The sequence below is a fragment of the Ceratosolen solmsi genome, unplaced genomic scaffold, assembly GCF_000503995.2.
Source record: "Ceratosolen solmsi marchali unplaced genomic scaffold, CerSol_1.0 scaffold6, whole genome shotgun sequence".
Classification (NCBI taxonomy): Eukaryota; Metazoa; Arthropoda; class Insecta; order Hymenoptera; family Agaonidae; genus Ceratosolen; species Ceratosolen solmsi.
The window spans coordinates 14,042,625-14,114,713 of NW_011948414.1; the positions used below are offsets into that span (position 1 = coordinate 14,042,625).

The 72,089-nt window shown below is 20.2% G+C and overlaps 6 protein-coding genes across 7 annotated transcripts; 4 read left to right on the plus strand and 2 right to left on the minus strand.

The window, feature by feature from the left end:
* The first annotated feature begins 1,790 nt into the window (after positions 1-1,790).
* On the plus strand, positions 1,791-15,738 carry LOC105368188 (glutamine synthetase 2 cytoplasmic-like). The gene is made up of 4 exons (XM_011507148.1): positions 1,791-2,374; positions 13,603-13,799; positions 14,404-14,852; positions 15,212-15,738. The coding sequence occupies exons 1-4, from the start codon at positions 2,274-2,276 to the stop codon at positions 15,686-15,688; spliced, it is 1,224 nt and encodes a 407-aa protein (XP_011505450.1). The 5' UTR covers positions 1,791-2,273; the 3' UTR covers positions 15,689-15,738.
* A 2,170-nt stretch (positions 15,739-17,908) lies between these two features.
* On the plus strand, positions 17,909-20,753 carry Surf1 (surfeit locus protein 1). The gene is made up of 6 exons (XM_011507486.1): positions 17,909-18,006; positions 19,385-19,598; positions 19,664-19,785; positions 20,029-20,229; positions 20,303-20,476; positions 20,540-20,753. Exons 1-6 carry the CDS (start codon positions 17,909-17,911, stop codon positions 20,751-20,753), a joined length of 1,023 nt encoding a protein of 340 aa, XP_011505788.1.
* Positions 20,754-21,016: 263 nt separating this feature from the next.
* On the minus strand, positions 21,017-21,801 carry Trs20 (trafficking protein particle complex subunit 2). The gene is made up of 3 exons (XM_011507149.1): positions 21,582-21,801; positions 21,203-21,436; positions 21,017-21,129 (listed from the first exon to the last, which is right to left on the minus strand). The coding sequence occupies exons 1-3, from the start codon at positions 21,666-21,668 to the stop codon at positions 21,031-21,033; spliced, it is 420 nt and encodes a 139-aa protein (XP_011505451.1). The 5' UTR covers positions 21,669-21,801; the 3' UTR covers positions 21,017-21,030.
* Positions 21,802-22,005: 204 nt separating this feature from the next.
* On the plus strand, positions 22,006-36,224 carry UGP (UDP-glucose pyrophosphorylase). Of its 2 annotated transcripts, none has more exons than XM_011507151.1 (10): positions 22,006-22,205; positions 30,656-30,892; positions 32,006-32,191; positions 33,288-33,493; positions 33,889-33,964; positions 34,038-34,184; positions 34,302-34,440; positions 34,980-35,117; positions 35,744-35,910; positions 36,000-36,224. In XM_011507151.1, exons 1-10 carry the CDS (start codon positions 22,182-22,184, stop codon positions 36,210-36,212), a joined length of 1,533 nt encoding a protein of 510 aa, XP_011505453.1. In that variant the 5' UTR covers positions 22,006-22,181; the 3' UTR covers positions 36,213-36,224. The 2 variants fall into 2 exon arrangements, with proteins under 2 accessions (XP_011505453.1, XP_011505452.1); XM_011507150.1 differs by lacking the exon at positions 22,006-22,205 and adding an exon at positions 27,198-27,631.
* A 3,758-nt stretch (positions 36,225-39,982) lies between these two features.
* Positions 39,983-45,854, minus strand: fbp (fructose-1,6-bisphosphatase). Its single transcript, XM_011507152.1, has 5 exons — positions 45,572-45,854; positions 43,469-43,701; positions 41,354-41,818; positions 40,262-40,451; positions 39,983-40,184 (listed from the first exon to the last, which is right to left on the minus strand). Exons 2-5 carry the CDS (start codon positions 43,642-43,644, stop codon positions 39,999-40,001), a joined length of 1,017 nt encoding a protein of 338 aa, XP_011505454.1. The 5' UTR covers positions 43,645-43,701; positions 45,572-45,854; the 3' UTR covers positions 39,983-39,998.
* Positions 45,855-49,474: 3,620 nt separating this feature from the next.
* On the plus strand, positions 49,475-58,209 carry LOC105368475 (sensory neuron membrane protein 2). Its single transcript, XM_011507487.1, has 9 exons — positions 49,475-49,614; positions 51,191-51,348; positions 51,482-51,623; positions 52,856-53,116; positions 53,518-53,732; positions 53,998-54,194; positions 55,155-55,273; positions 57,763-57,894; positions 58,000-58,209. The coding sequence occupies exons 1-9, from the start codon at positions 49,483-49,485 to the stop codon at positions 58,153-58,155; spliced, it is 1,512 nt and encodes a 503-aa protein (XP_011505789.1). The 5' UTR covers positions 49,475-49,482; the 3' UTR covers positions 58,156-58,209.
* Positions 58,210-72,089: the final 13,880 nt, after the last annotated feature.

Below are 72,089 nucleotides of genomic sequence, written 5' to 3' on the forward strand. Positions count from 1 at the left end.
TTGATTTATAAGGAACAGCAAATACTTCAACTGTCACTTTACGTAAATTAAAAAAGATAACAAACGAATAAGTACATGTTTATTATTGATATTTCTTCAAAAATTGATGTTTATCTTTCAGATAAATACTATTAATGTTTTATTTCTCATACTTGAACATTAAATATTTGATTATTAGTATCTGTTTTCTAATTATAATTATTTAGATTTAATTTTTATAAAACGTGTTATTAACAATGTTACAATTTTCGTTCATTAATGGTTTAAATTTTTCAGATATAATTTTGAATACAAGCAATAATGTACGGATTTTTAAAAATATTTGAAAACTATCTTAATTTAATATAAAGGTTCAGATTTAAGCTATTAATTTTAAGTTTTGTAAGATAATTATATTGATTTTTATTTAAATAATCTCTACATAATTAATTTATAAAAAATTAATTTTTAAATTAATTTATACATTTCAGCTTCAGTACAAAAATAATTGTTTTCATTTAAAATCATACTTATAACTTTTTATTTGTATTTTCTATTGCTATATATAATTTATATATTAATAATTAAAACTATTTACTTTTATATCAGATTTACTTAACATTATTCATTGTATTCTTTTAATTTATAAATTAAATATATTACTAGGGAATAGGAATTTATAAAAACACCATTACATTTTTATTATTTAGAATTCTTATATTTTTATATTTTTTAGATAAGAATTACAAAGAATGTATTGTTAATACAAAAATTTTTTTAATATGTTAGTATGACGTACATTGTAGAATATTCATTTAAATAGATATTTTTTTAACATTATAATATAGATATTCTTAATTTTTTGTTTTTCTAGCATACTTTTTAAATATTGCAACTACATATTTGTAAAATGATTATATTTAGTAATATTAAAATTATAATTTAAAATCCTTTTCAATATATAGTACAGTTAAAGCAAAGGATATTGCATATTGATATTTAATTTATAATAAAAATTAAATTAGAATAACAAAAGTTTTTTAAGCAGTTTATAAATACAAATTTTTTATTTTGTAACATGTATTTCAATTATACTTTTATCTTTATTGCAATATTAATAGTTGTTAATTATCAATCACCGTATAATATAATTTATAAAATGATTTAATAATTTATGCGAAAACATATTCTTATTTTTATGATAATATGTTGTTTTTATAAATATTTTTCGTTTGTATTTTTCAATTCATTATTATTTATGAATTTAAAATATAAATGTATTTTTAAAGCTATTTCTTGATTTAATGTAACCAATTTCAATTAAAGGTAATAATTTTTATAATAGTTTTTAATTTGAAATTTGAAGGTTAATGTATACAATATACTATATACTTATAACAGGTTAATAATTAACAAATAAATTGGACATTGATATATTAATCACCTTATAATTTAAAACAATTTTTATTGACCCTTTCAAATGTTAGGAATTGCGTAAACATTTTAAATGTTTAACTAACAGCATGAATTGTATCAAAATTAAGTTATTTGAACTCAAGAAGGCACTAACGCTTTCCCTCTCTTATTCTTCCAACTTCTAAGTACAAAAACCATGTCTTGACAAGAACAACTTTTATTATGGCCGCTCTTCTCGCGCCTGCGTTTCTACTGTTAGTAAAGCTCATGGATTCTCCTGCCCCCCCCAAACTATCTCTTTTTTGACACTCCTAGTGTTTGTTTCTTAGTCTGTCTATCTATTTATCTATATATATCTCTCTATCTCTGTATCTCTCTTATACATACACTCTTACTCTCATTCTGTTTATGCCTCTATTCGTAGCTTTTTTTGCTTTCTGTGTGTATCAGCAAATTGAATAAGTCACCTATAGCAGCTGTGGCGCCCCGTATGTGTACATATTATTAAAAGAGACGCCGCATTTCTTGCGAACTACCGAACATTGCATTTCGGTCCTTCGCAGTGTACGAACGTTTTACTTTGCACACAAGTGTGCCATTTTATCCAAAATTTGGGTAAGGGCCAAATCTAAAGAGTGAGTAGGAAAAACAGTGGAAAAAGTGAATTTTTGTAATATTTCGTTATCGGAGTCGACGTAAAATAATTCAGTGCAAGAACTATAAAACTCGGATGCGTTTGTATACTATTACGTTTATGTTACACTTTGTTTTTTCATAATTGATAGAATTTTCATAGAATAAATTATTTTCGAAATTTAAGTCTAAATAAACTCGGAACTTTTCTACTGTAAAGAGAGACGGGGATAAATAAAACAATTATGAGCTTTAAGGTACTCGTTAAAATTTGTGAAGTGGGCATGATCCCGAAAAGAGTTGCTGGACACACTGTACAATGGGTGAAGTTCGGTAGATATTTCAGGTAAGTTCGGCTATGCTTTACACTTATGACCTCATTTTTTTTATTTATATTCTAAAGTAATGACTTTCAAGTGTTCTTGCTTTATATTTTATATTCAAGAATTTATTATGATTTATTATAAACGTAAATATTATATGATATAAAATCGAGTATATTGCTATCGTAAATATAAAATTGATGATATTTTCGAAATTAAATCTTAATATAAAATAAAGAAACATCATTTTTCTACGTAATATATAAAATAAGTTATAAAAAATAATTCCTAAATAAACAAACATTTTTTTAAATTTCATTTTAAGTTTATATTATTTTATCGTTTTGAAAATAATATTTATAAAATTTGAATAATTTTATTTTATTATGAAGATATAATTAGATTTGGTAAATTATGACACAATTTCTACGTAACTTTATTCAAGCTATTATGTTGTTAGATTAGGGCAACATTATGAAGGTGGTATTTTGAATAGGTTGGTTTTCTTTCAATTCATAAACAAAATTCTCAATAAATACTAAATAAATACAAGATTTATATATACATTTTTAATTTGTATTATTATATCAATAATAAATTGGAAATAATACACATTAAATAATTAAATATACAATATGAAATTTGTATTATCTTCCTTTTTTTTTTTTAATTTTTTTAAAATAATAATCTTAGTGTATTATAAATATTTTGAATTTATAAGTGAATTTTTGATAATCAAACAAATTTTTATAAATTTTCAAATTAATTTTCCTTTTAAATAAATAAATATACTTCACAAATGAAAAAGCATAATTATTATAGGATTTATAGCCACGATCATTGTGATTTATCTTTATAATTTTAAATTTACTAATTAATTATTTATACAAAATTGACTAAATTTTTATTTTAAAAATAAAGAAAAACTGTATTAAATTTTAAGAAATTTAATATTAAAAATTTGTTAAGTCATCTATGAATGTATATTATTTTAAATTATTTTTAAAAAACTGTTTTTGCAAAACGTAAATCATATAAAAAAATTAATCTATACAATTTGAATACACGAAAAATCTTTTTTATTTCATGTACAGCATGTTTTCTTCCACTCGAGCGTTGAATTTCGATCACGCGTGCCATGCTTATCTATCATCCAGAATGCAACAACGTATCAAATGAACATGGAAACAAATTTTTAGGTTCTCTTTAATAGTATAGTTAAGATAATACTTTAATGACTGATATTTAATTTTTTATTGTCATTTATAATAATCTTTCTTGCTTCATAGAAAAAATATATGGGTTATTTGGACCAATTTGTATTTTTATTTATTTGTTATTACTTTTTATTTAGATTACATTATATTAAATAATATTTATTTTCCTTGGTATTAATAAAAATTATTTTGATATATAATTTTTAATTAATTTATGTAGTACAATAGATAATATTTCTTTTAATATATATTAAACTATTATTTTAAACTAATGTTTATACTATTTTACTATTAATTTCAAATTATTTTAAATTTCTAAAAATTATTTGGCATTTTTATGATATTTTGCTTTTAAAGATATTGTAAAGATTTTGTTTATTTCTATATTTTATTAAATTATTATATTAATGAAATGTTGTATTTGTTCAATTAATGAAATAAATATTACGGTTAGATTATTATAATTATGTGATGAAAACTGAAGTCTATTCAAGCAACCATTTTACTGAAATCATTGATTGTTCACCTTGAAATTAATTCTATATACCGATATTTTAAATTCAATTCTTAAATTAATAATAATAATAAATTTAATAAAAAAAATTATTATTCTTGATATATAGTAATTGAAAATAATTTACAAATTTTTTTAACTTAATTAATGTATTATTTCTGCACAAACATTATTATAAAAGAAAAATCATGTATTTATAATAAAGGTCAATTAATATTTTTTCTCATATTAAATTTAATATCATTGTATATTTAGCACGTTATTATTGTTATATATTTATGAGAATAATTAAAATTTTATTATAGAATTACACAAATTAGAAAATAAAAAAGAGTTTTAATTTGATCTAAAAGTGAAATTTTGGCATTAAAGTATATAAAAAAGTGAAATATTTTATGTAAATTAATTTTCTGAAGATAATTTGTTTATTTAATTAAAATTGTATTATGTATGTATGTACTTGATATAAAAATACTCTTCGCGATTTGTTTAGTCATTATGTATTTCTACTTTAACAAAACGTGAGCTCAAAAAAGAACTGTTATGAAATTCACATTTTATTCTAAATGGTATATATATATAAAATCTAAGAAATTCAGAATACTTATTCATAAATATTAATTTAAAAATATAATATATATTTTTTTCAAATTCTTTTTTATATAAGCAATCAATTTAAATGAATCAACTGTTATATTCAATGTTATATTATATGTTATATTGTTATATTCAACTATTGTGAAAAATTCTTAAAATGTATACTTAAAGTTCGATGATCAATAATAATAAATATTGAGATATAAGAAAAAAAATTATTAACGCAAGTATAAAAGAAAAAATTGATATGTAAGGCATAAAAAATGTGGTGAAAAGTAGTTTATGATTCTTATTATAAAATTTAAAGTGGCATGTAGATGAGAAGAATTGGCATGGTTGAGGTAATTTCCATCAAATGCACGCGTGTTGGAACGCAAACTAAGTATTAAAAGAATATTACCAAGCGAACGTCTTACTATTTGTAGAGCCCACATTCTTTTCGACTTGTGTATTTATTCACTAATAAAATTGCAACTAAGTATACGTTTATTTTCGTATTTTTTCTTTTACTTGTAGTTTTTGGATTTCCTTTCTATAATTAAATAATGTGCGTAAACCAGGCATTTGGAATTATACACAAATTACGATAGAAAGACATTTTATATTTTTTTATTTTTGATTGAATAGAAATAGTGAACTAAACGCCTTCAATGTTTGTTCTATGAATTAATTAATAGGTTATAAAAACAGATATAAAATAAATTAATAATTATTAATGCAATATCGTTAGTTTTATTAGTTTAAGAATTATATTGTTATCTAAAAATAGAATTAAATCAAATGTAAATAGTGAAGAAGTCTAATTGGTAATATATTTCTAGTATTATATATCGATAAATTTTTACTAAAAGTCAGTGATTATATTATTATTTTACAGTTTTTATCCTTTGAATTTATATGTAATGAACAATTAAGTATTTAATTTTCAGTGGAGTCGGTTGGTAAATTAGTTTATTTTTTGTTGATATTCATTTTATTTTTAATAAAATAACAAAATAATACAAGAAATTAATTTATTATTGTAATATGTAAAGTAGTAAATGAATGTAAAACAGTCTATAACCTAGTGGTGTCATTGTGATAATATTTATAGTCAGAAACTTAAATCGAATAGGTAATTTCAATTTTAGGAGAGATACCGTTTCTTATAATATTTAATTACTAACATCAAACAGAAATTAGCTAAAATATGATGAATATTTTTCATATAGCACTAAACCTAGTACTTAATTATAAGTGTAATAATCGTCTTCTGATAAGATATCTTATTAATAGTTGTCTGCTTTTGTATCAACGCAATGAATAAAAATATTACATACAGATACAGCATTTATTAAGCTTAAATAGAAACTTGTAATCTAAAATTGTCAAAATATTTTTCATTGCGATAAAACCGAATTTAATTTTTGCATATTTGGTAATTTTATTTGGTGTTCAATAATATTTGCATTGATCTAAATATATAAATTGTAGGACTAAAATTTGTAGACCATGTAAAGTTAAATTTATGAATTTTTAAAAATATTATCTGTGGTAATATGAAATAGGCCTTACATAAAAAAATTTGTTGTACAACGGAGTATATATAAATTTTGAATTTTTTACTCATAATAAATATATAAGAATTAGTTTTATTTTTTTAATGATTTTATATATGTACTCGTGTCTCTTAAAAATTATAATCTCATGCCAAATCATGTTTTGCAATGTAAATCTTCTTATATTCGGTCACAATTTAATGGAAAACAAAAGTGATACTTTCTTATTTAATATTAATAACTCTAAAGCTGTAATACATAATTATGACTGAAAGAGTAAAGAATGATTTTTTATTATTATTTTATAACGAAAATGATAGGTAGATAACTATTGACATATTTGCTACTAATAATTTTCAAAAAGAAGTGCGTTACTATTAGGACTTCAAAGGAAACAATATTAAATTCTTTTTCTAGGCAATGATTTAGTTTACAGGAAGTATATAAAAGATTATTGTATACAAAGATATTTTGTTACTTTTTAATGTTGATTTGAGAAATAAGTAACAGTAATCGAATTATATTTAAATAAATTTCAATTTTATTTCAATAAAAATGCATTTGTTTTAGTTCATAAAAATTTTTTTAAACTTTTGAAATCAGTAAGTCTTCTATTAAATAATTTTAAAAAGTTTATTGTTTAATTTTAAAGACTTCGTATAATACTCTTGATATAATATCATTGATGACGAATCTACGATTTAAAATGCATCATAATATACAAGCCTCAAGTGGCTACATCGGATGCTACGTAGTAGGCAATAAACAAAGTTAATATGGTGCATAAATACTACTCATGATATATATAGTACTTCTAATAATTTTAATTTCTATAAGATGATGACTTCTGCATTGCGATTTATAAATAAGTAAAAATTATTTTTCTTTACTTAATTTACTTAATTGCTTATTAATTACTGTATTTCATGCATTTAAATCTCATTATAAAAATAAAAAGCTATATTTCAATTTTGCGAGACAATTTAAATTTAATTTAAATATAGTAAATATTTATAAATATTTATATTTATAATAATTATAATATAGTAAATATAGTAAATATAAATATTAATTTAATGTAGTAAATATTTATTAGAAATTATGTGTATTAAAAAGTATTACGTAATTGCATACATGAGGAATTTAAACTCACCATGAAAATTTTCAAAATTAAAAATACTTTCGATTTCATGAAATTTAAGCTTTTAAATTTAATGAATTTAAAATAAAAAGTGTTTGAGTAATAAAAAATCTATAGAAAATTTCAAATTAATTTGCAAAAATTTATGAAACAAAGTATTCCTTTAGAATTTCTTTAATCAGAAATTTATTTTAATCCAAATTTACCTATCAATTATATTTAAAAGTTTAAAACATGGAACTGCAATATATAGTTTCTTCATTTTTAAATTGATTAATTATTATATAAGTCTAATTATAAATGTGAACACTACGTATAATAAAATTATACAGTTATTTGTATCTTTCACTAAATGATAAATTTATAAATACAGTAGATTTACAGCTACAAATATTAAATTTTAAAGTTATTTCGTTTATATTTTTTTTTGTTAAATTCATAATCTTATTGTTTGAATTTATTTAATTTTTGTCTTTAATATTAATATTCTTAAAAATTACTCTAAAACTGAATATGATAGTGAAAACCAAATTAATCATCTAATTAAATTCTATTTAAATTGGATATGTAAAAATAATATTTAATACTTACTCATTTTTTGTGCCATTTGGATATTTATGATTGCTGAACTAGCAAAGCGCTTACAGTTGATACATGCTTTGGGCACATAAAATACTTTAAATAATGTGTTCAGAAAACGGGAAACTATGTTACAAGATGTATTTGGAAGAGTATGTCGAAAGACATTTTCGGGGTTGACAAAACACACAAAAACGTGTTTATTAAATGAAAGAATACATCGAACATTTTGAAGTATGAACTGACACATTAAAATATATGCTTGAAAAGCGAGAACTATGTTAAAAACCGTAATATAAAGCGGAAGAGTTTGTTAATCTGATATTCTTGGGAGTGAGGTGATACTATGAACGATATGTTAACGGAAATAAAGAAAAAATAAATATATCGTGTAATTGTTAATGATCATATCGTGTAGTAGATAATTTCAATAATTTCGATTTATCAGAGATCGATTTATACATAATCTTTTGATCATTTCACATTATAGTTCTAGTAGTAAGCGAAATTATTAGATATTTGACATTCAAATTCATATTATTTGTATTTACAATTGTAAAGTATTTAAGAGATGTGATAATTGGTCGAGGTTCTATTTCAATCATAACATTTCCGTTAACTCTTGACTTTTATTATTATATAACATAGCATTTTGGTTTTACTAATTTTTACATTTATGTTATAATATACTATGATTGTATTATATAATAATAATATTGTAAGGCAAATACATAATTTATATTTTTTGTCTTCTTGATACTATAATTAACATTTTACATTACAGCAGATTTGTTTATACTAATGGTGTATGTGTATGTGTATCTAGCGTAAAATTGATTTTATTTATCAAATTTACATATAATTTAGCGGTTAATTAAATAATTAATACAATTATATTTATATATGAAATATATAATTCAAATTTATAAATTTTTAAATGTTTATTATAACGTATTAAAAACTAAAATACTATATTTTCTTAGTTTGTACATGCATTTTATAAAAATTAAATAAATACAATTAATATTATAAAAAAGAAAAATTACAATTATCAAACAATATTTTATAAAAGGAATATGATATTTGTTTACCTTTGATAATTGTTATTTCAATACATTATAAAGCTCAAAAATTTATGTTATTTAAATTTTTTAAGTACAAAATTATAGTTCTCATTAAAGTATTATATTTATTAACTAAGTATACTTTAATTATTTCAAATAATAACAGATTTTAAAAAATTTAAAAATTAAAAAAAAATTATAATAAAGCACAGTAATTTTAATGATGAAGTAAGTTTTTTAACTAACTTGTGAATAAGAAACAAATTAATTGCATTTTACTTATATTACATTATGAATTTATCCACACATGTTACTTATATTAATCATGACAATATCAAAAATATATTGTCGAATATTCAAGTTTATATAAGGTATTAAATTGAAATTAATATAGATGAATTATATTATTCTCATAAACTTGAATATAATTTACTATTAAGTATCATTATTGTATTTAAATACAATTTTGTATTAAATTTTAATGTAGTAAAAATACTGTACTATATGATAATATGAATACAATATATCTTAGAAAGAAGTGTCGAGTAGTTTTGTGACCTATATATAAAATTATAAGATTATTTTTCGTGCATGTTATACAAATTTATAAATTTGTTTTTATTAAAATTATTTTATTCACAGAGTTTGTTAAAATTACAGTAATAAATATATTGTATTTTTGAGAAAGTATTTTTTTCATAAACAAATTTTGTGTCAATGATTTTATAAATAAATTTTCCTTTTATATTTAATGTAGATACATACAATTAATATTAAATAAAATAGGAAATTTAAATTATAATAAAAAAATAAAAGTAAAGATAATGAACTTTATTCGCGAAACTAATTTCACTTTATATATTAGTTATAATTATATTAATTTTATATATTATTTTAATTTTATATATTATTTTAATTTTATATCTTATTTTAATTTTATATATTTTATATATAAATTTTATACGAAAAACAAGGTTACAATAAAAATTATTAAAAAATTATACAAAATACTTTCCATAGTTGAAATAATGTACTGTATGTAATATTTTATTTAACTTTAAGAAACATCATAAAGATGAAACTTTATATTTATGGAATACAGAACAAAAATTAATATTTTACTATTTTTATTAATATAACTGAATATTATTAATCAACTTAGAAAAGCAGTAATAATCGCAATAACGTTATTTGTACTGTAGCTAAATAAAAACAGCTATTACAATTAAAATTAAGTAAAATTTTATTCTTGATTTTGTATTTTAACATTTTTATGGCTGACACTTATAATTAGTAGTAGTTCTAATCAATATTTGTAAGTTTAAAAGTATTTCTGAAAAATAAAATCTGAAAAATATGATGCTACAGGCATTTAAATCCTATAAACGGCCCTGTCATGGTACACGTGTTGATCTCATGCTTGACACGTGTCATATACTATCGACTAATTTTGCTTTTTATGCTTCGCTTTTCGGTTTCCACAACTTTTTCATAAAAAATAGAAGAAATACTCATTAATATTTTTATTAATTAATATATTTTGTCAATTTTCATACTTTAGAGATTTAATTTTCACTCTTATTTAAAACTTTATCATTTAAAATCTCAAAAGTTCATCATAATATAAGAATAAATCAGTGTAATAATAACAAATGATGTAATATGAGAATATTAAAAAAAAAAATTAATCATATATAGAATGTCATGTCGAAAGTTAAAATAATTTATTTATAGAGTACTACTATCAGTTATAGTAAAAATGTAATTTTAAATAAAATAATAATTTTAAGGAGCATATGGTGATTATGATATGTTTATTGAAATTACAAATAAAGTTTTAACTATAAGTTAGCATTATATAGCATTTAATAAAAAGAAATTTGTAACTAAATGTTTAACTAAAAATTTTATATAAACATATACACATTTAATTATTTAATTGCTATTATGTATTAAGAGAGCATAAATTATTTATTCAAAATTTATAATAAGGATTTATAACAGTTAGTACTACATAGTATCTAAAAATAGTTCTAAAACATTTTAGTCTACATGCAAATGACACCAAATGTATTAAATTCCTAAGAGTGTAATAATATATATATATAGAAATATTTTTATAAAGTAAGGCGTATTAAATTTTTTTTTCACCAAAAATATATTATCAAATGAAAAATAATTTTTGTTCTTTATTCTATAAAAAAAGTAAAAGTAAAATTTATATATATATATATATATATATATATATATATATATATATTAAATAATCGATAGTAAGTGTTATGCAAATATATAATGTAAATTAATGCATTATACATAAATATAATGCATTATATTTAGTTTCATTTATTATTAATAAAGAGCTTCTTAAGAGACAAAATGTCGAGAGTATTTAAAAAAAGGCCAAATATTGATTTTTATATTTTTGTTAGAAAATTAAATAAAAATATTTGCATAGATATTTGTAATATCTACCAATATCTATGCAAATATATTTTTTATAATAATTTGTATTAAAGTACACGAGTTATATCGTAATTATAGTAATTATTTATTATACTACCATATATCATATACTACTCAGTGATTTTTATTTAAAAGACTAAATTATAATAGTCATAGATATGTTTAATTATATGCAAGTATACTCTCTAAGAAAAAATATAGATTTGCACTATTTCAGTTTTAAATACTCTTATAAGAAATTGTGTATAGTGAAATAATAATATATATACGAATGTATAAATAAATAATTTTATTACAATAATTGTATATTATGTACAATAATTTTTTTAGTCAATTCTCATTATATGATATAAAATAAAAAATTTAATTTATGTAGAAATAGCTCTTAAAATAAAAATAAATGAATAAAATAATATTTATAAAAATTTATATGACATTAGATGATTTTTTGATATATCATGATAAAATAATAAATATTTATTATACATGTTATGTTTCTATTCTTAAAAAAAATTTTGAAATAAGAAATCGAAAATTGGCATCGAATTGAAATGGCATCAAATTTCATAGGTTTTCTGATATGTTTTAGTTGAAAAAATTGTTTTTTATTCCATGATTAGTGCATTTTTTAAATTATTATTTAAATAATGATAAATATAATTAGACATTCAATTAGAAGGAAATAAATTATAATTTGAAAAAGAGAAAACTATTTAAAATATACCTTTTTACATATACTTTTTATATGTAAATTATTTATCGATATTATCTTTATAAATTAATAAAATTAGATAGAACCTTATTATAAATATACATTTTATTTATTTTTATAATTTATGTTCTTCTTATGTTGTATTATGACAAGCAATGGTGTTTTATTTTGTCACAGAGAGTATTGCTTATAAAATTTATCCCATCTTTGTCTATCTATTTAGTTTTATGTTTTATATTATCATGATCGAGTATTTAAAGTAGCTAAAAACTGATAAATTATAATCGTAGCACGTCAATCGCTGTATCACTGAATTACTGTATTACTGTATGTATTACTGTATAGTGTTTACTATCTTAAAGTGTAATATTAAATTTGAAACTCTTTTGTAATATTTATGAAAATCTATACATACTACACAGACTTTTATACATTTGCAATTCGCTTTTTAATTCTTTATATTTTATTTTGTTGTATTAAAAAAATTATCGATGACTGATATATAAAAGGATGTTAATTTATACAGAAAGATGATTTTTATTTTTTCTATTTAATACTATCTTGATTATTTATATTTAATAAAAATAAAATAATACAAAATTAAATATAATTTCTCGCTATTACAATATTATACAAAGAACAAATTTATACCTTAAAAATATAACATATTTATAAAAAGTTTTTTTTAATATTTTTTAAAAATTAAATTTTTTATGATATATCTGCATTAATTATAAACATTAAATTAATACTATTTAGATAATATACCATTTGTTTTACAATGATCTCTCACGATCACCTCATATTATGATATAGTATATACAGCGATGAAGTTCTCTGAATTTGCTTGTACTTATATTTTGAGAATTGATGACTAACGTAAAATATTTTTATTATGATTATAAATATGCACAAATAGATTAAAATATAAAGTTTATTATTAAATAATAAATATAAATTTGCATAATGATCATACAGTTAGTAATATTGTGTTAATTGCCTATGGTTACAAATCTAGCCAAGCAATGATTGATACAATAGAACTGTTATTTATATTTATTTCTATTTTTCTTATAACGTTGATTTAAAATTCTATTAAGTAAGTTTATTTTTGTAATAGTTTAAAATCTAAATATGTGATGTTATTGTATATCATTTTTAAATACTATTATTCAATACACAAAAAATTAATATCTAATTAAGTATCATATTATATTTTCTTAAAAAATTGAAAAATCAATTATTTTTATTATAAATGAACTAACAATTAAAATATATTTTAAGCAGTAGAATTGAATATTTATGTAAATTTTACATTTTTTTTTAAATAATAGATAAATAATCTATAATATAATTATTTTAATGTAATGTAGAATGTTAAAATCATTGATTTTCATTTAATTCTATATTTGTTTAATTTTAGTACAACAGGTACAAGATCTAGGACTACACTTGATGAATCACCAAATGCAGCACTTGATAAAACATTATTAAACAAATATTATGCTTTGCCACAGCCAGAAAACAAAATTCAAGCCAAGTATATTTGGATTGATGGTACAGGAGAAGGTGTAAGAAGTAAAACCAGGACGATTGATTTCATTCCGAAGAAACCTATTGGTAAATTTTTAAAGTTCAAAATAATGGTTTAAAAATAAACTTTAAAAAATAGATAATATTTATAATCAATCAATATAAAGTTACAAATTGTTAAATATAGTAATTATTGAGAATAATAATTACTGAGTTTGTTAACATTTTTAATTGTATACATATTTATTAGTTCTTTTTTTAATGAAGCTTAAAATGTATGATTTTTTCAGGCGATTTACTATATTATTATTTATTTTAACATTGTAACTATAAATTAAAATTTATATTGTAAGTGTTTTTACAACAACCGTAATTAAATTTTCATCAGAATTTCTATGTTTTTAAATAAACTTTTTAGAAATTAATACTATAAAAGAATTAATAAAATATTATTAATGAATGAAAGTTTTAAAAATCAATTTTAATATTATATAAGTAAGAAAAATATTAATACAATTAATGAAATTTTTAATCCAAATAATACTATCGGCTAATATTTTAAAATTTCTGTTAATAGTTTCAAGTAATATCAGGAAATTCAGTTTTTTAAACATACATAATATATTTTTTAGAATTCATTTGGTGTTTTATATATTATTAAAATAATGAGAAATTCTATGTTGGTCTACAGATTTACCACAATGGCAATATGATGGTAGTTCGACATATCAAGCTGAAGGAGACAATAGTGACATTTATCTTATACCTCAAGCCATCTACAAAGATCCTTTTCGTCGTGGAAATAATATCCTCGTTCTCTGTGAAACCTATCTTGCTGATATGACACCTACAAAATGCAATAATCGTGCTTCCGCTAATAAGGCCATGGAACTAGCTAAGAGCGATGAACCATGGTTCGGTATTGAGCAGGAATATACATTATTAGATTTTGATGGTAGGCCCCTTGGTTGGCCAAAAAATGGTTTCCCGGGACCTCAAGGACCATATTATGGTGGAGTAGGGGCTGATAAAGTTTTTGGTCGAGAAATTGTTGAAGCCCATTACCGTGCTTGTCTTTATGCAGGTGTAGCTATTTCCGGGACTAATGCCGAGGTGATGCCATCCCAATGGGAATACCAGGTATAATGTTTGAAAATCAAACAAACATGTACTTTTAAACATATTTAAGCATACTTATAAGTATATTATTATTATAAATATAAATTCAGATAAAATAATTTATTTATTATAGTTTAGTACAAAACATTTTTGTTCCGGAAAATTTATAATTAATTTCTTTTTTAAATTTCATATAAGCTTTACGAAAAATAAAAATAAAGAATACGATTAAATTAGATTAAACAAATGTACTATCATTATTACTATTTTAAAATATTTAGAAAACTTTATAAATAACGTGCAACTAAAATTGTTTTAATAAACTTGGAAAATTAATAAATATAAGAATATTTATTCAATTATACATTTTATTATTCTAGGTTGGACCTAGTTCTGGTATTATTGCTGGTGATGATATATGGATTTCTAGATTTATTCTCCACCGTATAGCTGAAGAATTTGGAGTAATAGTGACTCTTGATCCTAAGCCTGTTGAAGGAGACTGGAATGGTGCGGGTGCTCATTGTAATTTCTCAACTAAAAGCATGCGTGCTAATAATGGGATCGAAGAAATAAAAAAAGCTATTGACAAATTGAGTAAAAAACAATTGAAGCACATTAAAGCTTACGATCCTCGTGGGGGTAAGGATAATGAACGAAGATTGACTGGTAAGTGCGAAACCAGCAGTATCCACGATTTTAGCTGGGGAGTAGCTAACCGTAATGTAAGTATTCGCATCCCTCGAGGCGTAGCTGAAGCCAATAAGGGATATTTGGAAGATAGAAGACCTAGTAGCAACTGCGATCCATATTCCGTCTGTGATGCCCTTATTCGCACGTGCGTTCTTAATGAATAAACTTGTATGTGATTATATTTTTTATTATTTATAAATGCAAATATGATATGGATATTGCGATTTTACTAAGTACTTATTGTATCAAGATCAATGTTAAACTCATTAGATGATTTATCACTACAAAATATTATAACTGAAATATGTTAAGCAAATATTTTATTTAGAACGGTTTCATCTTGAAAATAAATAAATCTATTAGTAGTTTTATTTAAAGTGATAAATGATCTAATCCATAATAATCCTTTACATTAAACACAATTATTTTTACGTTTCATAACATCAATTAAATTAGATGAAAAAAAAAAATATTAATGAAACAAAAAATATTAATTATCGAATCAGGACTCTTTCGTAAAGAGAATGATTCAAAGTGTGTTAGTGTTACGTGCTCAATGCAATTTTACATTCCTTACCTTTGAATGTTTACAATTAAAGAAATTGAAATTTAATTTTCCTTTATAGATAATTTATATGGTTTATATGATTATTGAGATAATTATATTTTTTCACTAATTAAACTATATACTATTAAAATTTTAAACAGCTCAGAATATAAAAATCTACATTGCTTGCGCGCACAGGGCATATATACAGATATATAAAAATGTAATAAGCATTATTCATTGTCTATATTATTGAAGTTAAAGAAATTGTTAAATTATATATGATAAATTTTATGAAAAATTTTAATGTCATTTTCAATAAAATATGTTTGTGAAGAAAAATGCATTAAAAATTTTTTTCTGTAAACTAGCACTTTAGGTTTAAAACATAAATTTATAATAAAAAATTTAAAAAATAATAACATTTTCTGTTTATTGTTTTTTTTTATCACTAAAACTTTAAGATATTTCTTTATATAACAAAGACATGAAAATATTTAAGGGATTAAGTTTCGAATAAAAAAACTACGTATTATTTTGAAATATATAGAAAAAATAATTATATACAAAACCTAATCAATTTTATTTAATATTTTTCCAAACTAACGATTATACTATCACATAATAACATACGCTTTTTTGTACATTGCTTCCGTTTAACCTATATTGACATAGTTCATTTTAGTTCAGTGGGTGCAAATATTAAAAAAAATATTTAGTCATAAAAAGAATTTTTTTAATTGGATGCGGAATAGTATATAATTTTAAAAAATTGTAAAAATTCTTTTATGGAAAATTTCGTGGACAGTAAAAATTATAAATTATAGTATAAAAAATTATAAATATTTGCATTCGCTATAATTGATAATATATTTTTTAAATTTTCAAATCTTTTAAATTATGATAAATATAAATCATATCAATAGTACTTCGTAAATATCTAAACAAATGATTGTGCGTGAATTGTAAATGTACTTTATATATTTAAATATTAGTAACTATTTACTATAATATAATATAATAATCATTATTAATTCAATATTAGATGTTATTATTTATTTAAAAATATATTTCTGCTTCTTATATATTTTGATAACTTATTAATTTTTTTTACCTATATTCCAAATAAAACTATTAATTACTATTACATTTACAATTATGTTTAAACAATTTTGTTATATAATACAATCATGCACAATGCATAATTTTAAATTTCTATGTTCATAAAATTCAATACTTTTCTGTTGTTTGTTTAATTTATAAATAAATATTAGAATAACATATAAATAGATTTAAAATATCTAATTTTAAAAATATTTTTATCCTTTTATACACTTCAGTCAATCATATTAAAAAAAATCTTGCTTGTATATTTTTTACTTTTTTTGGTATTCAAAACTAAATAATATTAATATAATTTGTTGCTGGTCAACCATACCCATAATTATAAATGCTGACATTAGTTAGTTAAGATTTATATCTCTGTAATCGGATTATTTATTATTGATTGAAATTAGTCGATTTTAATCATGTCTCCTTTTATAATGTTAACATAGTAAATTCTTTATGTATTAAATCTATGGTAATTCATTTTCTCCTTTCTAGCTGAAATAAAATGATGTTTAGAATTTGTTGGAAAATTTTTTTTCACAATACGTAAGTTAATGTATATGTTATTAATATATTACCATAGATAGATCTATAATATTTTAGTTTGAAATAAATTTTATTATTTGTTGTTTTACAATGAAAATTTTTTACATTCTATTAATTATACATTGTGTTGTTAAAATTTATATTCATTATCATTATATTCTCATTTTTTACTATATAATCTATGTTGGTTAATCAATGTGCACTATTGTATGAATTTTTTGATAAAAATTTATCCGGTTCCTTCAGAATACAAATATTAAGTTTATCGTACAGCGACAGGTAATGATTACTTTCTGTCACTATTCTCAAATTTAAGATATTTATTTTTATATATTAATTTTATTATATTGCTGTAATATAAGCATTATACCGATATAGTATTTCTTTCTTTGGTATTGCATCTAAATCAACTTATATCTCAGCGATATCAAATGTTTTGGATAACTTACGTGTAGTTGTCACAGCTTTTTTTTTTTTTTTTTTTGATCAATTCTCTAATTACTTGAATTTTTTCTGTCAATTACATACTACTTACAACCGAGATTTTTCTAACTCTTAGAAAAATTATTCTAAATATTTTCTCTTTCCACTAAAAATATACACTGGACTACATTATAATCCAAAAGCTCAATTTATGACCAAAGCTCTCTTAAGAACCAAAGCCGAACACAAATTGTAATATATATACATTTCTTTATTTAGATTATCCGCTGTTTAAATGTCACAATTGCAGATTGAGATTAGATATTTATAACAATTAACATTATAGGTATTATGTAGAATAAAAAATATTATAAATTTAAAAGTTACAAAAATGAATATTTTTAATTGTGAAATTTTGTCAACTTATTGATATTAATTTGATAGTTAATAAGAATTGTTGAATTATTGTTGTATGTTAAGATTTATTAATATATTATAAGTACATTTTATCATAGTGTTATTTCATATTACGTAAAATACAAATCCAATATTTATTCATTACATATAAAATTAGATATAAATGATTTAACTTTTTAAATAGTTCATATTATCCATTAAAATAAAATTAATTATGATTATTCATTTTATTGATTGTTCTAATTTTAACAAAACATGTAGGTTTATTGGATATTGTAATATGATTAAAAAGAAATTTAATCCCATTTTAGAAAATTAATTTATTTTAATTTTATAATATTTATGAATTTGGTGAGAATATATTATTATAGATATTTTCATATATTTATTGATTATTCTGCTAGAAAAATAAATAAACCAACATTTATAAAAACTTTTATGGGCTCTTATATATTGCATTAAAATATTGCATTTAAATATTGCATTAAATTTGCACGTCAAATAAAAAATACAAAATATTTTAAATTTAATTAAAAATTTTAATTAAAATGTACAATAACACGTAAAAAATAATATGTTTCAAATAATCAAAATTCATTGATGGACTATTGGACTATAATATTGGGACTATTCTATATAAAACATACGAAAATTGTATTGCTTTTCTGCTTGAATTGTGTGAATGATATAACCTAAAAATTACTTTAAAGTTATATTATGTAGAAATCTAACTAAACAAAGTACTCATAAATTATATTTCTTATAACAATAAAAAAATGAAATATTTAACATATAACTTATATATATATTGTTGGAGATATCCTAATAAAAATTATTCATTCAATACTTCAAAACGTTTTTTCCTGTATTCATTAAATAATATATCAACATTGTTCTTTAGTCGAAGTTGCTCAAGTAGACAAATCGAAATTAGTCTATTAAAAAGTCAAAATAAAGATAATAAACAGAAAACTAAATGGAGTCAAACTAAATTTCTCAAAGATGTTAATTTATACAGTTTATTATTACTTGTAAGAAATATTGTCATAACATAAATTTGTGTTCTTGTAATTTAAAAATAATTAAATTGTTGTAGTCTTTTCCTGTAATATCATTTGGACTTGGTATATGGCAATTAAAAAGAAGAAAATGGAAGTTAGATTTAATTCGTGCTGTCCAAGAGAAATTTCATAAACCAGCGGTTGGAATACCAGAGAAGTATATATTTAAATTATAAATAACAATAAAAAGGACTAATAGCAATTTATATTCTGAATCACATTGGTTTCTTTATACATATTTTATTTTTTCCCGATTTCTTTGTTACAATTAAAGAATTTTCTTAATATTTAGTTTTTTACAATAATAATTAGGTATGGTTTATGATAATAAATAATAAATAATTTTAATGAATTATATAATAAATTAATTGTTTATATTATAAACATTAATTATTTTTAGTTTGAACGATTTAGCATTGTTAGAATATCACCCAATTAAAGTGAGTGGTGAATTTCTATACAACAATGAATTTGTTATTGGTCCAAGAACTTTAATTATCAATGGACAACCAGCAAGCGAAATAAGGCAAAATTTGATACCACATAATGAAGTTAATAAAGGATATAATATTATTACCCCTTTTAAAGTTAAGGATAGAGAGTAAATAGTATTTTTTAGCCTACGTAATATCTTTCAACTGTAGCATTGGTATTAAAAAGTATATGAATTTCAGATTGATTATTCTTGTAAATAGAGGATGGATACCAAATTATTATAATAGTTCAAGTGAAAGAAAAAAGTTTCAAATACAAGGATCTGTAGAAATAATTGGAATCAATAGATTAACTGAAAGCAAGCCACAATTTGTATTTAAAAATATACCTGAACAAGGAATATGGACTTTCAGGTGAATTTTATTTGTACTGTATTTTTAATTCATTTCTATATAAATAAATTTAATTATCTGCAGGGATGTTATTGAAATGGCAAAATTTGCTAAAACTCAACCAGTGTACTTAGAAATGACTCAATCTAATAATGAATTAGAAATGCCTATAGGATCACAAACTAGAATAAATTTTAGAAATGAACACACAAGTTATATTGTAACATGGTTTACATTATCAATATGTACTGCATATTTTTGGTACACTAGTTTTATAAGAAAAAAGCCTATTCTGTAAATTTTATTAAAAATTGTTTTTTTAAATAAATGTATAATTTAAATTAGTAAAATATAATGTACAAAACATATGAAGACATTTTAATATACTTACAACTTGATAAATATTAATAATTAATATAGTATTATAGTATACGCATGTATATATATATTTTTTTTTATATACACATATATATGCATGTATAGGTATATAAGCTTTATATTTACGTACATATAAATATATATGAACTACATAAATAATTTAATATTAGTTTTTTGATTAGATTTATGTTTTCATATTATGACATTAAATATTTCCTTCCATAAAATTGAGCTTTTTTTTCAAAACCAACTGCTTTAATAGGAGTGTTGAGTTTATAAAATGGATTCATTGAATACTAGAATTATAAGATGTAAATATATTAAATCAATTTTATATTAAATTATATCAATATTTATTTTAATTATTACCTTGATATAGGTTTCATACATTTCATTAAAAAAATTTTTTATACCATCCTCATTTTTATAATCATGAACCATAATAAAGCGTATATGAGTTGCAGTAACAAAAGCACTAACAAACCATTGATTAAATTTATCTACAACTTTCAAATGCATATTTGTAGTTTTCCATATATGTTCATCTACTAAATCAAGTGCAGCATGTGCTATAAACTGGCTTAAGTGAGAATGATCTTCTTTCTGCAATTATTTGAAACATTCTATAAGCATATATAAACATATATAAAAATTATGGCTCGCATAATTTTTTTCTGAATAAATGTATATCAAGTGTTATTTCTAAGCTTATATAATTTTAAAAAGTAATGTTATCCAATATATAAACCTTTGCATCTTTTGAATTACTAAATTCAATTTCAAATAATGGATTATCTTCATGTCCAACAATTGCAAAATAATAACTTGACGTCATTTCTTTTTATCAAATAAATATTTAATAAAGTTTATACAATGAATTACATTATTATCTGATAGCTGCTTTTTCTTAAACTTAACCTTTATAACGTTGATTGATTTGGAAAAAGGATTACAGCGCCCTTTATGGGAGAATAAAATAAAAATGTGATGTTTACGCCATCTACAAACTATGGATCATTAAATAATTAAAGAGTAAAATAAAATAGTTTTATAAAGGTTTGTAATTTATAATATGAGATTGAATATAAAGTTATATATGTATATGCTTTCGTGCACAAAGATTAAATATATTATGTTTGATTTTTTATTCAAGGCATTATAATTCTTAAAGATGGAAAATTTTTTTTATAATTTTTACTGATTCTTTGGTTAGCTTTATTGTTGCTCTTTCATTTGTTGTAAGATAATAATGTGCAATACGAGAATTTAATAATTCGAAGTGGAATCTCCAATTGAAATCTTAATACACTTTTGGATTGTGAGCATCTTAAGTTTATTCATCGTTGAAATGTTCGGTACCATCGATGGAAAGGTAAGCATATTGTTATTAATTAGAATATTCGTATTATGCTAACTTTTTAATATTATCTCATTATACTGTGCTAATAATTTTTTTATATAACTTTATGCCTTATTTAGATTTCACTATGATTTAATATGTTTAAAAAGTAAAAGCAAATTTATGATCTTGTTTATGTTTGTTATTATATTTTTAGATTGAGCGAAAAATAAAAAATAAAAAAAATATAGTTATTTACTCATAGTAAGAGAGATAAAAATATAAACTTTACCAATATTTTCTTTGTCAATTTATACATATATATATACATTCAGATTTATATCCTGTATTTAAATAATTTGTTTAATAAATATATTTATATTTAATAATTTTATTAAATTTACTACAATATGAAAAAATTTAAGTATGAATTATAATAATCTGAATATTTATTTACAATAAGGAAAATAAAATTTTAATCATTAAAAATATACTACTCAATATATCAATTATAAAATTTATATTATAGAATATTATTTAAATTTTAATATCATATGTAATTATGATTAAAAATTTTGCAATCTGTATTTAAAATAGATTTAATTATTAGAGTGTAAATATTTTATTTTATAATATAATCAAATTTGTCAAAGTATTTTTATAAATTTATTAATTAAAAGAAGTTGTTTGTATAATTCTAGCTCATATTTATTTAAATATCTATTATCATATTAATTGCAGAGAAGATATTTAACTCTGTAAAATATAACTGTCCAAAAAATATTTGGTTGTGTATTTCTTATATGAAGCACAAAGAACTGTTAAAATAAAATTGCATGTACCTATTATAATTGTTTTATTAATAAAGCAAAGTGTTAAAATAAGTAGCCTTATGGAGAATGATTTTAGTGAAAGGTATTGTGTATATTTTATGTTATCAGATTAAAATCGTCAAAAAAAATCGAAATAATTCCTATAAAAGTATTATTGTATAAGGTTTGAAAGGATATTGATTTTTGCACAGTAACAAGGAAAATGTAGATTATAAAGAAATGTTTTTGGATTGATGTTGATGTTTAATTAGAATGTCTAGGCATTTTATGAATTTCCAATAGTAGTTGTCAAGAAAAATACTAATAAGGTATTTTTAAATCTACAAATAATATGTAATTTCTATTTACGTTAAATGTAGTTATAGATTTAATTGAAAAATTTATTAATACATTAAATTTCAATTAATTAAATATCACATGAAACAATGTTCTTAAACTGTTGATACAATTGATGCTTATATAATTTTTGAGCCGAAGGTTGATCAAGCACTAAAAATCGTGATTATAAGTTATATAAATTTTAATAGTTCGTCTATACTGAGTGTACATACCAGACGAATAGAAGTCATACATGTGTAGTGATCAAATATAAAATAATTGAAAACGATTTAAGTATATTTGGTAGATAATCAAAAACCAAGTCGATGAGTACGTTCTAGTTAAATTAATCTATTAGTTTTAATCAGAACATTTACCAAATGTTTGGCATTTTTATCCACAGCATTATTTTACTATACTTTTAAAAGATAATGCTAGTTGGATATATGATAGTTGGATATATGCTTTAGAAAATGAAAACAGAATTAGGTGCAGATTGAGACATCAAAAAACGTTAATCGCATCCAAATAGGAATCCATTATTAATCCATTAATAATCAATTGAAAAATGATGAAAACTTCATTTGATAAATATTGTTTATGTCGAAAGTTTAGCGTAGTTTCGTTATTCAATTGAATACCGGTAATAATGGTTATAGCTTAAAAACTTTATTTATTGTTTAAGGGGAACAGGTCACACAAAATACTGTACTAATATTAATACGCTGGTCGTATTTGTAACATATATTAAAAATACTTGTATTCTTAAGCATGTTTCCAAACATAAAAGTTGCGACATACATAATATGGGAGTTTTTACTAAAGCAAACAACATTCTAATTTGTAGTACAACCTTCTGATACTCATTGATGCACGAGATCTTGAGTACAGTCTTGTTAGATTTTTCTTTGAATAAGACAAGACCTTTTTCGAATGAAAATCGTGCATTTGTAATTCTAATTTGTTGTTAAAATTTTTTTTTTAATTAATATTATTTATTATAATAATTAGTGTTTGTAAAGTACTAATTAATTTGTATAATTTATTTTTTGAATTGATAACATATTTGATGGATAAAATTAAAGTCTAAATATAGTTTAGTGGGTTAAATATTCATTCGTATATATTTGAAAATACTATTAATATTGGCATTATTAAACTTGAACGCCTGAAAAAATAAAAATTTACTAAATAAATTTATATACGCATTGTTTGACTTAAATTAAATATATTACAATATATATATATAATTATTTTATAAATAAATGAAAATCTTGAGAAAATTGTCTTTAAAAGTATGTTCGTTTGAATTAGTATATTAAATAACATTAGAATAATAATTAAATTTATTAACTTTATAAAAATGTATTAATATATATATCAATTGCCATAATAATGCCATAAACATATTAATATTAGTCCTACACCAAATATAGATTAAGACTAATTAATGAATATAAAGAATAGCACTAACGAATTTAATGCGCTTAATTCATTATAATAATAATTGATAGAGATAAGTTTACTAATCAAACTACGTAAATACTAAATTATGTGAATAACAATATAATACCTATCTTATACTGATTTATTACAAATATTAATTTTATAAAAATTGATTATTATTATTTATTATTATAATATCGTAACTGACATTTAAAACTAATTTTCAGTTGAAAAAATTGCTGTTTCAAAAATAAGAAGAAACATTAAAAAAATATTAATAATTGTGTTTTACATTTTTATTACAATACTCATAAGAAAATAAGAACTACAGATACTCTCAAACTTTTGCTTACATTTCTTTAGTTTTAACAGGCCATTCTGATTTTAAAGTAAAAAGTTTTAGCTAGAAAAATCTTGATCTCAGTATTCATTTACAACAAAAACACTATCATATATAAAATATAAACATAAAATTGATTATAAAAATATTAAAAATAATAGTATATCAGTAGTATAATTAAGATAATAAATATAATAAATTAAATTAAAGTAATAATTAAATAACTATATAATTAAGAACTAATTTGTATAATTAATTTAATTTTTTTACAATCTTAATATCATCAAAATAAGAATAAGAATATAATTTATATTACAATGACTAAATGCATATTACAATAAATCGAATTATTAAAAACATGCTAAGAACAGAAGAATACATATAAAGTCTAAAGGAATAACTTAGACAATTTAATAAAAAACTTGAACATATTAAAGCTTAGAATTACAGAATAAAAAGCGAACAATTTCAGCAGAAAATTACAATTTTAGGAATTATATTAAGCTTGTGGGTATAAACAAATCAAATAATGTTTGTAATCAATATATAATATAATAATGATGATTTATAGCCGATTCTAGATTAAAATTTAGATTCAAATCTGATGAATAATTTATTGCTTCGAGACCGAATACATAAAATCCTTTCTTGTATACTAAAACCCTTATCAAGATGTAGAAGAAAGATAAATCATAACAAGGTGAATTTCTTTAAAAAATATTATATTATATATATCTTACTTGAAAATTTTGTGTTAATAAATTTCTTTCATCTACTTATAAATTTTTATTTTAACTTTATATAAATATGTACTTTAAAATCATTTATAATATTGTTGAACTTTAAATAAAATTAATTTAGATTAAAAGTACGTTGGCATGTTTACATACTTGTATTTTATAGTTGCTAGACATATTTGCAGTGTAATTTTATATCTTTCTTATATATTTAATACTTACATTTCGAATATTCTCATAAAAATTATGTTAAATACTTTTCACACATAAAAATTATTTGTTTATTTAAAAACAAGATGAATTAAAATAAATAATAAATATAAAAAAATATGTGATAGCATATGTATTAATAAGAAGATTCAATATTTAACTAAACTAGTTTTACATTCCTATTAGATAACTATAATTGGGATACTAGTTATTGATAATACTAGTGACTGATACAATAATTATTAGTTATTTAAATATCCAGTTGAGAACAAAACAAATTTTTTTTTCGATGAAATGTAGATTTTTAATAATCTACACCATATTATAAAATAATTAATAATATGTTTAATATTTATTAATATTATAATCGATATTTAATTATATATAATATGACATTATATCTATTTATATCAATATAAAAATTATTAATATGTATTTAAATAGCAATTGCAAATATTATTAAAAATTAATGTATATTTAAATTGAAATACATTCAATTGACCTCTTGTATTTATGATAATACTGGTTGACGTTTGTTTGGATTCAGTCAACATTCACGACCAAGAATTTAATTATCGAATAATTTTAATTATTAAAGTACATTTTAATTAATTTAAGGTGGTCAACGAATGAATATCGTTTTTTATGAAATTTAATTTTAAAATATAGTGATTAAAGGCGGGTGTTATTCAGGTCACGATCTGAAATTGACTGTCATATCGTTTATATTATTATAAGATTTTTATGACAGACGAAAAGATATATGACGGTCATTTTGTATGCATTGATAATCAATGACACATTACATTATGTAGGAAACATATTATAAAACAATATAGACATATGTAATATGAACATATAAGTTTTCGAAATGACGTATGAAATGCTAGACTTTTAAAAACATATTTTAGTAGAAAAATTTAATGAATTCATTTTCTTATTCTGATTGAATATTTTTTTGTATCTTGTCATATTCCCTAGAAACTAACTTATAATAAATATAATACAATATAGCGATGGAAAGTTTTTATCTTTGTAATGTAAAATGTTGTTTTATACAGAAAGAGAAAAGTTGTTGAATCAAGTCAAATCTAAAAATGAAGAATACAAGGCCCAAAGTAAATTTTTATTAGATTGTCGCCGAGCTATTAGCAATATACAACTCATCCTTTTCCATTCTCTTTCGTCGATTGCGGCTTGTGGGATTGGACGTTGAAATAAAGCTTGTTTTAATTTCTCATCTCTCTCTCCTCCTCTCTGTCGTTTACTTATCGTTCACACACGGCGTCGTGGCTCATCTCCTCTTTTGCTCTCACGCTTTCTAAAGAGCAGTCGCCGTGTAAAGCCACGTGCGCTCTACGGTGGTTGGTCTGAGATTAGGATTAGTCACTTGTAGAGTGTCATACTGATTAAGTTTTAATTTTTATATTTCGTATGCGCAAAGGGCATAGTAACGTTTCTTATTCAAGGATTTATTTTTATGCGTTGAGTGCCATTACATTATCAAGTGCTTTCAAAACTCAGTGACCTTGGAAGTCTACTAACACAATGGAATACTTGCTAAATAACATTTACGTGAGTATCAGATTTGATCTATTGCAAACGTAATATGGATGGATGTATGTGATATTTGTGTAATTTATTGCGCGTAAATTAACGTCCAGTCATTTCTAACTGCACAAAATTTTAGTAATTTTCATTTCAACCAATAATATTAAACTTATAATTAATGTATTATAATTAATAATTAATATATTATGTTAGATAATTTATGATTAATTAAAAACATTTTATAAAATATGTATCTTTGAACATTTAATAAAATATTGGTTTGGATTTGATTAATAATTAATAAATTTGGAAATTATTAATAAAACTTTATTTTAAATTTAAGAATAAATAAACTAAGAAAATTCAAAATAATAAATAAAAAGCCTACTTTATTACATTTAATTACTTGAAAAAGTACGTTTTTACTTTAATAATGCATGCAAACTTTCCAAAGTGTTATACACAATGTGTAAAATTTATCTGTTATTACGTCATTACAGATACGAAACAATTTTACTAGATGTATTAATTTGATTAAAAATGAAGAAAGAATTGTTATAAATATAAAATTTGAAGGAAATTTATAATAATATTTATATTAATAATTTATACTTTTTCATTGCAATGCAATAGAAATATAAATTATATTTTTTAATTTTTTTAGCTAAATATTGTTAGTACTACTATATATTTGAATTTTTTTTTATTTTACGCTGCTAATGTGATTAACATTTTTTAATTTGTTAGAACTATTATTTTTTAATTTACTAATTTAAAAATTTATTTATTTATTATTCATTTTCTTTGTATTTTAATGAATATAATAATAAAGTTATATAGTTTTGAATTTAACTATATTTTTCTATAAAATAGAACATTTAAATATACATAAAATTTTTACAATTAATTTATAACATATTTGGAACAATATAATTCTGAAATTTAGTATACAATAATTAATGGATATATTTATGTAATAATTTTAACTTTTTACAGAATAAAATAACTGTCTTTTAGAATATTATATGATTTTTATCAAAAATAAATTTTTAAATTGTTATTATATAACTTAAATAAATGACGCAGTTTTACTCTTATTACATTTATGGTTAATATTTTATTTTTATAATTTTTAATTTTATAGCATACTTTGAAAAAATTAAAATTAACATACTTAAATAAAATCAGAAAATATTTGAAACATTATATATGTGCAATATAAAAATTTACATAAGGCTATATGATAAATAATAAATAATATTTACGTTTTATAATATAATATTTTTAATGTTCAGATTGTTTTCCAAGTTTGAAAATAATTAAATACAATTTTATAATAATAGATCGGTCGTACGAATTCCTGTAAAATAAAGTAGCTTTATTTTATAATTATCTTAATACTTTGCTATTTTATAATAAAGCATATATAACGTTTTAAAATAAATATACTATATAAAAAAAGTATAAAATTATACTATCCTTAGTTATCCTTGCATTTAATTGAATAATATTTTTATATAAAATGTAATTATTATTAACAAATTAAACACAATCGAAGTACCTTTTTTATTTATTGTCGAACAATCTTTTGACTTGGTTAATTAAATTCTTATATAATTATATTTAAAACTGTTTATATATAATATTTTGTTTAATTATTGAAAAAAAAATCGTATAAATTAATATTTCGATCGAGGAAATTATGTATCGATTAATAATTTATGCATCACTAAGCATTTAGTTTTGTGAAAATTAATACTTTACTTCAATTGAAAATATTTTATTTTCCGGCAATAGGGCACCTACATATATATGAATATATTTGCTCGTTTTAATGCTTGTGTTAAATAGACGTGCTTTAAGTAGTTAATTGTTGTATAATCGTCATAAGTTCTAACTTTTTTCTACCTTAAGAACATATTAGACACGAAGAACTTAGAATAGAGATTATTTGATTATATGAAAGATATTTGAATGTGGAACATAGTATCTATTGAATATTTGTTTCATTTTTACTGCAGGTCTTAACTTCGTATTATATACTAGAGGATTTCAGTATTTCAAAAGCTTTATTCTTCAATTTTGCTGCTTTAATTACATGTTATTAAAGCAACAATATGCAGATATAATAGTATTTGAAATCTGATATAATTAAACGCTTTTCTATATTACTCTAAGTATTTCTTGCTATTTTCGTTTAAGCTAACCACTTGTTACATTCTATAATTCTGGTATTGTTTTCATTGTTAAGTATATCTGTCCTTTATATGTCACGAAATTTGATTTCTTTGCAGTTAAAATATATTATAAAATACACGGATAATTTTGTAAAAGTATAGAAATAGTGTAACTTGAATTTTTTTGTCTGCTAGAATAATTTCTAATTGCATTTAAAACATTCACATTTTTAATGCATATTACCTACGTAATAAGTATGTATAACGTACATCTAGATTAAAAAATTATTTGAATAGTTTTTAATTAAATAAATTAAATAAATAGATTTTAGTGAATATTTAAATTAGTATACTATCAAATGAGTAAAATTATGTTTTTTTTCGGTAATAGTCATTTTTATTTAATTTGTATAAAATTAATTTTGCCAACAAATAAAGAAACACATATTTATGTATTATTATATTTCTTATTAAAAAGGAGTTCGATTTTATAAAAGTATTCTCGCATTATAACAAAGTAACTTATGAATCAGTTCCTGTCTTTTATCTATTCGTAATAAACGTAATGTACATAAGTATACCAAAAATAGGTATATTCAAATATAGTATAAACAGTATTTTTAGTTAAAAATGTATTAATATTATTATTATTTGTTGAATTAAAAAATATTCTCAAATACTTTAAACAAACAACAATTCATTAATAATAAATTTATAAAAATCAAAATTCTTATAAATATTTTATTTATAACTATAGTGTATTGTCTGTATTCTTATATTTTTAGCAGAAAAAAATTATTTTCTTGCTAGAAAGGTACAAAAATTTTATTGATTATATACGATCGAATATGAAATATTTTCACTATTTCAGATACGAAGTCATCAGCGCAGCCCGTCAGATACACAAGCTTTTAAAGAAAGAACTAAGCGTGATGCATTGGCTGATCTTCAAACCGAACTTGGCAATATCTTATCTACAACTCCAGAGGATCAAAAACAAACTATTGAAAAACAACAAGATGGATTTAAAAAACTTTTTGAACGTTTTCTCGAGGAAGGTGGATCTTCATTAGATTGGGATAAAATTCAAAAATTGCCGAATGACGCAGTAAGTTTTATTTTTTTATTATTATTATAAACTTTTATTGTTGGATATATTATATACGGAAATTATGATTTTTTCATATTATTTTGTTTCTAATTTTTAAATTAAATTGAAAACATTTACATTATTTGTAGAATAAAGTATTGATTATTATTTATTTAATAATACTTTAAAAGTATCTAACAGGAATGTATAAATTTTCCGTACCTTCAAAAATAATTTCAAAGCATACGTGAAATATTATAAAATATTCGATATATAAATCGTTGAATTAATTTGCAATAGAAAATATGTATAATACAATACAATTTGCAATATATTTGCAATATAACATTGTGATATAAAATACTAACATTTAAAAATATTTAATAAATATAATAAATTACAAATTTAAATATCAATTTTCCTTTATTATTATTTATTAAATAAAATGTAAGTTCTGGATAAAATATTATTTAATAAATTCTTAATCACGTAATGTTTTTTAGAATGCTAGTTACATAAATAATTAAAAAAATGTGTTAATTATGTTAAAGTAAATAGAAAAAAAGGAATTTTAATTTGAAGCTTAATTTTATAGTTGTCGAGTTCTGATAATTAATGTAATTATTAATTGGTTATTAAATAGGATTTAACATCGTATAAATGATCATTTATAATATATTCTAAACGATCTCTATATTGTTGACGAATTGTATAAAATGAAGACGAAATTCTTCGAGATTAATTAACAATTTGTACACTGGAATGTTGAAACATAACGACAAATAAACCTGCTCAATAATTGAAATTCTTAATAATTATTTATCGTATTGAAAAATATTCAGATTCTCAAAGTCATTATATAAGAATGGAAATATTAAACGATCTAAAACTAATCATCGTGTATATAATATATATTTAATATGCATTCTTGAGACAGTTAAACCATAATAGTAGGTGAAAAATTAAAAACATTTCTTAAAAACAGAATATTTAAAAATATGGATACATTAAAAATATAATTTTAATTTGTTGTAGTTTTGAATACGAGCGTAAATTAAATGGTAAAATACATAATAAAAATAAAGTGTTTAATTTAATCCTGTATTTGAATATTTATTTGTTTAATTCTAGATTAAAGATTATAATGATCTTCCAGATCCTACAGAATCAGAAGAGATAAAATATTTATTGAGTAGATTAGTTGTCATAAAATTAAATGGTGGTCTTGGGACAAGTATGGGCTGCCATGGACCAAAATCTGTCATAACTGTTCGTAATGGCCTTACATTTTTAGATTTAACAGTACAGCAGTTGGAGGTAATACTTTATATTATTTAATCAACATACAAATAAACCGAAGATTTTTAAATATATTCCCTTGAATATCATTATAGAACATTGTTATTATACATCGAATATAATATCATAAATATACTATAATATAAATACATATAATATACTATACATATTTATTTTACGATTTAAATTCTATAATTATATAATTTAAAAATCTAAAGCAACATAAATACATTTAAAATTTGAAATTAATTTTAATTTTTTTTAAATTATGTTTCCGTTATGTTTATTTAAATGGATATCGGAGCTGAAGAGGTTGCTTTGGATCACTTAACTATATCAGTATATCAGTGTTACCGCTTATCACTTTGCTATATATAATAATTCCAGCAGTGATTTTCTTATCATTTTAGTTTGATAACACTGATTTTATTTTGTAGGAGAAAATCATGTTAACACGCCACTTTAATGCAATAAAATAAAATTATCAATGGTTTCGAAAAATACAATGATTTTTCATTTGAAATTATTTATAAAACTGAAGTAACATACTCATATTTTATATAATTTATTTTATATAATTTTTCATAGAAATAATATAAAATATTTAATAATGTTACCAATAATTAAATTATTATTTTATATATTATAAAGACTAATATATTTAATAATATTTAAATAATGTATTGACTGTGAATAATTTTGTTTTCATTCAATGCATAGAACTACTACAAATCGTAAAGTTTTCATAAGTTTTTCTGAGTATTCATTAATCTTTAAAATTCAAATAATTAGATTTTAAAATAAGTATGTGTTATAAATTAAATTAATGTAAATTGAATAACTTTAAATGGTAATAAATCAGTAAAATTAAAATAAATAATTCTTTGTTTCTTAACATAGTGCAAAATTACATAATTACATAATTATAATATAAATATAGTTTAAATATAAATGCGTTTTAATAAACAAATTTTTATTTAGAATCATAATTTAAAAATGAAACAATTGAAAGGATATTTAGGATTATTCAAAATTTATGATAATATATTGAATATATTATATTAGAAAAGTTAGAATTTTTTGTAAGTTAATATGAATAAACTATGAATTTCAGAATTTAAACAAAACGTATGGTTCAAATGTTCCTCTAGTTTTAATGAATTCATTCAATACTGATGACGATACTCAAAAAATTATCAGAAAATATAAAGGAATTGATATTGAGATTCATACATTTAATCAAAGTTGTTATCCTCGCATAAATAAAGAATCCCTACTACCAATTGCAAAGCATAGTAGAATAAACGATGATATGGAGGCGTGAGTATTTTATAACATTTTTCATTTTTTAATTAAAATGAATTCGACTAATTTGTAGCCTATGATAATATTTTGAAAAGTAATAATAATATTAATGTTTATTATTATCGATTATGTTAAGTTATTTCAAAATTTTTAAATGTAAATATTTATGTTTAAACCGATTTCTATACATTCAGATAAATCAATTAAATTTGAATTACAACTAAGGCTTTTAATTTATATAAAATTTTAAATAATGTAAAATTTAAATTGGTATTAAATTAAATTCAGCCAAATCTGTTAATCATTTAAATACACTGAGAAATCATATTTGTCTATTGAATATTTATTTTACATTTTAATAATTTCATTTAGAAAGTTTTTAACAACAAATAATTTTCATTTTTATATAGATGGTATCCGCCAGGTCACGGAGATTTTTATGAGAGTTTTCGTAATTCTGGTTTATTGAAATTGTTTTTAAGTCGAGTAATTGTATTTTTAATTTTTAATTTAAAAACTACAATTTATGTATGTTTAAATACCTTTTATAATTTCTTAGGGACGTCAGTACTGTTTTATATCTAATATTGATAATTTAGGAGCCACTGTTGACTTAAGAATCCTTAAATTATTATTAGGACCATATAAAACTGCAGAAATTGAGTTTCTCATGGAAGTTACAGATAAAACAAGAGCAGATGTTAAAGTATAAAATATTATTTACAAATTATGATGTTATTTCATCCGTATATATAATAAAGCGCTTTAGTCTTAGGTTTGGAGATTAAGAAAATTGAAAAATGAATGTTGATATAATTTGTAGGGTGGCACACTTATCCAATATGAAAACAAGCTTAGATTGCTTGAAATTGCCCAAGTTCCTAAAGAACATTTTGAAGACTTCAAATCCGTTAAAACATTTAAATATTTTAATACAAATAATTTATGGATAAAACTTGATGGTAAGAGAATTTAATATGAACACTTTAAATTTATTTTATTAGCAATCATTTTTGTAATATTACTTGCTAATTTTAATTTTGAATAATATTTATCGGAAAATATAATATTTATGTTAAATGTTTAACTCAATAAATAATTTAGATATTTATTGTTAAGTAAGATGATTCAAACTACAAAGAAGAAAAAAACAAAACGAAAAAAAAGTGTAAAATATAATAAGATCTTAACATTGCTAAATAAATTAATGTATTGTTTATTATTGTTTTTTTAATTTATTAAATTAATATTAAGTGGAATTTATAAATTTATATTTATCTTTTAATGTTTTTATATTTTCATAACTTTTTATTGGCAATTAAAATAAAAATATATAAATTGTTTGTATAGTTGTATGTCGAATTTTGTTTTTATTTAATTAGAATTGAAAAGTTATGAAATTTAAGTTTTGATAAATTTATTAAATAATTAATTATTTGTATTATATACTTGAGACAGATGTGAAAAACGTTTTAAAAAGTAAAATAAATTTTAATTGAAGGTATTCATAGAGTTTTAAGACAAGATGCACTTGATTTGGATATAATAGTTAATAATAAAACTTTTGAAAATGGATTAAATGTAATACAACTTGAAACTGCAGTAGGAGCTGCCATGAAAACATTTAATGGAAGTTGTGGTTTGTATATAATTATACAGTATGAGATTTTTTTTATTTTCATTATTTTTAGTTTTTCGTATTATATAATTGAATATTTGTATTACTATTATAACAAAAGACATAACATAACATAACATAAACAAAAGATAGCATTTATCTTTTTAAAATAAATTTTATTTTGAATGCAAAGGGTTTAACATACTTTCTACAAATTATTTTAATGAATTTAAAATCGTTTGTAGAAAGTAAAATGAACTATTAAATTCTATGTGGTCTCAGATAGATATTCTTGTAATGTTTTTATTTTTGATATCATTGTAAAAAAAAATTTCAATGTGCTTTTCTTCACATTTATTAATAAGCATTAATTCACTTTTGAAATTTGTTTTCTAATATTTCAATTATTTGTTATTATTTCTATTAGTTAATTTTTATTTTAATATTTTACAATTGTATTCAATTTTATGAAAATAATTTTTAAATCAGAAATTATAGTATTTAATTTATATTAATACATAAAATATTAAAATATTATTTTTCACGTTAATTTTATATTGTTACTCTAGAAACTTAATATTATGAAAGTATTTAACTGATAATTTTAGATAACATAATGAAATATTAATCGCAATTATTTATCTTAGGTATTCATGTTTCACGTAGTAGATTTTTACCAGTAAAGAAAACGTCGGATTTATTACTTGTAATGAGTAATTTGTATATATTACGTAACGGCTCCTTAAATATGTCTCCTAACCGAATGTTTCCGACAACACCATTAGTTAAACTTGGTGATAATCATTTTTCAAAGGTAATTTTTTATAGCTACATATTTTTTTAACAAAAACTGAAAAATGCATTATTGGAATAAATTAAAGTTTATCTAAAATGTTTATGTAGGTCAAACAGTTTTTAACTAGATTTCCAACAATTCCTGATATTTTGGAATTAGATCATTTGACTGTCTCTGGTGATGTCACATTTGGTAGAAATGTTACTTTGAAAGGAACTGTAATTATTATTGCTAATCAAGGGGAAAGAATAGATTTGCCATCAGGCACAATTTTAGAAAATAAAATAGTTTCAGGAAATTTACGAATTTTGGATCATTAACAAAATTAATTCATTTATTCAAATTGATTTTAATATATAGAGTGAAATATCTACAGTAAGTATAATGTAATTGTTACAAATTTATATAAAGTATTTAAATATTTATATAAATTTCAGATTATGTTATTTTTGGTTAAATTTTAATCTTTTGAAAAGTAATAGTAATATTTTTGAACAATTCTGATATTAACTCTAAAATTAATATTAATGATTAATGAAGATAACAAATCTTAAATTAATTATTGCAAGTTTTATATACCTTAATTTATTCCCGCTAAAAGATTAATAAAAATAAATTGTATGTTTTAATTCTATTAATAAACACAAACTAATTTCGGTAATATATTAATTAAATGTGCAAGAGTTAAATTATGTCTAATTTAATTGGAAATGAAAATAATTATTAATTATTTAACATTAATCTTAATAACTACAGTGTAAACTAAACAATATTTTATGTGAATTAAACTTATTTATAGTATTAAAAATTATAAATCAAATTCATTGTTCCATGTTGAAAATTTGTTATTGCTACTAATACATACAACCTCAAATTTATATAAAAATAATTTTAAATATAATCAAAAATGTAAAAACATTAAAAAAGTAATAATCAATAGATAAATAATAATAATAATAATATAAGATTCGTTTATTATTTTATTTTCATATAATCCTATAAATTTCATATTATGTTTTTAAATTTTCTCAAGTTTTTATTAATATTGGTTTATTTATATTTTGTTTACATTAAAAATTGAATGTTCACCATTTCAATTTTTATTAAAATATTAAAATACTTTGTATAAAGTTAAACATTATAAATAAGTCTTTAAACATTATTACAATTATTTTCCATATGTAATACAAATTTTACACTAATCTTGATAAAAATGTGATATTAAATTAAAATAATATAATCATAGAAACTAGTGATGCCCGATATCATTCTAAATAATTTTAATTTATTTTAATTAAATATTATGATATGATATATATTGATATAACAATAATTAAGGATAAAAAATATTAGCATAAATACAATAAAAATTAATTTTTTTTTATAAGAAATAAAATTTAACTTTTAATAATCATCTGGATAATTAAAATACTTATAATATTAAAAAAAAACATTTAAATGTTAAAAGTATTTTCTGATTTCGATATTATATATGTAGCAAATCATTCTATTGCAAAAAATAATATAAATTTTCAAAACAGATAGTGATGGAAAATCAATAATTAAACTAACTTTTTTTAAGTAAAGTAAAAATTTCCCTTCAAATTTTTTTATAATATTATACAAATTTCTTTTTAAAATAACTTTAATAATGATCATGATCGAGTAAACTATAAAATATGATATATTTATTATAAATAAGTTATAATTAATAAATGGTGTTCCATTCATAAAAAGTTTAATATAGAATTAATGTGTATTAATAAAATTCTTATTAAATTAGTATTAACTATATGTTTGATTTAATGAAATATTATATAGTGATAAATTAATAAAAATTAGATTATAAAACACTTTTTAGAAATAAAAATTGTATTAAAAAAATAAACATTTAATATAATAATTACGAAATTGGTTATTATTATTTAACATCCTAAACCATATAAAATTATTATCTATAATTTATTAGATCAAATGTATTTAAAATGGAAATAAGAACTAAATAATGCGTTATACATAATTGAATGTTATCTTCATTTTATAATTTTGAAAATATAATAAATGAAAATTATTCTCGTTAGATAATGTAAATTATGGATTGTTATTTTTATATTTCATGTGTATGTAATATTAAATTTACTACTAATGTATAATTTCCATTAGAATGTTGATTAAACGTATATAGTAACTTCATAATAAATTAAAATTTTCTATAAACAAATATTCAAATGTTATTTAAATTTCTGAATTATTATATTTTATTTATATTTAATTGTATGAAATACTATATTTATTTAATTTATTTCTTTTTATATATATATATAATATAATATCGTCTTTTAAACAAAAGCAAAAAATATTTATTTTTCATAAATTTTATATACAAAAAATTCAGTAAAAATGTTCTTATTGTTATGCAAACAAACATTTAGTTCCAAATTAATTTAAAATAAATCCAAAAAAATCCTGCTATATATAAAATTTATTTCTTATTAAGTAAATTGTTCTTGTATCTTGATACATAATGTATCTATATATCAGTTTAAAAACGATCATATTAAAGAATCACTAGAAGCTTTAAATTTATAATTCAATTAATATAAAATATTCAAATTGTAAATATACAGAAAATAAAAATTAATTAATTTTTAAAATTCTTTTATAAAATTTATTAATAAATTATGATGAAATTATATACAGATAAGATTAAGATTTGTATATAACAAATTTTAAAAAATTATATTTGAGTTATATAGATCAGAGTAAATTTGAATATAAATTTTATTATAAAAAATATATTATTTTCAAATTGATTACAGTATTAATAAAATATAAGATATAGGAAATATATGTATTTTAGCTAAAATAGAATTACTCTTGTGGTGACATAATATAAAATTGCAATTTTATATATAAGAAAAAAATAATACTAATTATATCTATTATTTAAAGAAATAATAGTAAATATTTATTTATGCGATAAATTGTTTTTATTTTTTATTCTATTTTACTGGATTTCTATTATTCGTCGTTTTATTAGATTTTATTTATATTATGAATTAAATTAAAGTAAAGAGAAATGAAAACAGGAAAATAAATTTAAAAATTGTTTTGAATATAAAATTTTATAATAAGACATTATTTTTAACATAAAAGATTACACAATCTAATCATAGTTTATTTGTTAAAATACGTATTTTTAGATGTAGTATGATCCGGTTTTGAACTATGAATAAAAACGGAAAGATATTTAATCAGAAGTACAAAATAGAAAAAAGCAGTGTTGATTGCACTCCATGTATGTAAAATTTAAGTTTGGTAAAGTATAAAGTGATAAAGACTTAATATACATAAAATTTATATTTTATATTTAGACTTAATATATATTTAATTGTAATTCAGTAAACATTTCTAACTAAAAAAAGAAATTTTTTATTTATTAATAGACAATTCTCAATAAAACTGACAAATCAAAAGAAAGAAAGGTGCCGAGAATCGAAAGTATACGAAAACATGTTTTTTGTTTTTGGTTTTTCAATAGTACCGTAATGAATTGTGTTATAGGCTACATATTTCTATTATTATATAAATAATATATATTGATTAATTTTTTATATGCAAAAGTATATAAAATAAATAAAAGAAAACTAATTATTCATACACTCACATGATTTATAAATTTAATTTTCTAAATTATTAAATTTAACAATAATTTAATAATTTAGAAATATAATTATTTAAATTTCTTCTTCGATTCATTTAGATACATTTTCTCTTAAAAATTTTACAAGTACTTTATTATTATCATGATAGTATAGTAAGTTTAACTAGCATTGAATATTATCATAAGAAGTAATATTGCTATATTAGTTAAAATAAATATGTTTTTAGGAAATAATATCTCGCCATAGTTGTTATAAATCAAAATAGAAAAACAAAAGTTATTTATAATAAGTGGATTCACAAGATCAATACACTAAGACCTCTATTGAAAATACAGAAAAACATTGCATTTTACTGTGATTACATTAACTTTAAATAATTTATTACTCATACGTTATACAATTTTTAAAAAGATAAAAGCCTTATATAGTCTACATAAATATTTATTTACACCTCTTAATGCAATTCAATACATCTGCAACATCTTCACTAGAACCCAGAAAAATAGGTGATCTTTGATGAATATCTTCAGGTACAATATCTAATATGTCAATCTCTCCATTAGATGCAGCACCACCAGCTTCTTTAACAATATATGCCATTGGAATGCATTCATAAAGTAAACGAAGCTGAAAATTAATCAATTACGTTAATATTTTAGATTTTACATATTTATCGTCTAAATTCTTTTGAGTCTTCAAATTACTTTGCCATTAGGATTATCTTTTATAGCAGGGTACATAAAAATTCCTCCATATTTGATAGTTCGATGAACATCAGCAACCATTGAACCCACATAACGAGCTACATATGGTTTTCCAGATAATGGTTTTTTTTTTAAATCAATGTATTCTTTAATGGCATTACTCCACGATTTTTCATTTCCTTCATTTATACTAAAATAAATAATAAAATAAATAACCGAAAATAAAAATAATTATATATGTTAATACATGTAAATAACCATTTAAATATTAAAAATATGTAGTTATAATATTAATCTTCTGGGTTTATATAAATATATATATATATATGTTAAATTATAATGTTTTTTATAAATGTGTTTTTTATATACAATTTTAAATTTATGATATTCTAAAAATTGCTAAAAATAAATAATATAAGTTTAGTATTTAGTAGTTAGCGAATATTTTTCTTTACTACAATTTATTTTTTTAAAATATTTTAATGTGTAAAAACTTGTTTATCATATACGATAGAAAAAGCAAACAATATAAGCAATTAACTATAAATGAATTTAAATTAAAAGAATGAAAAATTAATTTAAAACGTTATGTTCGGCAGTATATACAACCTTAGTATTGTATTCTAATATTTTTAAAAGAATAAAATGTTTTTATGCATTTTCTGTCAATATTTATATATACCAAATATATTAAACCAGATAATTTAAAGCAAATCATTAATATATTAATATTATTATCGATACAATCTTGTACTTATACAATGCTGAAACATAATTTTGAATACTTTTAAATATTTCTTTTAAGTGAATAAATAAACCTACTTTTTATTTTTTAAATTGTTCTTATTAATTTCCGACATTTCTTTTATATTTCATTGCAAATCTAAGTAGGATCAATTGTGAACAATGATCATGTATATTAAAACAAACTTCTATAATTATTCTGATGCATACAAGGTCCATTCTCTTTTGTACTGTTTTACGCAGTAACTATGAAATTTAAAGTTATATTATATATTTAATTATAAAGGAAAAATTTGTTAATGTGCTATATAAATTTTTTGCAAACGTATGTACTAGTAAAACAATCACCTATATATTCTTCCTTTAGAAGGTATTTTCATATTTTTCTCAGTGAGTATAAATTCTCCAATAGCTGGATCATAAGTGAATCCATTAACTCCATGACCGATAGACAGTACCATCATGGTTGCTGAGCCATACAATGCGTAACCAGCCGCTACTAGATGCTTGCCTTGCTGAAGAGCATCTGCTTGGCTAACAGGTTTAGATTCATCCATTTTTTTATAAATACCAAATATTGAACCAACGGAGACAAGGCAATCAATATTTGAAGAGCCATCGAGCGGATCGAAGCACACAATGTATTTTCCGCGGTTTTGCATTTGTACCTCAATGGCTGTTGGATTTTCTTCAGAAACAAGTAGACAAGTGGTAAATGAAGAGGTAAGCATGTTAATAAAAAGTTCGTTACTTAATATATCTAGTTGTTTGACTTCTTCGCCTTGGACATTTGTTGTACCAGTTATTCCGTACCTATTAAGTTTCATTAAATGTCGAGTTTTTAAATAAAAAATACATTTATTATTTTGATAGTATTATTTTTAAATATTTGAATATTTACTAAATTATATTTTTTTTCATAGTTACTTCACAACAGAAATCTAAATTTATTAATTAAATAATAAAAATATTAGTAAACTATTTAGATTTTTACTATAAAATATATATACTTAAGAATATATATATAATCACAAAGTGATTAATAAATTATGAATATTTTTTAGAATAATTTAAAAATAATTTTATGATTTAATATTTTACTCAAGCAGTATTTGTCATCCAAGTGTTAATTAATTATAAAAAATTATATTAAAGATGCATACACTTTTATGCAATTTTTGTATGAAATATATATATATATATATATATATATATATATATATATATATATATATATATATAATAACATTAAACCTAAAATATTTGTAATTTCATGTTAAATACTTTATGCTATTTTTATACATACTTATTTAAGAATGACAAGATTTTCAGTAGTGTATCATAAAATTTGCGAAAATTTTAAATTATAATCATGTTAAATTGTTATCTTTTACCCATTCTACTTTTATCTAAATTATTTGAACACTTTGTAAAAGGAGTTATACATTCATAGTTACCTTAGAGCTACCTTGAAACTACAATTTGCATTATTAATTAACATCTTTTTAAAGAAATTCTTAATATTAATGAATTTTGTTATTATTTAAATAAATGTTATATAAATTTATATATATATATATATATATATATATATTGTTATTAATTAGTTATTTATTTTATTAATATTTATTTCTTTCATTATACGCGACATTTGGTTCTGATAACACATCACATATATAATATACGGAACATAGAAATAAATTTCTCTAATATAGTTTTTATAAACATTCACATATAATCTTATTTTTTTATGCATAGCATAAAATATTTTCATGTAAATTATTTATTCTCTTGTATTTTTTGTATAAAATCTATCCACATAGTTTCAAGGGTCATCGCAGATCAAAGCCAATTGATCGCCAATATTGACTAATTTATTTACAATAAGAATTTCTCTATAAGAATACATTTTAATAAAATATTTAGAAAGAAATAAAATTAAAACATTTTTATAAATTTCATGTATCTTCTGATTAATTTGTTTCTAATTAATTGATTTCTTGTATACATTTATGGAATTCTGTTAAAATTTATTATAATAGATACAAATAGAATTATTAAACAGTTTATTCTCAATTTGTAAAGTTTGAATAATAAATCAATGGTATTATCAATGGTATCAATGGTATTATGAGAATTTTTAAGCTATCGAAATTATATAATATAGAAATTCAATGTGTTATTATATTAGAAATTATGATAATGAATCATTTAGTAAATTATGTTTTAAATTATATAAATTAAAATTTTTTATCGAAATAATTTAAATTAATAAATTTATTAATTGAATATATTCATATTCTAATATTTACTATAATTCTAATTACTTTATTTAGCAAATTTATGGCGATTTAAATGAAGTTTTTAAATTTGATAATATTTCTGATGATAATATTTCTCAAAATTTATATTAATGAAAAAATGAAAAGAATAAAGATAAAAATAAAAATTAATATAACTTACATATTGGCAATACCAGCTTTTCTTACGGCTGAACTAACCGCTTTCACAGCTGTTTGAATGCTATTTAGTAATTGTGTGAGATCACCTGTGGCATTTGGCGCTTTTCGCTGTTCTGCCAAAACATATCGTGTTAGCGTTAAGCAATTAGAATCAAATATTTGTCCTTTCATTGTCATATTATGGTTTGTCTTTTAAGATTTTTTTATATTTCAGGTTCCTTCTTAATAATTTCACTGTAATTTTTTAATAATAATTAATTTCTTTTATATTTATTAATATATGTATATATACATATAAATATATATATATATATATATATATATATATACACGCGCGCGCACACGCGCATATATATAATAGATTAAATTTGAATAATTTTCGCTGATAGAAATTTTTTATACGTACAGTACATAGTAATCGATACATACATTTTAATTATTATGTCTTTTGATATTTTAATATATCAACTAATAACAAAATTTTATACGTGAAAAAAAAATGATCGATAGAAAATAATCAGTCAATCACATCCATGCTCTTTAGTTAACTATTGCAAAATCTTTATTAAAAATTAACTTCGAAAGTGAAAATGAATGCATAAGAAAAATTGTATATAAAAAATTTAGGGTCTTTTCAAAGTATAGGATAAAAGAAATATTTTTATTTTTATACTTTATATAATTTTGTATACAATATTTTATAATTATAATAAAAAACAGTATTTTTATAATTTAATACATAATTAAATTGTTAACATTTTTAGAAATAATTTTTCATTCATCTTTCTTTAACTAATAAATTATGTTTGATATGGAATAATTTATTGATTATTAGTAATTTTTTTTCTATTTAACAAATAGAAAAAAAATGTTTCTAAATATAAATTTCAAAATATATTTTACATAAATGATAAAAAATATTAATTCTCTATCATTGGTTATGATTCTTATAATCGAAGTTGTAAATGTTTAAATATAGTTACAAGTAATTTTAGATATCAATATCTTACCAATATATGTCTAATTCAATTTAAAATACATAAAAAGGTATTCAGTCTCATAATACATTTTGACCTGTCAATAATCTGCCGAAGTGAAAACTTCAATATTTATTATATGTTTACGCCGTATCATTTTCAAAGAACCGATGTCAAAGTTTCTTGTAGATAATATTCAACTACGTTATAAGTTTTTAATTTTAAATATATCCGTTATTATAATCATCAACTAAAAGTTAAAGGTCATCATTCACATATCCAATAATACTGGTTAAGAGATTTGTATAAACTTTATTAGTTATGTATTTAAAATTAAATTTAATATGGATACATAATATTTCAATATATATATTCTTTTTCTATTTAAAAAGTATTATATTATTCAAATGATTAATGTACTATTATTAAATTATTAGTGTAAATTATTAATATAATTCATTTATTATTTGGCAATATAATTTCTTAAAATTTATAATATTCACATAACATTCTTTGTATTTCATTATCTATACTAATAATGATCCAAATTGAGGCAATGAAAGAAAATATACTGAATTAAAGAAAAAATTTATACTTAATTTCAAATAATCTAACTTTTTATAAAATAGTTTTAATCATATATAGCATAGAAAATTGAAATATTGTTGAATTTGAATATATAAATAATATTAATTAGAAGTATTTATCATTATATTATTATGAAATGTATTATAGTAAAAATTATTTGATTACAATAAAAAAATTAAAAAAACATTATTAATAAATGTATTTTTGATAATTGTAATTAGTAAAGCACAGCTAAAAACAAAAATGAAGTGTATACAAAGAAACGTAGGATTTATGTTTTGTAATTAATATATATTTACAAATATTCCGTATTTATTTAATACATTATTTGCGATTGTATAATTAATCATTGATCCACTATTTAATTATATATTTAGAATTGCCGATGTTATATATTTATAGTATAATTAAGCAATTATATTGTAATATATAATTTGTATTATAATTTTAAAATATGTTGTAAATTATAAAAAAAATTTATTTTGTAAAAAATTTGAAAAAGAATATTTATTTTACTAAATTAAGAATTTCATACTTACAGATATATTGAACATATCTACATTGGTTGAATAAAATTATGGCAATTTTCGCTATTATAATAACTAAAGTACTAAACTAGATGCTGACAATTCTGTATATCTGAGGTTGAATGGAAAGTCACTTTAATGTTTGATGCCTATTTGGTAGCCGATGGATAATTTAAAGTGTCTCTCACAATATCTTTATCTCTCCTAATATGTATAGATGATGTCAAGAGTAAGAGGTTTAAATACGTATCATGGTAACGATAAGTGTTTCGAAATAGGTGCAAGTAATAATGATTATACAGTTTTTCGAAATCGGAAAGGCTTATTACAATGAAAATTTCTAATTTATCATAATAATTTAGAATACAGTTGTTTAATTTATATTTTACATAAGATAAAAATTCAATAATATTTTTTAACTTTTACTTTTAATCGTGTATAAAATATTTTATTTTTGTACTATAAATATATTTATATGAATGTATAATAATAATAAAATAGAATATTTATAAAATCAATAAAATAAAATTTGTTGTGATATTATTTTATAAAAATTACTATATGTTTACAAATAGCTTATCATAAAAGATATGTATTTATATTAAGTAAATTTGGATGTAATGTAAAAAAGTTTTTATGCCTATTATAAAATAACTTTTCTTTTCTGCAGGAAAAACGTAATAAACAAGAATTTCTTTCAATAAAATTTCAATAAATTTTTAAATGTACCGATATATTCTAGTATAATAATTAATCTAATCAATATATTCAATGTGTTTATAAAGATTTATCAAAATTTTGAATTAACTATAATTTATTTATTTATATATATATATATATATATATATATATAAAAGTTAATTTAATGATAGTTGTTTGCTTACGATACAGTATAATATTATAAAGATTATGCAGTAGTATTATATATATATATATATATATATATTTACAAAAATCAGTTCATAATCTTTGCTAATGTAAAATGTATAGTACAATAAACATGCAATAAAAGTTTTTAGATCTAAGCACTGCATAAAAAAATACGTTCATAATCATTTTAATTTTCTATTTTGTTTATATGAGCAATTATGATATAGTAATAAATAAATTATATTAATTTATTAATCAACAATAAAAATGTTTAAATTATTAGTGTTTAATAATTTCACTATTAATAAATTGTATTGAAAAATTTCCATTATTTCTGTAACTATTGAAAAGGTCAAAATTTTACTACAACGATAATTTTGATTTATTGAATTATAAACTAACAGTATTAAACGATATACAGATATTAATAATTTTCAGCTAATTTCTAAATATACTTTTATCAATTGAATCGAGGTCAATTTATCCATTACCTTAATTAGATAGCGAGTAATAGTAAATTTTGTTTCAAATTTTTTATGATGGCATTACTATAGAGAAATGGCAACTAGTCGTTAAATAAATTACACTTTAATGCATTAGGTATTTGCGATATTTTTAATCTTTTCACTATTACGTTTAAAATTTCATCTAAAATATCATTTAAATTTTGTATAAACGTTTATTTTCTGTTAAGGTATATAAAATTGTTTGAATTCGTTTAAGCGTAAAAGCTAAATTATATTGGTAATTTTCAAAGAGTTAATATTTTTCGGAATTATTTCAGTCAAATATAATCTTAAATATATAAATTTTGAAAGTCATAAAAAAACTGTTATTGGTACATTACACAGTATGGATTTCATTAAAAAATGCAAGATTTCAAATTCTGAAGTGGATTTTTTTATGAATGCATTAAATGCTTCAATAATTATAAAAATATTTTTAACCATTTTTTCCCATTAAAATTTTGTAATTTGTTTTTTGCTTAAATGGTGATAAATTCAATATCATTTACATTATCAAAGAGAATTCTAAATAATATAAAAATTATATCAAAGTATACAAAATTTGAATATTATAATAAGAAAAAAAGTGATTTAATTTATAAACTAGATACTCAAAACCTAATCTTAGAAACTTTAAATAAGAAACAATTTACATTCCTCTTCATAGTAATATTGGAATTAATTATATGTATTTTCTCTTTTCTTTTAATAATTTTGAATTATAATTATATTTATATTATAATTATATGATTGACTTGTACAATAATTACAAATGAAATTTAGCGACTTTTAATTGAGCTGGATATTTAGTTTTTTTTTTAAAGCTACATTCAAATAATCAAAAACTTCGTCCTTCAGAATTCATTTTACGACTACAATTTATTGAATATATTTAAATTCAATATTATAATATGATTATATATAACGGATTAATTTAATTATTTTATTTTTTTTTTTTTAATTTAGCATTATTTAAACAATTCGAATAAATACAATATGTATGGATGTGTTCTGTTCTTTATGTTTTGTAAGATTATTAACTAATCAGTTAATTATTTTATAATATCTTTAATAATCTTATTTAATTAAATATCTTAAGTAACATAAAATATCAAAAATAAGATGAAATTATATATTGTAAATATAATTTATAAATAAAAGAAATTTGAATAAATCTTATTTTTAAAGTAATTTTTTGTTTATATTTTATAGTATATGTTAATTAATTTTAGTTAAATTAATTCTATTAGAAAATAGATCTAATATTAATTTATATTTTTGTTTTTGTAATGATTTTATTCTACATCTGACTAATTTGTAGTATTAGTAATTTATGATTGAATTATTCTACTTTATAACAATTTAGAATATATTTAATTTTTTTTAGTGAAATATTTAAATGATTCTTTATAAATAACTATTTTTGGAATAACTTTTTTAATAAATGTATTTTGATTTAGAAAATAAAATATAATTAGATTAAAAACATTTAAATATTTTAAGGAGTAATATTTTAGTTTCTAAATTTTTATATTACTTAAGCCATTTTTCTAAACTACTTAACTGCTAATATTAGATTGAAAACCATTGAAGACTATCGTTATAAAAAAAGTAGTAAGACTTGTAATATTTAATTTAATTGAAGCTATTATATGTATGGATTATATTAATATATATATACATAAACAAATTGTGATTAGTACTTTTAATCATATAATTTTAGAATGGATAATGTTTTAGTGAATTGATTAATGCTAAAAAATTTTTAAAATTAGAAAAAAAATTTCAAAAAAGTTATTGAAATATATATATACTTAGAAATAAGTATAAATTATTAAAAAAATTAGATATAAATTTTAGGAAATAAAAAAAATTTTTTTTATATATTTCAAATTGATATTTGAAAGCTATTCATTTTTAATTAGTTTATTTTTTAATTCTAATAATCTACTAAAAATTTTTTTATATGTTCACGTAATATTGATAATTGTAAAATAAATAATCTTAAAATTTTTTTTATATTCTAAAATTTAAAGAATGTAGAATTATAATTATCATACACATAATTACATAAAATTTATAATTATTAAATAACTATATCAATGCTATTATAATATATTTTATTATTAATAGCCTGTGATTATCGATTAGTTCAGTATATTATACTATATTACAATATATTATAAAGTTTAGAATTTAGTACAGAGTGTAATATCTCCTGATAATACACACAGAAAGATGCGTGCGCGTTTACGCACACCCATACACGTATATATAACGTAAGAAAGATAATTGATAAAAAATAATCATTTTCGTGATTAATATTAGAAAGTATAAGCTTAAATGATTTATCAGGTAGATCAGAACTTCACAGTCTGTTTAATCAGTCAGTTTAATTTTTGTTAAAATTAAAAATAATTTTTTAAGAATTTATTAACTGACAATAAATAAATTAATGTTTACATTTATACATGTGCAAATATACTCATTAAAAATAAAAAATTTTATTAAAAAATTCAATTGAATTATTAAAAAATAAGATAAAATATGTTATTAATCAAAGTGTTACTTAACTCGTGTAAATCTCTAAGTATTATCTTTGGCATTATCTTAACAATTATTGGATTATTATTGGGATTTTATGTATTTCCACTAGTTATCGATCAAACCATAGACGAAGTAAGTTATATAAAATGATTTATTATGTAAATTATTCTTTATTCATTGACACGTTAAATTTTTAATAAAACTTATTCTTATTTATATTGGCGATACTAAATATTAACTATCGAATATTCAAAGGGAATTATACTTTTTTAAAAGATAAATTATGTATAAATAATAAAGAAACACAATAAAATTTTTAGTTATAATAATAGTTTTCCGATAGTTAAACGCATATTTAATATTTTTTTCAATATCTAAAAGTTTATTACTTTTAATTATTTTTTACTTTTATTATTGATGAAATTATTTAAAACTGTAATATAATTATCGCAGCCTACATGAATATGTTTGAGGATCTATGCACACTTACAGTATACACAATATATGCATGATAAAAATGTATATCATTGGAAAATATCTGATAATTCGCTTACATGTGTACATTTTCAGATCATATATTATTAATTGTTTCATTATATTTAAATAACTTTTCAAAATCCATTTAACACTTAAATATTCTGATAAATATAAGCATAACTCTAAAGAATGGTTTATATGACATTAAAAAATTATGAAAATATTTAATGTTTGTTTAGAGTAATTACTTTTCTTCGGTTAAATATAATAGTCTTAAATAAATTAATTAATCATGTAAAATAAGTTATATTATTCATTAAAAAAATACTAAACTACATATATTATTAATAATCTGAAAATTATGTTAATAATAATACTTAATATTTATAATATTTTTTAATTAATGATAATGAATATTATTAAAAATATTTCTATTTTGATGTTCCCTAAAATATTTTTTTATTTAATTTTTATGTCATAACTTATATATATATATATATAGTTATTTCCCATTTTTCTAATTTTTCAAATCACTTCTTATGAATGAAAATTAGATATAATATTCTTCAAAATGTTACTAGTTTTTAAATTGAAATTGTGTTAGTCATATATTATATATTATAACTATGAACTCTATTTTAAAGGAAATTAGTTTTAAATGTTAAAAAGTTCTAATCTATTTAAAAATTATATATTGTATAATAATAATTTATTTACTCTTTCAGTTAATAAAATGTAACAATCAATTTCGTTCGACAATTAATATATGATGTTATGTTAAACGAATATATCTTTATCATAATGTAATAAAAAACTTAATTATGAATAAGATTAAGTAATTCTTAATTCGGTGCTTAATTCGGTGTTATTTTGATTTATTACAGTACTTTCATAGTAGTTAATGATATATTCTTAAATTTTCTTTTTGTTATAAAAAGTACTAAGCTATTTGAATGTTTTAAAAAAGTAGTATTGATAAATTTAGTTATATAAAACACTTATGGAAATTTCTTTAATTTAATTGTGTAATCGCTTATATAAATTATAATAGATAGTATTATATAAAAACGTATTTTAATATTTGTGAAATCATTTTCAAATTTGAAAAATATTAGATTTAATTTTATGCAACCGACTACACAATTTTTCATTTGTATTAGTAGTTTTATATTTGTTTAAAATATTTAGTTTCATATTAATGAATTTAATAAGGAAATTTTCAATTTCTTAGTCTGTTATGTTGATTAATGGATCAGATGCATACAAAAGATGGGAAACTTTACCAATCCCATTGCAGTTTAAGGTATATTTTTTTAATGTTACTAATCCTGACAAAATTCAACTTGGAGCTAAACCTGAAGTTAATGAAGTTGGACCATATATTTATGAGTCAGTAAAAGTATAAAAACATATTTTTGAAATTATTTTGAATATTTGAAAAATATTAGATCTAATTTTATACAATTACATTTTTTCTATAATATTTTTAAATGTTAACGAGTTTTTAATTGTATTTTTTCAGCCAATTTAGACATAAATATGATATTATTGAATATAATGGTTCTTTTTCATATTATCAAAACCAAATATTTAAATTTAATGAAGAAGCATCAAAGCCAAACAAGGAAGACGATGTCATTACCGTTGTCCATCTACCATTAATGGTATTACATTTAAGATGATATTATTTAGAAATAAATTCTATATAAAACAATGATAAAATATATTACGTATTAAATTTATGTATATTGAAACTACATTCAAAACACAAAAATAAATTAATATTTATTTTTTATTTAAAGAATATAAGAAAATAATATAGTTATAATATATTAAATATGTAAATTAGCCAAAATTTAAAATCTAAATTTAAAATCAAAATATAATTTCGTAGAAGTAAATGCGATTTTATATAAAATGTAATAATATATAGTTTTTCATGGAAATTTTGGTTACATTTATTTGAAAAAAGATTGTAAATTTTTTAATTAAAAATCTTTGAATGCTTATTTTATTAAATATAAACATTTTTAATTTATATGCATTGAATATAAACAATTAACGTTAAAATTTATAATTAACACAAATTTAATTTATTTTTAATGTAACTTTATGCAATTACTTATAATTAAATAAATAAATATATATATAAATAAATAATAAAAATGTAAATACTTTTTTATATTGGTTCTTTTTATAAAATACTATAGAAATTAATTTACTATAAATAATTACAAAACGCAGATTTCTATTTTTAATTTAGGTTTATTTACTAGCATATAAATCATAGAAAGTTTTGAATAAATAATCATTATTCATACAATAATATTATGTATTTAATTTAATAATTTGTTGTATAAACAAATCGAACTGGAATAATTGTTATAATTCCACATAAGTATAATTAATTGTTTAGTGATGTGTATGGGAATTCATAAAATCGTTACTTTCTGTATATTTAAGGTAATAATACTAACATTTCGCTAAATATCTTTCTTTTGCATTTATCGCTGTACTGTAAATAAAGGGATTTCTTCCGCGTGTAAATATTGAAATGTGACGCCATCAAATCATTCCAGTATAGGTGACACAACATAACAAAATATATTAACAGTTTAATTCTTTACATAGTTCAATTGGGAGTTTTAAATATTTCACTACTCTTATTCGGTCGAAAAAAAATTGAATGATCATTTTTGTATCATTCGTATGATGATTATTATGTAATAGTTAATTAATACATAATAGTTATTTTTATTGTTACATGAAATTAAATCGGAAATATTTAATCATTTTTTAACCATTTATATATTAAGATAATAATTGCTTTAAAATTTATTTAAAATATTCTTAAAGTATATATATTAATGAATATAATATGAATGTAATATTTTAGATGGTAAGTACAATAGCAGAAAATCGGATGCCAGTATTTGTCAATAAAGTCATTCCAACATTATTTTATGAACCAAAAAATGTATTTATAGAAACAACACCGAAAGAATTTTTATTTGATGGTATTCATATCGCATGTAATAAGAAAAATGAAGCTGGACAAGGTATTCTAAAACTTGTTTGTAAAGAAATAAAAAAATTTGCACCAATTCAATTGGAAGAACTTAGCGATGGCAGATTTAAATTTTCTTTACTTAGCTATGTAAGTTAATTTATATATTTAAAAGAATTAATTTATATAATAAATAGATAAACACTTATAATTTTATATAATATATGTATTACTTTCGAATAGCAATTATTATTTTAAATTTTATATTAAGTACAATATTAATATAATCATTCATAAGCTAATAGAAGCTAATAAAAATATTAGTTTCATAATTATATATGCAAAGTGTGTGTTAATATTTCATTAAAATATATTCGTACATATTTTTAAGTATAAATAAGTAATTGATTATTATTGTAAGCAGAACTAACATTCAAGAAGAATATAAAAATATGAAATAAATTTATTTATTTAAAACTATACTGATTAATTCGATACTTAAAAATGATTAGATTTATATTTATAAAAATAACAATTATATTTATGATCAGAAAAATAATACGAATGATGGGCATTATAACATTAGTAATGGCGTGAAAAACATTGATTCATTGGGTGAAATTCTATCTTGGAATGATGCTTCAACATTGAACATCTGGAAATTCAATAGTTCATGCAATAACATTTATGGGTCCGACACAACGATTTTTCCACCTCATCAATCACCTAAATCAAAAATAAAAGTCTTTCAGTCTGACATATGCAGGTAATCATTGGTTAATACTAAGTTATAACTAAGATCAACATTTGAATTTTTATTATTATTAAAAAAGTTACTAGAAAATAATAATTTGAATTTCCAATAAGAATAATAATATTTTTATTAATATTTTTACTAATTATAATTAAAACATTTAGATTTATTTAAAATTCTTATACTGTCAATGGTATATAATTTACTGTAAGATTAATAAAAACTTAATTAGGTACAGATTAATAATATATTAATTAATGGCAACAATTATTTAAAGGTCAATAGATCTTCATTATAAAAGTGAAATTATATATCATGATATCTCGGGTCTGAGATATGCAGTAGAGAATGACATGCTTAGTTCAAGTGTAAATCTTTCTTCTAATGCGTGCTTCTGCTTAAATAAAACAAAAGGAATCACTGGCAAAGATGGTTGTCTTTTAGACGGTGCTATGGAATTATGGAGTTGTCAAAGTAAATTTATTATATAATCATCATTATAATTATATCATTATAATATAATTATTGTTCCATAATATAAATTAAAATCTTTTTGTACTTAATTTTATTTTATTATACTATGTTTATTTTATTATATATGTTTATATTAAAATATATTTTTCTAAAAATTCTAATAATAATATTAAAACAATAATAATAATCAAATTTTTTTTTTTATTCAAAGTCAAATTTACCATCGGTTTATGAAGTTTGGTCTACTTTTATTTAATAATCATAAAACAATTTAACTAGTTAAAATCAATGTCTTTCACCGTGTTGATGTTTAACGAAATATTAATCTGAAAACTAATAGATGATGACTAATCGTAGTTCATATTTTCTATATATTACAAAACTTAATGTTCACTAATATTATAAAAAAAATTAAATTATGTTAAAGAAAACTTAATAAAGAATTAATACACGAAATAAACAATATAACAATTGAAGTAATAAAAACAAATTTTTAAATATAAACCATTACTTATTAATTTATCATTAGTATTAAAATAAATATATAATTGATTATATGAAGTTTATAGGTTTTATTTTATAGTTTTATTAAATAAATTTTTATTTTAATAAACTATTATGTATATTTTGACTGTAAATTATTTTATTTTATTAAAAAATAAATTTGATAAACTAAAAATAATATTTCAATAATTTAAGAAAAAATTAACTCTTATTAGTATAGATACACGTAAACGTATTAAAATTTATACTTATAGTTTCAACATATTTACATTTTTATCAAGTTTTAAATTAATACATATAAAATATATCAGAAAAAGAAAACATCATAAAAAGGTTATATTTATTATAATAATAATATTATAATTTATTATAATAAGGTTATATGATATCATTTGGTCATTACAGTTTATTATAATTATAATTAATTGTTCATATGTAAAATAATTTTTTTTTTAGACGTACCAGCTATATTGACATTCCCTCATTTTTATTTGGCTAATGAAGAATATAAAAACACAATCGATGGTCTTACTCCTAATGAATCACTCCATTTAACTTTTGTTGATTTGGAACCTGTAAGCATAACAAATTTTTATATTTTTTTAAAAATTATTTGAAAAATAATTTTTATTTTAATGTATTAGTAATCAAATATTATATAATATTAATTTATAACAATTTTTACTAGAATAATATAGCTGAAATTCATCCGATATGAAACAATAATATACGTTTCATATAATTAGTAATGAAAAATGTTGTATATATAGAAATATTTATGGTTTTGTCGTATGATTCTATTGAAATGTAACTTCTTTAATATTCTAGATACATATATAGTTATAAATTGTGAACAAATAATATTAAATTTATATAACAAACACGATGATGATGTAATAGATAAAAAAAACAAAGGTTTATTTACCTTTTTAAGTATATACTAGGATATCCCAGAAAACGAAGAATGTTACTATAAGATAGTGTTAGATATATCTGATAATCAGTTAGTAATGATACATTTAGACGACGCATAAGCCATTTAATTTCTGTATTTTAGCTATAAATATTTTTAACTATTTTTGGAGGACTAGATGAAAAGTAATTGGCTATTATTAGCCGTCATCACTTAATGAATTTGGTACAAATGGACCATAGTATTACAAATATGATCTTAATACAGCCTATATATTATTTTGCAGGTGAAATTTGTAAACATATTTACGAGATTGATAAATTATAATATTGCTAAGTTAAAGGTGAAAATAATATCATTTTTTCTTAAATCGCATTATAATTTTAACTGATTTATAAAACAAATGTAAATACATGATTTTTTTCAATACTATAGTTCAAAATTTAATGTTTATAATTTAAATATATAGTTGTAAAATTAGTAAAAGCAAAATATTAATTTTTGTAAGAAATAAGACCAAGAAAATATTAAATATAAATATTTAGACATTGAAGATTGTGTTAATTTATTGATAAGATATAATAAAACTTTTATCATTTATTCAAATGTCAGAAAAAGCTGTTATAATAAATTTAATTTATTTTGTAATACAATTATAACTTATCTACAGAGTTATAATAATAACTAATTGCAATTAAAGTAATAAAATAAAAGAAATCATGTACAATATATATTTTTCTTTACAATTCTTTATAAGAAAAAGCTGAAAAATATAAAAAATAAATATATAAATCCGACTATAAGTATAATAAAGAGATATATGGTTACAAAAATATTGTAATGTAGCCTCAACGTCTCAATCAGAAATTTTCATTTGATGAAGCATTTCACAGATCTGTGCTTCGATCAATCTTTGTGGTAGTACAAATGTCTCGCCTAAGTACTGGTTATAAAAATGGCCAAATACATATAGTTCAATTTATTAATTGCGGTAGAATTGTAAATTAACTAGAAATTCCATAATTTATACAAATTAAGGAAATCATTTCAACGATAGGTCGAACACCCTTTATGATGTACACATAATATACAGGAATATATAAGCTCCTATTGTTATCGTCATGGTTACTTGATATTTTTCTGTAGCTGCTTTTTTTTATAAATGACTAAAAAGCATGGCAGTTTATGATTTATTAATTACTTTCTTTACTATAAAGTAAATATTTAATACAGAATTTAAAAATCATTTTGAATATTTATTAATCATGAATGATATACTTTACATAGCTATTAAAGTAGTAATGTATACAAAGCCGGTTTCTTTTGTTTATAAAAACTAATATTTATATTGAAATGTAATACATCGTAAAAGCGTCCTCACTGAATTTATTAGATTATAAAATACTAGAAAAAGGTGTATGTATTGTTTGAGTATAAACTTTATAGATAGTACTTTAAAATTGCTGTCTATTGGAGACTATATTAAAATTAATGTTGTCATTATATTGAAATTAACTTTTGATTATTATCTTTATTAGCTTAAATAGAAATAAAAATCATCACAAATATTGATAAATATAAAGAATAATATTTGATGAAAATCAGTGGCACATAATTAATTTATCAACAATAAAAACATTAAGTTACATTTTGTTTAAATTTTACAAAAGACGTGTTTATAAATTCGACCACAAAAATTATATTTATTTACTTTTTCGAACACCTCTTATACTTATAAAAATTCAATTAAAAATGAAAATGTTATTAATATTTTTAATTACTTATTTTATTTTCACAATTCTGGTTATCTTTTTATTTTATGAAATATCATTTAGAACGCATTGATTTTAATTTTAAATTATAAACCATAAGCTTTGGATTTATAATAAAAATAATTCAAATTTCATAAGGATAAATAAATTAATGATAAATTAAAGTATATAATTCTCTGTATATTTATTAGTTTGTTTTTATGTAATGAAACATAATTTAATTTATTTAAGATAAATATTTCTAATTATTTTAATAAAACACAAATAGTATATAATTTTACTAATTCTCCTTTTTTTATTATTTTGTTAAATATATACTTATGATAATGGAATTAATGTTTACTTTATTACGAATCTGAATTTTCAAATTTATTTTCTTTTACAGAAAAGTGGTATAGTTTTACGAGGAAGTAAAAGAGTACAATTTAATATATTTTATCGAATAATTAATGGTATTGATATTACAAAAAATTTAACCAATTCCCTTATGCCTATTGTTTGGATTGACGAGGTAAGTAGTTTTAAAATAATGTTTAAAGTTAAATAATATTTATTATTTTCAATTTATATTAGTTATAAATTAGCAACATAATAAACTATTATAAACTAATTTCAGGGTGTTGAACTAAATGACGAGAATATTATTTTAATAAAGGATTCTCTTTTCTATCCCATAAAAATCACAAAAGTAGTTTATTTAACTGTAATAGCTCTTGGCTTAACGATTTGTGCAGTTGGTCTAGTTTGGTGTAAGATATTCAGATGTAAATAAAAAAATTCGCATTCGAATGAAAAATTACAGACATAAGAATTTTCAAATGACTATTTGAAAATTTTTTAATTAATAATAATTAGTTTTTAATGAATTTATGATAATTAACGATTTTTTAATTTAAATATATTTTGTAAGTGTATTTTATTCTTTGTGAAATATTTGATATAATTAATACATTATATAAAATGCTTGGCTGGAAAATGTATCAATTGAAAATTAAATGGAAATTAAAATTAAAATACTTTGTAATAATTCAAACTTCTATATGTTTTTAGTAAATGTTTTTAATATTTCATTGTTTTAAATAAAAATGGGTTTTAAAATTGAGTTTTTACAAAGGAGGATTTTGCTGTAGAATATTGATTTTGTTTTGAAATAAACTGTTTATTATCGAGTTACTTTTTTGTTTTCAACAAAGACATTCTGAACATAACTTAAACTGATATATAAAATAGTGTATTTACATAGATAATTCGGTTATGGATAACATTTTTAATAACATTATTTCTTTACGATTATTACATTATTTAAACTACGACGTAAGTGTACTTCAGAAAAATAGTAAATTTTTTTAATTTTACATTTTGAACTTAAAATATTGATAGCATTATCTGTATAAATATTCCTTATTTTACCTTTTTGTTCTAATATTCTTTCAGTTAAATCTGTTACTAATTCAAAATATATTATTTTTGTAGTGGGATAGATATTGTAGAAATATTATTTCTTAATTTATTTCTAAATTTTGTTTAAACATTAATTTACTTATAACAACGATTTATGAATAGTTGTATTTGAAAAATAAATTAGAAATAGTTTAGCTTTATAAAAGTTATTGTGGTTTCGATTATTAAATAGTATGTTTTTATATGTTTTTAAAATAATTTAGTTATGTGATCTGAAAGTTATAACAGTATGGGATATTGAAATGAAAGGTAATTGGAATATTTTGAAAGGATATGAGTAAATTTTATTACTATTTAAATAAATAATTTTAATAAGCGGACAATGGATATTTACATATCATACATATATATATATATATTACAAAACTATACTTATATATAGAAATAGTAAAATGAAATACAATGTAATGTATATAAGAATTAATATTATGAATTGTAGTCAAGATAAACATATTCTTTAAAACAGTTTTTAGTAAATTAAATATTATTTACTTACAGTGTGTGTTGAATTTTTTATTTATTATTTTCAATTATTTAATTATAGTGGTTACGGTAGTAAGAATTTTATTCTTATAAATATTCATCTTCTTTTAATAAATAATAAAACATTTAGTAAAATTATTAATTGTTAATATTTAAAAAACTGTTGCATTTTATTAAATTCAATATAATTAAGTATATTTTATTATTTTTATTTGTCTTTATATGTTTATATATAAAGACTAATATAAAAAATACAGTATATAATTATATTTAAAGAAATAAAGAAATTGCGTTAATACAATATTAAAGATCTGAATAAATTGATGTAAAATAAATATCTTTTGAATAATTCTTATAATAATAATATTTTTCGAAACAACCCGATTGCATAAAATAATAATAATTTTTTTCGAAACAATCCGATTGCATAAAATAATATTCTAAATTTTCTGAAACTAGATAGAAACTGAATACTTAGTACAAGTGTTGAATTAATAAGTACAGTTCCAGTATGAGTCTTGTAGTCTTAAATTCATTGTTATTAATTTAATTTAGAGATATTTTATTTTCTTTATTTTTAACTCATGCAAACTTAGAGCAATGAATTAAATGTTTTTTAATAATTACATTTTAATGTACTTAATATATTCATAGTGTTTATTAGCTTTTGTAGAAGTCTTGATTATTGTAAGTATTTTTAAATTATAATGAATTTAAATAATCTCATTGTAATGAATAATAAAGAGAACAATACATTTTCAAATTCTCCTTACTATACATTCTATTTATGCAGTATAGTGTACCATTAACGTATTCTACAGCTATTTTAGTTTGTTTTTAATGTGAATTTATTCAAAACAATTATGAAAATAATCCAATAATTATTTAATATATGATATTATAACTCCTTCATATCAATAACCCATCATAACAAGTATAAAGTTTTTAATCTTATTAGTAATTGGCATTCTTAATATAGTAGAAGCATAAGGGCAAATTATAAAATTCAAATTTATACTAAATATAGGATTTTTGGTTTGCGGTTTAGTTGAATTTCAAGACATTAATTAAAATTTTTATTTGATTATTCCAAATATTCATTTTAAATTATATAAGAAAATTCCAAAAAAATACCAAAAAAAATCCAAGTCTTGATTTTCAATCCTTGATCAGTGAGAATATGAAAAATATTTTCAGATCGCTTATATACGAAATTGAAGTATGTACTATATACTACAATTAATGTTTGAATTATTACTGACAGTTAGAATTTGTTGGTAAAATTCCTGTGTGCATACTGTTGGAATCATCGTCTGGAAACACTTACACTATCCTTGTGGCTGAAATTTATATTAAAATATAACATTAGAGAAGTATGAACGTTTTCTGTGAGCAGTTATTATTTCATATGTTCCATCGATCATTCGTTGCTGCCGCGTTTTTCATATTTTTTCAATGTGTATTTTAATCTACAGAAATAATTTAGAAACCCACTCGTGATAAGATCAGTGACTATTATAAAAAAAGAATAGAAAATTAGTAAATATGGAAATTCTTTATTTTTCTACATTTATATAAATTTTCTTTCATTTTGCTTTCACTCATTCTTTTTTTTCTTATTATTTTTACTGGTTATTATTTTATTTTTTTTATAAATCTTTTGGTAATCTAAGAGCTACTTATATGTTTTTATCGAGATCATGGTCTTATCGAGGTCGTGGCCCTAATTCTATGATGTGATAAAAATTTAATGAAAATAGTAATATCAATTAGTTTATTATTTTTATGCTTTCTTCAGATCTGATCAGAGCTAACAAAAATTCACACTACTGTAGTGGCTTAATAGTGAGATTAACGATTACTGAAAATGTATTTTTGGTTAAATGTTTGGTGAAAATGGTTACAAATATTGATTAGATTTATACGGTAGGCCCTTGATTGTTTTTGGCCTTTGATTCTCAGGGTTGAGAGTATATAAAAATATCTATTTTTTGTAGTAAACCAATACGATACTAGTAATTCATATTGTTTTTTTCCGGAATAGTTATAGCAGTTAGTCTAGACAATTAGTTATTACAATGATTTTTCAGTTTGTGAAATAATGTATAAATTGAGCTTTAAATTATAACGATAATGGAGAGGTTTCGTTTTTTTTTTAATAAAGGAGTATCTACAATTAAACATGAGAAAAATAAAGAATAGAGTATCAGTCAAGTAATGAATTAATTCAGAAACATTAATTTACATCAGTTTTACATCCTTTAGTTGCTATTGGAAGGTTGTGGATATAAACTAGTGTCGCAGGGAGAATTTGCGATAACTAGGCGAGCTAATTCATAGTCAGTTCTGATGACACTGACGCGACTCTTAATTCTATTGACAATCTGTGTGTAAGCGCAAGTACTTTGTTGTGATACGATATATAAAGAGTAAGCAATAAATTAATATTTAGTCGAAGACATTATTATTTTCAACAATATGATGTTCATAGCTCAAAAGTTAAATTAAATGTTGCTATGAATGAGCCTCGATTAAATTTTATAAGTCATCAAGTAACGTATCTAAAATTTATTGGTAAAAATATGTTAAAACTTAAAAAAATGTTTATATCGACCGATTGAGAGAAATATCGTTTTGGAATTAATATTAAAATGATACATTGTCAAATAAAATGTCACTTATTCAACTAAGAGTTGCTAATATATATATTATTACATCTTGTGATATTAATAAATTTGAAATATTATAGAAGGATTCTGACTAACCTATATAAGTTTTAATATTTGATTTAAGAATAATTTTGGATGCTTAAAATTAATGTTATTCATTAAATGTTCTATCTATATGCTTATTTATATATTTTAATAACAATAAATAATGGATTTTATGATGAAATATTAATAAAGTCTATATAAGAAATAGTAAAGAATTTATTGTATGTTAATAATATATTATTATCTTATATTAATATATACGATACAATGATTACAACTGATATTTACATTTAAAAATACATTACAAAATATGTTTATGTACTTGGATAAACGATATGTCAATTAAATTGCATTAAAATATATTCTATTGAAAGTTTTGCTATCGAAATTATTAAAGTTGTTGTAAATTTATCGTAAAGAGAAATGAAGAATTAATACTAAAGTAAATATCTAAACTGAATAAATTATTCGATATCAATAATTAAATAATTTAAATATAAAAAATTATTTTTATGATTGGAGAAGATGGTGATGGTGAAAAAAATTATGTACATTATAATTATCCAGGATCAGCAAAATTTAAACAGTAAAAAAATTACGGACAATATGATGACTTATAATCAACAATACAATATAAAAGTGAGAGATTGGCAAATAAAATAGTTATAATTGTTTCTTTCTTTAGATTCATCTACAATAAATAATAATAGAAAAAATAATTTGTATTATTTCATTTAAAGCGAATTGATATTAATTCAAAAACAACATCGGATCTTTGTAGATGCATTTAAAATAACATCTCCAGTAGGAAGAATAAGTCCGCAATTTATTAAAAATCATGACAAGTAGATATTTATTTGTGGTTCTATGTATTGATAATGTATAGAAGTATAAATATATGCAATTTACTCATTAATAATACTCATCGGTTGTTTTAACATGTAAGTATAATATCTTCTTTAAAAATGGCGTATTATAAATAAAAACTTAGTAGAATTTAAGAAACAATTCAATACAAAAAAGAATCTACTTCATAATAGGTAAATGAGTTTAAAATAATTTACTATAATCTCAGTTCACTTTCAAAAATTAAATATCAGATACGATTTTAGAAGACCTATAAATTCTTGTTATTACTTGTTAAACAATCTGGTTATTTTTAAAGATTATAAAACATATTCACATTACATTAAATATAAACGAAATGCATGTTTTTTATAGATCATTCTACATCATTTCTCAAAATATTTCATTATTAAAAATTATTATTTAATCTTTATTATGATAGTCGTTTCCGTGTTAAATTTTATTCATTTCAAATAACTCTAATAATATATAATTTTAATAATATTTTGTAATAATAGTAAAATTATTTCAGAGTCCAGTTTAAACTCTATTTGTATTAATTTATTATTTGTATATATTAATATTAATTTTTATCTTGCAATTGAAATTTCATAGCCCTTCGTAAATTAATAATATAATAAGTATATAATTATAAAGAATCTTTTATATAAGATTTATTAAAAATTTATTATGATAATAACTGAAACAATGTATGATAATAAAAATCCAACAGTTTTATATTTATATTAAGTTAAAAATTAATTTGTCAAATTAAAAAAGTTAAATTAAATAAACAAATTAAAAATTTGAAACATTGAAGTTTGAATTAAACAGAAATTTTTAATGTCAATACATATTTATATATTTTTCCATAAACTATATTTTTATTTTATTTTATTTATTTGAATAAGGAAAATAGTAAATTTAATATGAATTTAAAATTTTGTATTTTTAAATATTTGCATGAGAAATTTTTATAAATAAATTTAATTTAAGAAATAAGTTTAAATGTCTTTCATTTTATAAATTTAATGAATAAGTAGTCTAAAGTAGTTTAATGTAATAATGTAAATAATGTGTTATCAAGTATAAATTAAAAATTAAAATATGATATTTAACCATTTAAGAAGAACAATTAAATTTATGTACATATTTTTAAATAGTTGTTATAAACATACGTATATACAATATTTTTAATTAATAATATATATAACTGTTAATAAAATTTTTGAACAAAAACAATTCTATATTTAATAATTAATTCAGATTAAGAAAATATATAATATAATAATATTTAATTAAAGTATTATCTTGACACAATTTATCTACGATATTTCATTGCCTGATAATTTAAGAATATTGTAATATTTTAATGATCAATCATAAATTTACATGAATATTATTTACATATCAATAATAATCAATTTATATTGTAAATTTGATATATTTATTGGCACTAAAAGATAAGACAAGAGTATTTTAGTGGATTAAAATAAATGTATCACTTTTTTGGAGGCTGAAAGAGTAAATGAATATAAGAACAAATAATTTGTTTGAAAAATTTGTTAAATATTTATAATAAATATTTAACGTTTACTTATTAAAATATTAGAGTTTCATTAGTGTTCCATTATAGGCTATATTATATATTATGTAAGTAAAACATATTTCAAATCATAATAAATTACTTTTTACGATCTTGTATCTTAAATTTCTTAATTATTTAAAATCAAAGCATATGTTAGTTATCACCATTGTAATTTTTTCACAATTTTCATTCAATTGTTAATGAAATAAATAAAAATTAATTTTAAAGATAAAATCTGTAATTTTTTCACTTCATTTTACATATGTTGCCTTTATTTATTGAAGAGAATTTATTGAAGGTTTACTTAAATAAAAATGTAATTTTTGTATTAATAAGCAAATTTGTATCTTATTTATAAATTTAAATTAAATGAACATGCTATGTATTCACAAATAATTAGAATATTATGATTAGAATTTTCATTAATCATTTTCCAGTTGTACATAATTGAGATATGAGAATCTTCTAAAAAAAACCATAGTATGTAGTTAAAAGGCCAATGATCTACTGATCATCAATTGCATAAATGAGTCCACAAGTTACTCGAATAATAATAAATCCTATTTATCTGGATCCTTAAAAAGATTTTCAATAGAAGCTTCTATATATGTAAGCAGTGAGTGAGGATACTGAAATATTTAAAGATAAAATACTTTCTCCTTAAATCATTCTAAGGGAAGAAAAATAAGTCTAAGAATTTCCACAGTGTAATAATCAACGTAAGAAAGTGAAAGGATAAAGAAATATAAAATACATGCGCAGGTTCATTTATGCTATAAAGCTCAAGGTTAGAAATAATGTGAAATATTACTACACTGACGATCATTTTATAACTGTGGTTTTACAAATAGAAACTAAATAGCTAATAAATGTTAAGCGCTCTAGTTTTCTTAATATGTGAGACAAAAGTAAACAAATTTGTAAAATATACTTGGAAACTGAAAATACACTGAATTGAAATCTCAAAAGCTACCTTTTATACGTATGATATGATTTCCATTGAAGTACATTTTATTGTATTTTATCCGATAAAATAATTGATTACGTGATAATATTAATATTTTAATTGGTAATAATAAATTTTAATTATTTTGATATATTATTAAAAATACATCATTAAAAATATTATAGTTTAATTTATACACTTTATGTAAATTAACAAATAGTATTAGATTATTTTTAAAGAAAATTACAAAATTGCAAAAATTTTTTAAAAATTTTATACGAAATATTACTTTTGAAACTCTTATTGCTTAAATAATTAGTTACAATCCAATAAAGTTAATTAATTATTATACAAAAAAATATTAAAAACTATTTATAATATATAAAGTCAATTTTTCATTAATAAATTATTTCTATGTTTATAAGTTATACAACTATGCAATTTGTACCTTAAAAATATTATCTTATAATAATTGTTTACTTATTCATAATTCCATTAATTATAATTTTTTATTCTTTATTTTTTATAAAGACTATATATCTGTCCATATTATATCTGCATTATGTATATATATAATATCTACAAATTTTAAATTAATACATTAATATATGTATGTATAGTAAATATAAAATTATATATTTATATTCATAGGTCTTGCAATACAAAAAGTTTACAATTGTAGATGTTGAATTGTACAATTGTGGAATTGAGAAACATGTATTTAAAAAATAATAAAAATTTTATCATATATGAAAATGTTTCATATATACACATATAGTTAATTATGATATTATAATTTCCTAGTGAAATACAAAATTTTATCGTATACCTAACAGTGGTATGTATGTATATATATACAATTTTGTGTATATATAATACAAATTTTATAATTATTTTATATTTATTACTGTATAATTATTGTATTTTTATTAGATTTGCATTGTTTAGATTATATTATATATAATATAAATATTCATATTAAAATATAAATATTTCTTGTTTGTATAAGACTGAATTATTATGAATATTCAAAATTAAATAGAATTTTAACAAAAATAAGCTTAATTTTAATCTTCCAGGATTTTGTCATTTTTAAATATTGTAATATTTTCTATTCATTTGTAACATTTGATTTATGTGGAATATATTATTTTAAATATTTTATTTTCTTAAAATTTCTTTTAATTTTTTTCTTAAAATTTTTTACTTTAAAATATGATACGTTTGTAAATATTGATATCTTTTAATAAAAGTATTTTTAAACATTTATAATATTTTATTATATTACTTTCATAATAATAAAAATTTTAATTGGAAGTTGTGAAAATAAATAAAAAATTTAATGTATTTTACAATCTCGATTGATCAGCTCTTTCATCTTATCAAAATTGTATTATTTATCTGTAAATAGTTGATATTATTTTTGTATGTATAAAAATACTAAGAAATGTGTTAAAAACATACTTATTAAAATTTTATTAAATAATTCGAAATTAAAATAATTTAGTTTTAAGTACTTTTCTCAGTTCCATAAAATATCAAAGTAATATAATGTTTTTACGGAAAATTAACCTATAAACAAATTAATATATTTACTTTTAAAAGGGTTGTTGTATATTCAAGTTTATAATTAAGAATTTTATATTATATATTTTAAATATATCATATTAAATTTTTCTTTAGATAATAAAACAATAATATAGTTAAGAGATTTTAAGAGAGTTAAGAATTTTTATAAATCTGTCTAAATAGAATATTTTTCAAATAAAAATATTTATTTTATATTCTAATTATTTCATTCATTATTCTGTTGATACAATATTATATAACAAATAGTAAATGATTATATTACATATTGATTGTTTATAACACAATTTCATAAAATTTTATAACTGATACAAACTTTTATTATAAAAATTATTTGTGTTTATTTTGGGAATTTCTATTTTTCAATTATAATTATTTTCTTTTTAAATAGTTTACATTAAAATATTATTGATGTTTATTTAATTTTATTCTATATATAAAATTCATTTTAAAAAACAGCATTAAAGTCATTAAAAATCGTTAATTTATTGATAGAATCAATGTATCAAATACATCTTTTGTTAACAATTCAATTTGTTCGTCATTGAAATTAAAATAAAATAATTACAAACCTGTTTACGTTTAACTTTCCAAAAAAGCGTATAATTGTCTTATCATATTTGTCTTACACTACTTGATTGTATTTGTTTATCTTATTTTTATTATGTATTGTTACATTTTTTTCAAATTGAAATAGTTATTTCATTGAATTAAAAAAAATTTTATGTTTATATAAATAAATTTTGTTACAGTAAGTTGATTTTCAATGAAACAAAATTTATTTTTATTCGAAATATACTTAGAATATGCGTCTTTAAATCAATAATAATTAAGTTAAAATCCGTGAACACAGATAAGTTTATATTTATTTAATTTAAATTTTACTTTAATAACAGATTCTTGCTGTTCATTTTTGTTGTAGTTATTTGATAATTCGATTTGATAATATTTAAAAAATATGTATATGTACATTTCTTATTTATTAATTTTATTTAATTTTAAAAATATAAAATTAATTTTAAAGTTATCAGTAAATACAAATACAAGTTTAGAATGTAATAAGATTACATTCTAATTAAATGTAATCAGTAATAAATATGGCCTAATAAAATTTAGTGCTAAATCTAATACATATGAATAAATTGAAATATAATGATTGTATTATCGTAAGAAGAGTAATATTTTATTCTATAAACCATATAAACTATATAAATAAAACAAACTACCAAAATATATTAAATTATCAAATATATGAATAACATTATAAAATAATTAAGAACTTTTAAATAGAATAAATAAAGATTCTTTGAAAGATTAAAGAATTTATGGAAAATTTAGACTCAAAGATTGATAACTAGAAGCAACTTTCGAAAGCTATCTTACAGGCATACTTGCGTATTGTGATTTACTTGGCAAACTGTAAAAATGTGAAAAGAAACCATTGTAGAAGTATAGAATAACTCGCGACCCTGGTATGACAGAATCGAGCAATCGACGAAATAACAGTGAAGATACGCGGTAGTGGTTCCTCAAGTGAAAAATTACCGGAATACGTATGCGCACAACGTGTCTACGCGGATCTCCTTAATTACCGGTCGCTCACGTCTATATACAATAGTATGCGCAGTAATAGACGAGAGATAGGAGAAGGCGAACAAAACTTCTTATGAAGTCTCGCGCTCAACGATAGGTATGTTACATTCGTATATACGCTGGCAGTAGAATATTCCGAGTGTCGCTATATAAATAATACTTGTGCGTATCGCGATCAGTCCAGTTACGGCCGGCATACCTGTCACAGCATCGGTACCTCGGAATCGTACACGTGGTCCGTGAAAAATATATTGTTCAATATCTCTTTTCATTATTCTAACTATATGTCTAATTACATAGATTTTACATATTATATTAGCATATATATATACATATATAAAGCATATTATAGAAGGTACAGTGTGGGAGATATTACTATTTTATCTGCCGGTTCCACAAGATTTTAATTACAATGTCGCATGATAATTATGGTTTTACCGGGAGTACGGTAAGTTGATATAATACTATTTTAAATTACTATTAAAGTTTATTTATATTGACGTATGTATAATATGTTATAATAAAAGTAATTACATTAGTATCTAAAAAAATTCTCTACAATGTTTAAATTAAGAGACGATTATAGTAATTTTATTATTAATACATTTTCTATAATTCAATTTGAACTTAGTGTATTGGTATTGCATTTTAACATATAATAACGTAAATTGAGTTTAAACCAAATAAACGGCGAATAGCAATCTAAATTTTTAAATAATTCTTTTTTTTGCTTTATTGAAAAATTTGCTTTATTTTATATAAATTCAATTCAAATATACAAATATTAGAGAATTTCCATTTAAATATAATTATATTCTTTTTATATTTTTTATAATTTCTTCATTTCTCTTAATAAAAATTATGTATAATATCGAGATATTTATTTGTTATAAATTATTTTTTTAATTTTATTTGATTGACAACAGTGTATTTTATTTTTATTTGAGATTAATTCATATCACATAATTCTTCAAATTTTTAAAGTAATTTTTAAGTTTTATATAAAAACGATGAATATATTATGTTCAACGTTCATATCGTATATTTTTCAAAGTTATATAAATTTATTTAATATAACTGTCTTTGTATTTATGAAAAATTAAAACTATTGACAAAAATGATTAATAAATTACTTAAAGTAACATGATTAATATGATCAATTTTATTAAGATGTGGTAATAAACGAACCATTTGATTTACATTGATAGCAGTTATTTCGTTATCATGTTATTAAGATATTTTAGTTAAGTGCTACAGGAATTTTCCAGTATTTAAACGTTCAAAACATTAATCGATTACTGCAAACAAAACGTATGTAACTATATTGTTTTAATCAAAACTTTAACTAATCTTATTAAAACATAATATTATGCCCTTCAAATAAAAAGTTTAAAATTTTTCTCGAGTACTGTGTAGATCATTATTTAAATTAATACGTTACTAAATAAATAAATGATGTTCTTGTAAGTAAAAATATAATAAATACTTGACAAATAACGAATCAAATTTATGTTTAATGTTCAATCATGAAAATGAAGTTAATATTATAAGATAATTAGTTAATAATATATATTTCTTTACATATATTATACACATTATATAAAATATTTACTTAATCACAGTTTCGTATTTTTAAAACAATTTTTTTAATTAAAAAAATTCTATATTCTTATAAATAGCATTTGCATAATTTTGAAAGTGAATAGCTCTTGCAGACAGAATACTTGGATACTTATATATAACATTTTTGTAGCTGCGGTTAACTAAACCGACCTTACACACTCCACAATTGCTAATCAAATCAAAAAAATTTCGCAGTGCTATTTACAGTATAATTATAGTTGATCAGTGCAGCTATGGATAAAGAAACTAATTGTCTATTTATTTTCTGTTAATAAACTATCTAAAATATTTATAAAAGTAAATTGAGTTATTTGCTTTTCAAAAGTAATAAAAACTTTTTATTATGCATATGTTTGATCAAACAATACTATATCTTTTTGGTTGTATTATATATTTTTATTTGATAATAATGTATATACAATTTATGTTATGTTTACATGATGAAAATAATACTTTATTGATTACAAATAAAATGTACTTAGGTAATAAAATATAATAGGCAAAATTATTGATAATTTAAATTTGGATTAATTTTATTCATAATTACAGTTAATTTTCATATAATAATTTAAATTATTAATATGAATTCTAAACAAAATTGCAATTTCAAAATTGGGTTTGAAATCAGTTTTAAATATTATATAGATAGTGCAATATATATTAAATCAATAAAAAATTATTTAAATATCTTTCATTAAAAATCCTATTATTCTTTTATAAATAAATATATCTATGTGTGTGTGTGTGTGTATCTGAGCGTGTACGCGCGCGCGCGCGCGTGTATGTGTATATATACGTCAGTATCAGTCTCTACTTACGCTTTTTTACAATCTTTGTTAAATTTTTCTAATAAATATCTATACTTCGAGAATTAAATTATAATATATTAAAATGATTATTTTTGAATAAAATAGTGAATTTATATATATAATATTTTCTATAATTATATTGTTTATATTTAATTGTATATTAGTAGAATTTAATGATTTTAATAAATTTATAATGTTGTGAATGTAAAATAATACGATTTTCTTCTTGTTTTAAAAATTAGATTTAAATTCGTAGATTCGTGTAAGAGAATTTTAAAACTTTTATAATAATAGTGAAATGAAATTTGATGTAATTTATTGTCACATATTCTAATATTATTTTTAATATTTTAAAATAATTTTAAATGTATATTAATTATTATTTGTAATTATAATTGAATATGAAGGTGCTAGTTCCATAAAATTTTAAATAAAAATTATTAAAATATTATAATTATTTTATTCATGAAAAATTGAGATAAAATTTAAAAATTTTTTTTGAATTTATACTATTCTATTTGTATTAAATGAATACTTCTCATAAATATTCATGCATTATTATATATTGTTATGTTGCAACGTATGAATGAAAAATTAACCCAAATCTATTATAATAAACAACCAATGATTAATTCTAATACGTTTCTACTTTACGGATTTTATATCACCTCCATTTATGCAAATTAACATCTGTTGATTAAATTCAATAAACGGATTTATTTCCATCTCTGTCTTTTGTCATAGCAGTGTTATGCTGTAAAATTCAAACAAGTTAATCGCATTTCATTTTTAAATGCATAAGGCATGAATTCATTCACATGACTAAAATAAAATTTTAAATTTTCCATATAAATTCTTTTAAAGTGTTATTAAAGTTTTAAAGTGTTGTTAACTACTAATACGAATAGTTCATTATCAAAAATATTAACAGAATAAATTTTAATTTAGATTTGAAGTAATCATAAAAAATTATCATATTTTAAGATTGATTATTTATGAAGATTTTTAAGACATTTAGCAAAGAGCTATAAAGATACTAGAGCTATAAAATTTTTA

What these genes read in the sequence shown, in the direction of transcription:
- LOC105368188 (XM_011507148.1), top strand. Translation starts at nt 2,274, where the DNA reads ATGAGCTTTAAGGTACTCGTTAAAATTTGTGAAGTGGGCATGATCCCG. An exon ending in AAGTTCGGTAGATATTTCAG is followed by an intron (nt 2,375 to 13,602) that starts GTAAGTTCGGCT and finishes GTTTAATTTTAG; the next exon opens with TACAACAGGTACAAGATCTA. An exon ending in CATCCCAATGGGAATACCAG is followed by an intron (nt 14,853 to 15,211) that starts GTATAATGTTTG and finishes TTATTATTCTAG; the next exon opens with GTTGGACCTAGTTCTGGTAT.
- Surf1 (XM_011507486.1), top strand. Translation starts at nt 17,909, where the DNA reads ATGTTGGTTAATCAATGTGCACTATTGTATGAATTTTTTGATAAAAAT. An exon ending in AGTTTATCGTACAGCGACAG is followed by an intron (nt 18,007 to 19,384) that starts GTAATGATTACT and finishes ATATTGTTGGAG; the next exon opens with ATATCCTAATAAAAATTATT. An exon ending in TTTAAAGTTAAGGATAGAGA is followed by an intron (nt 20,230 to 20,302) that starts GTAAATAGTATT and finishes TATGAATTTCAG; the next exon opens with ATTGATTATTCTTGTAAATA.
- Trs20 (XM_011507149.1), bottom strand. Translation starts at nt 21,668, where the DNA reads ATGACGTCAAGTTATTATTTTGCAATTGTTGGACATGAAGATAATCCA. An exon ending in GTAATTCAAAAGATGCAAAG is followed by an intron (nt 21,437 to 21,581) that starts GTTTATATATTG and finishes AAATAATTGCAG; the next exon opens with AAAGAAGATCATTCTCACTT. An exon ending in TGTATGAAACCTATATCAAG is followed by an intron (nt 21,130 to 21,202) that starts GTAATAATTAAA and finishes TTATAATTCTAG; the next exon opens with TATTCAATGAATCCATTTTA.
- UGP (XM_011507150.1), top strand. Translation starts at nt 27,605, where the DNA reads ATGGAATACTTGCTAAATAACATTTAC. An exon ending in AAAAATTGCCGAATGACGCA is followed by an intron (nt 30,893 to 32,005) that starts GTAAGTTTTATT and finishes GTTTAATTCTAG; the next exon opens with ATTAAAGATTATAATGATCT. An exon ending in AACATTTAATGGAAGTTGTG is followed by an intron (nt 35,118 to 35,743) that starts GTTTGTATATAA and finishes TATTTATCTTAG; the next exon opens with GTATTCATGTTTCACGTAGT.
- fbp (XM_011507152.1), bottom strand. Translation starts at nt 43,644, where the DNA reads ATGACAATGAAAGGACAAATATTTGATTCTAATTGCTTAACGCTAACA. An exon ending in TCTAAAGGAAGAATATATAG is followed by an intron (nt 40,452 to 41,353) that starts GTGATTGTTTTA and finishes TATTTATTTTAG; the next exon opens with TATAAATGAAGGAAATGAAA. An exon ending in AAGATAATCCTAATGGCAAA is followed by an intron (nt 40,185 to 40,261) that starts GTAATTTGAAGA and finishes ATTAATTTTCAG; the next exon opens with CTTCGTTTACTTTATGAATG.
- LOC105368475 (XM_011507487.1), top strand. Translation starts at nt 49,483, where the DNA reads ATGTTATTAATCAAAGTGTTACTTAACTCGTGTAAATCTCTAAGTATT. An exon ending in AATTTTCTTTACTTAGCTAT is followed by an intron (nt 53,117 to 53,517) that starts GTAAGTTAATTT and finishes ATTTATGATCAG; the next exon opens with AAAAATAATACGAATGATGG. An exon ending in CTATTGTTTGGATTGACGAG is followed by an intron (nt 57,895 to 57,999) that starts GTAAGTAGTTTT and finishes AACTAATTTCAG; the next exon opens with GGTGTTGAACTAAATGACGA.